Source organism: Pyrus communis, chromosome 10 (genome assembly GCF_963583255.1).
Source record: "Pyrus communis chromosome 10, drPyrComm1.1, whole genome shotgun sequence".
NCBI classification, from domain to species: domain Eukaryota; kingdom Viridiplantae; phylum Streptophyta; class Magnoliopsida; order Rosales; family Rosaceae; genus Pyrus; species Pyrus communis.
This window is the reverse complement of record NC_084812.1, coordinates 14,250,037-14,304,717: the sequence shown is the minus strand read 5'-3', so window position 1 is coordinate 14,304,717 and position 54,681 is coordinate 14,250,037. Positions and strand designations below refer to the sequence as shown.

Genomic DNA, 54,681 nt, shown 5'->3' with positions numbered 1-54,681 from the left:
ACACATCAAAAACAATTTCACATCAATACCAAATTAGCCTTGAGAAAGATGAGTAGAAGTAAAGAAAATTTGAAATCAATAATTCAAGTAGTTCAGACTGTTGGATCTTTGGATAGAGAATTTGAAATAAAACCAATTCGATCCTTTATATGCTCCCGCTCCTGTTTGCTTCAGCAGAATTATATGAGTTCAAGAAAAATATAGTTCAATGTTACCATTTGAAAAGGAAAAACTAAACTAAAGTAATATAAAAATTGCAACAGTGCCCATGTCGTTACGCATTTTATCGATTATATTCGGCTAAGAAAATGCACAACCACTTGCAACTGCAATTTCACTTTAATTTATATTATTATATATATTATAATATCTTTAAACTTTTTAAAGTTATCATGTGGCTTGATCACCTAAAAGAGAATCAATTAAGCGATCAATTAATTAACAACTCAAAGGTTTGTCTGTTTTTAAAACAAGGTATCTACTGTAGGGCAAAGAGTTACATACACCCCTCACAATGCCATGGTGGTGTAGTGAGTGCATTTAAATCTCTCTCTTATTGTAGGGTTTTGAATCAATTAGTCTAAAATTTATGCCCTAAACATTAAATTTTTTATTGTTTGACATTTATTTTGGTGTACGGTTTAGTTTTTTTTTCGGTTTTCGATTTTTTAAACCCACCCCTAAATTAAATGCAAACCAAGAAGTAGCAACTTTTTTCAACATATTATTCATGCCATATGATTTGATATATCTGATGAAGTTAGTTTGTCTAAAGCCACCTTTCCCCAAGTCCAACTTATGACAAAGACTCATATGAACTGTCACGTGCAAGTCACATGTGGCCATTTTGTGTAGGGCCTTAGAGAGAAGCCAAGGGAAAATGAGCAGTTTATCGGAAGGGATGCCTAAGCATGGAGGATGAGGGAGTAGTCAATGTTGTTAGGTCCTCCCCTTTTGTCTCTTTTCTTGGTGTAATTGAGTACCAAAGCCATACTCATTTATTTGGAAAATGAACCCCATTTTTGGCTTCATCTTCTTCTTCACCATCATGATCATTTTCTCTCTCTTTCTCTCTCTCTCTCTCACCCATTGGATTGGTAATATCATCATTATCAATGGTAGTGGTGGTATTTTGTCCAACTTCAGCTCAGCCACTTCACATGGCACCCTTAACTCTACGTGGTTGGAGACACTTAAACTTGACAGCCCATAATACAATTGGGGACCAAAACTCTCACATTCTTGTCACAACCCTTATGATTTGCTTGCTACAACGAGCTATATTCGATGGATGGATCAAACCGTATGCTTTTGTTTTGTTTTCACAAAAATATGAAGCTATACATACCATCATCATTCTTCATGATCTTCCTCTGCTAAAGAAAGAAAGTCCGTCATTGAAGCAGAAATTGTTCTCTCGTCAGACTATAAATTTGAACCTAAATTTTGTTGATTTTGATCAAAATGTTTAGTCTAAATTCATTGTCTAACAATACAAACACAAATTTATCTGCATGCAACATAAGTCTGAAAATAGACCATTACTGTATTGAAAATACCAAAAAAAAGGGCCAAAACAAAGGATGTGTACTACTTACTTTGGACCATAGGGTGTATTCTATGTTATCATATCCTTTTTGTAGGTGGTATATAGTGTGAACATTATAGGCATGTATTAGAGTGGGCATAGAACTGGGTACTAGTCCCTCATGATGCCCCTTTGGACATGGGATATGTTTAGCCATTTGATTATTAGGGCTGCGACCAGAGCAAGCTTCACTCATTTCTTGTGTTACTATCTCCTCAGTACTTATATGCCACACCATGAGAGGATGAGATGAAGATAGTCAACAAGCAAATGAAGCTCCCACCATTTTCAAAAATGATCTGATTGCTTTCACTTATTGGTTTTTTTCTTCTTACAACTTTCGAATCTTTTCTTGTTTTTCTTTGGAAGTTTTAATTTGGGTGATCGATGGGCATGATGCATTTCAAGTGTCATATATACCAATTCATCACCTTCAATATTTAGTTTGCTAGACATGGCTCCACTATTGAGAATAGTTTGGGACACTTGGTAATTAATTGATGCACAATAGGGACCCCAAGATTTGGTTTGGATCATAAATATCATGAGACAAATGTGTTGATAGATGATTCTGCCTTAGTAAGACGTACTTATAATCAATCTTGTGTATGATTTAGAATTTCTTAGTTTTGTACAAATTTAAAGTCCGACCTAAATCTTTTTTATAATATGTTTTCCAATTAAAAAAGAAATTAAACTCTCTCTTTTCAGTTGTTTATTTTCTTTTGTGAACTCTCCCTTGGCAATCCTTCATGTGATCAAAAAGGTTGAAAACATGTGAGATGTTGGTTCTAAATGACCACCTTTTAACTACTACAATTTTTTTTGGTAAATTCTATTGAAATTTGTGGTCACATAATGCAAGTTTTTGGTACAAGTTATAATTATTAACCTTATAGTTTTCACTTTATAGTGTAATGTAATTTCACATGCATGAACTATACAAGTATTATGATCTATGAGTGTTCAGACACGTCTCACCATCAAGCAATCTGGTCCACATCACCATCGACATTTTCTTGCAATTCAAATTCGATCCATCTCCCACTCAATTGCCTACTGCGCAATCGATTGCCCTTAAGATTGCCACACTGCATACTCATCATGATATATATATATATATATATATATATATATATATATATATATATAAACACACACACACACACACCATTCAAGGGAAGGAATCCCTATTTTGTTCAAAAATTGAGGATTAGTTGTGGGATCTACTCCATATCGAATTTCAACAATCCGAATCATCTATTTTTTAAGTCTCGATTCATAGATCATCCTTGCAAAAATTCAATTCAATCCGAAATCATTTGCTTATTTAATTGTTACGGTGAAATTTCAATGTTTCTTAGATAATAAAGTGTTCATCAATTTCTTTGAACTCAATTAGATATTTCAAATATAACCGATTTGGCTAATATTTTGTAACTATGATCTATGTCGTTAAAGTTCAATGTGGTGTGAGTCCCACAACTAATTCTCATTTTTATAATAAAAATAGAGATCCATTTTCTTAAAAGCTTCCTCTGTGTGTGTGTGTGTATTTGTATATAATATATATATATATATATATATATACATATATGTATATGTTGTGTATCTCTCTCTACCTCCTCATTACAATTTAGAAGAGACGTACAGAGTACTTATCCACTAGACTATCTCAGTTCAAAAGAAAGAGATGCCACTACGAAAAGAAAAAGTGGTATCTAAATTTTACTGTTGGTCCTTATAGTTTTAGTGTTTTTCACTTCGATCCTGTAACAGCAAGATGAGCAAACCTCGACGTGGTGTTGGCCAAGCCCTCTCACGTTCTACTCAATTATTTGTATCAATGTCAAAGCAGTAAGTTTAAGTATGAGACTGAAGCATATACCTTTGGTTTTTAATGAGGAACTTATTTATAACGTGACTTTTACCACCCTAATCAGTGGAGTTAAAGTAAAAAATACTAAAAAGATATGTGGTCATGAACAAGAATTAAGTTGAACATAAATGACTGGACGATAGAGTTGTGGAAAAGCATGTTTCTTCTATATTTTTGACCTTAAAACTCCATAGAACAACGTACTAACTACAATAACCGATGAGTGGGCATTTATCTGTTTTCATCATCTTTGTGGACATGTGGTGAGACCCCTATTTTTATGGCCTTATTTACTTCTGCAGTTTGTCTCAATTAAAATTATAGATTAAAATTTGTCAAGAGAGCACTCACATGTCTCATGTGTGACTATTTCGACATTCAAAATGTCGTGACTTTTTGAGAGTGTGCACGAAACCATAGTTCATCTAAACAGATGCCTACACATAAAACATGCATGTGATGTCACGTCAAATTTATGTTCTCAATTTTAATGGGTTTAGCGATTGTGAACTAATTGAAAATACGAGGAAATTACATGACAAAAATTGCCAAAATTGAAACTGCGGGAGTAAAGTGAAAAATTACCCAAACTACAAGGACCAATTTGGCTAAGACGAATAAGAGGTTTTATGGAGTACTATTTCACTAAGAAAGTATGACATTATATTACTTTTCGTCCCAATCTAAATGCAAACGTGGATTAAAAACTATACAAAAACAAAGAGTAACATTTAAATAGAACTTACGTACATCTAGAATGCTAGTGTGACGATATTCTGAACCGATGACATGATTCATGCACGTAAGTTAAGATACAAGGTGAAACGTAATAAACTTTGAATATTGTCACTTCAATGTTCCAGTTGCATATAAATTTCTTTGTGGGATCTAGACAAAAGTTTCAAGATTAGGTTTTGGGGTCTTGCTCAATGAGAGAGAGCAAGTTACATCCAATAATTGAAGGGTGTAGAAGGAAGAGCATTTAGGGCTGTGCCTAGTGGGAAGATGTATTTGATTGCTGGCCTTGACAAATTTACTTCAAAAAATATTATCTACTTGGTTGACAAACTCACTGCTTCTGACTTCTAAGCAAAAATGCTCATTACTTAGAGATCATAGCCAGCTTTTAGCAACTAACATTGGACTTTCTGAACAACATGCTTAGTATACACGAGTACATAACTCATCAATAATTACGTGAAGAGAGAGAGATAGAGAATGAGACACTAACACCAGAATAAAGAACCACTCAGTACTACGCTAACACCGAGATAGGGAAGTTCCTATCCATTAACTCCTCAGGGAAAAAGCGAACACGTGCTCGTCACATGAGGGGATGTGACTGGGAAAGTGGATTGAATCTCTCTAGTGTTCAATTTTCAGTCCATAGTTGGGGAAGGGGACTCTAAAGCCTCGATGAACATCAACTCCCAAGTTTAAGGAAAACAAATCAAGAAACAAAATTCTTTGTGAAATTGGTATAAAGGAAAGCCACATAGCTACATATATAAACAGTGAACGTAACTACAAGAGCAAGAATAAAGAAAACAAAAGGACAGACGCAAAATCCCAATATGTCTCGAGTAGTTACAGGTCATTCCAGTCCGAACCAGATAGGTGGAGTACTTGTGCTCCCATACACGCCTATTATCTAAGAGAATCTTCTGTATCTTGATCATCTTCATCCATTGCATCACCAGATTTTTTACCTTCGTCACCCCGTTCGCTGCCCTCGGTTTCTGAATCTGAAATTGATCCGCTTTTGGCATCAGTTCTGTTATCTTCTTCATTGTCTGAACAGCTCTCAGTATCTGAGTCGGATGCAGAACCTTGTTTTTCTTTCGCGTGATCACAACTATCATCTACAATACCACCGAACTGTTCTTTTAAGTCCGGAGCAACAATCCCAATCATTTCACTTAGGGCATGTTTACTAATTTGGAATCGGGGTGAAGAGGAATTGGGTGCTTGACATTCAAGATTTCGTCTTCTGGCAGCAGCATCAGAAGATGGAGTACTTTGGCTCTCGGCCACCTGATCGGTGGAGTTGTGTGGTGCAGCAGCACCTTCCTCATTGTTGTCTCTGCTTCTTTGAGAGCCATTATCTCCATGCACAGAAGGGGCTGTGCTGTAAGCCCAGCTACCAATAACTTCAGAAGCTAAAAGGTCTGCTGTCCTGATCGTACCACAGGCTTCGGTATCTTCCACACCTTTGAGAGTGTCATGGGGGCTATTTGATTGTGAGTGACGCTCCTGACAAATCATTGGAACCTGCTCATCATTTTCTTGTACGTTGGCTTCATCATCAAGTTGCATTGTATCCCCTTCTAAAGTGACAATTCTATTCAAATCAATATTCTGCTCGCCATTGATTCCAGGGCTTTCAGTTTCAGGAACATGCTCGGTGTCAATGCCGTATCCCTCCATAATGGGTGCTGTGCCAACACCATCAATCTCAGAACCAAAGGCACCCTTGACACCAAGGTCTGCACTTGTAAATTCTGCCTCTTCGGTATGTTGACCTTCTTGGCTTCTGATATCACAGTCATGTTTCTCGGTCACACTAACTTCATCACTAGAAGTTACAACTTGATTTCTGAAAGACCTCTGGGATGTTGTAGCTGACCCTGCCTTGGCAGTAATGTTACTATGGTATCTGATTGCTTCATTTCCTCTGCCTTCAGGTACAGTTACATCATCAATAACCACATTGAGGTCAATATCTGCTGATGTGTTGTCATAATTTTCCTCGTCTTCCAGCGTCTTCTGCATTGATTTCAACTGTTCCTGCTGTTTAGTAAACAGTACAGAAATCTCCTCGGTTGTAGAATAAAATGCTCTTAGTTGCGTCTCCCTGTATGAAAAGCATATCTTCACAGTTTATAATGTTTCAAGAAAATTCAGCGTTGAAAAAAAAAAGTAAACAACCCCACCCCTCCCCAACACAAACACAGAAAATGGACCTCCATTTGTGTCATTTGAAAAGAACTGACTGATTCTAGGGCAATAATTATTTTACAATTGGAAAACTTTGGGGGGCTAATCCACAAAGAGTTTTACGTGCTCAGCAATGACATAACAGGGAAGAAAGGGTTAAAAAACAAAAGCAAAAATTGATTACTCAAGAACTAAGCTACCATGCAACGAAATTACATTATAATCCTACAGGTAAAGACTTCTTTACCTAAGCATAATTCTTTCTCTGGCAGCCTTTAGCCTTCGTCTCTCAAAATCAAGATCTCGCATAGCAGCATTTATCTCTAGTTCAAGTGCAGAAACTTTAGCCCATGCTTCTTCTCGAGCTGCCTGCTACCAACAGCAAGAAATATGTCAGCTTAAAAAAGTAACAAGATAAATGCCTACAAAAAAACATTTATGCCTTGCCTCAAGATGATACATTTAGCGTGTTGTACCACTTACAACACTGTACAAGGCAAAAGAAAAATTTTCATGTCTACCTTTTCACTCTCAAGCTCCTTCCTCAGTCCTCTCATCTCATGTTCAAGTTCTTCAGCTCTCTAAGCAAACATCCCCCAATATGGTAAGGAACTTAACTTCAACAGCTATATGCAGGTGAAGATAACTACAAAAATATTAAGCAGGCATGAAAGAGCATAATTACAATTTTTCGACTTTCAGAGGTTGACTGCTCTTCGGAAAGTTGGGTTTCTAGCTGGCGAACTTTATAGTCAGAGACTACCAACTTTTGCCTAGTGTCTTCCTGCAGAACACAAGGGAATCAATACAAGGGCCTCCAATGATTCAATCAACGTATCTAATTATGCAGCATGTAAAAATATAAAGGTAGTGCCAATATTACCAATTTGGTTCTCAAGGTTTCCACCAGCAAACATGTTTCTTTCTCTGATTCCTGAGACCACAAATCTCTATATATCATTCCTCAACACAATCAAAACATTATATCATATACGAAAGTTATAAATGCATTCATACCTGAAGCTTATTAATTACTTCTTGTTGCTCTCTTTGTCGTCTTGTGGCATCATCAGAAAATCGTTTTAAATCCTCTTCAGCCTCTGATTGAGCTTTCTGCACTGCTGCTTTCAAATCTGCTGCAGCCTTTTCTCGTTCTTCTCGTCTCTGAGCACGCTCTTCATCCAACTGTGCCTTGAGTTCAGCTATAGATGCTTTCTGACTACAAACAAGGATAAGACTATCACTATATCTTTCTACATAAATTAAATTTTCTCTCAGCCTCTGCACCCTAAGGTGGGGAGAGAATCAGTCACCACTGTTCTTGACAAAACAAGTCAGGCTAGCATAGACATGCTCAATGAAGCATGATATCAATAATTTAATAAGTAGATATATCTTAGCATGAAAATATATTAGCCATCCCAGCTACAGCCATAGCAAGTATAGGAAACAAAGTTAGTGTATATTTTAGTATTTGAATGTATTGTGAATGCCAAGTTCCTGCAGTGCTTTTACCAATAACCACAACACCCTTATCAGAAAAAGCTGGCCACCCAAACAAAAGTATCCATTTTCTTCCCATGGCTCAGAAAGCTTGGAATTTTAGATTTGTGTACGACGCAGAATCAAGTAAAAGTTATAAGAGGAAGCTACTTGAACTGCTAGCCAGAAAAGCATGGGAGACAGCTACTCGAACAATATTGCTTATTACTTAATACTAATACAATACGAGACTCCATTGAAAAGAAAATATATACACTCAATAGGTAAACACATGACCAAATAATAAGTGCCTTACCTATTCACTATTTCATTTGCTTCAGAACATGACTGCACAGAAGCACTGAGCCTTTCATTAAGGTCTTCAATAGCATGCTTTGTTTCTGCATATATTCTATTAGCTTCCGCCAGCTCCTTCTGTTTAATCTCCAGACCACGTTGCAACTCACTGAGTTGATCAAGGTAAGGTCTTGCCACCGATTCTCTCAGTTCTTTCTTTTCCTGCAGGACAAAACATGTCACTTGTCAGTAGATTGACGTACCTTCCTTGTCAAGAAATAACACAGTGAATGTCAACCTGCACTAACATGCACTCACTTATACCAATTCAATGTATTCAAAGCAGTATTTTAAAAAACGCGCCTCAAGGCATGCCTAGGGGGCCTTCAAGGCAGGGCGGTAGCAATTTCGCCTCTGTGTTCTGGGAGTAGGCAGAAACTCGCCTAGGCTTCGACAGGTCGCACCTAGGTAGCCGAGGCACGCCTGAGGCATTTGACTGGGTGTTCCCAGTACCCTTCAGCAATCCAAAATCTTGCTTGAAATTTGAAATTTACTGGAAACCTGGCTCCAGTTCTGTGTTGCAGCAGCGTCTTCACAAAGAAGACGACCGTGCGAAGAAGGGTTTTTCCAAAATGACTTCATTTTGGCCAAGTCTACTTTTTATTTATTTTTTTTATAAACCCCAGCAGAGAGCAGGTCCCCCTTCTTCCTGATCCAATACCCGATTCTACCTTTCAAAATTCACCCAATTTCCCTATTCCTCAAACCCTAAATTCTCCCCAATCCCATATTTCAATTTTAGCCCAATCTCATACCTCAATTTGTTTCAAAATTATCCACACCACCAGAATTTGTTTCAGAATTTAAGTACGTTTTTTAGTATTCTAATTTCAATTTGGTCGCTGGTAGTTTGGTTGCTTGTTTGATTGTTGATTAATTTGAGTGTGTGTATATATATATTATTTTAGGTCCCATGAGGCGAAGCCTCACGCCTAGGCAGGGCTATCCATGGAACAACTCGCCTATGCCTTCACCTTTTAAAACATTGATTCAAAAACAGGCATGGTTGTTTCATGGAAAAGGATGGAGAGAGAGAGAGAGAGAGAGAGAGAGAGAGGAGATAAGGAAAAGAGGGAGAGAGATAGAGAGAGGTCACAGGTCACCAGGTGCATACGTTTTCATGACACTCAACAGCTAGACGAGTCTCATTGCGCAATGTATCAATTGTAACGACTTGGTTTTCCAATTGCTTCCTCAATTCCTGAAGTTTCAAAAGGAAGTTAATTATTTTGACTTTCCATCATCATTCACAACAGTTCTACAATCAATACTGTAATATCATCAATAAGGTACCGTGTTTGACCGTTGAAGACTTCGAAAATCATCAAGAGATATAGGACCATCAGAAGAACCAATGCCAATCCCTTTAACTCTCTTATTATCAGTGACAAAATCCTCTGTACTAAAAAGAGAAAATACGTCAATAAAATAATGAGAACAAGTAATATTAACTAGTCCAAATGAGCCACATTCACAACCATGAAGACCATCAGATCTATGAATCTATTATGACCTGAGTAAAAATAATTATTATAGTGGTATTTTGCTCATGAATATACCTGCTTTTCTTTTTGCAAATGCACCATCTGTACTGGGACTGGACAGTGAAACATCTCTGTATACGAATGCATATGCAAGATCTGTAATTATAGACAGATTAAAAGGTCAATAACATTCTGCCGTAGAGACTATGGGGCTTCTTACAAACTATAAAACATGAACAATATCTCTATACAAATACTAAGAATTAACAACTCCTCAAATTCTACTTTAGAAGCCTATAAATAATAAACAGGGTGTTAGTCGCATAAGTGCCGCTTAGACTACAAGATGGTTATTGGCCACTGTAGTATTACCATGCTGAGGAGGTGCTGAAGGTGATATAATATCTCCATGACGTACTTCAGCTTCAGCACCAACTTTCGTCAACTTCATCCAGTTGAGATAAGTCCCATTTGTGCTGCAAAAATCTCAATTCAATCATTCATTTTATAAGTTGACTGCGAAACTGAAAAATCTCAACGCATAACAATAATAAACCTCATGTCCTTCAAGCATACGGATGTATGTTTCGTATCTTCATTAGCAGCCCTCTTCCTGTATATCTTGCAATGCCTTCCACTAACCGCAGTCGAATCAATCTGGAAACGTACATCGTCCACGGTTCGGCCAATCCAATGCTCATCCGCAGTGAACAGGATGTTTATGCCCTGCAATAAAAAATTTGATTCATGTTTTTAACAAAAAAATAAAAAAATAAAGACTACATCAAAACAGCGTAAAATAAAGAACCAGAACAGCCTCAATAAGTTCAATTATTTGATCAGCAATCAATTAAACCTAATAAGTTGTACAAAGTTCATGTTTTGAGCCCACAACGAAACAGATTCAACAAAAATAACAATGCCCAGAGAGAGGGGAACGAAATGCAGGGTACCTGGTTGCGTTTGCGGGCCTGGGTGGAAATGGCGGTGAGGACACCCCAGACGCCAGGGTCGTAATTCTGGAGGGGCTGGGAGGCGATCTTGGAGGCGACTGAGGTGATGAACTGGCGGGTGCACTGGGAGGCTTGTGGAGGTGTGGTGACCGCAGCGACATTGGGTTTGACTGGAGTGGGTTTGGAGGAGACCTCGCTTTCGCCTACGGCAGACATTGAAGGACGCAGGAGGTTTTTGGAAACCCTAATTAAGTAATTATGAACAAATTTGGGGGAAGAAGGGGAGATTGGAGGGTGGAGTGGAGAGAGTGAGTTGGGAAGTTTGTAAAGTTTGGGACTTGGGGATTTGGGTCTTCTCAGTGCAAAATGCAAATGGTTTGCCAATTACGGTTGAGATTTAATAGAGTGTTGAGGAAGCCAATGGATAATACAAATTTACTGTCACACTCGCACACATAGTTTATACGATGAGAGTATCGACTTTTTATAGACTCTTTGTCATTTTATTTTTTATACGTAATATTTTATAATGTTGTCACAGAATTGTGTCAAAAAAATGAGGTGAAAGAGAGTCCCTAGAGATTTCAATTTTTGAGAAAGTCTGTTTAGTTTTTTTTTTTCTTATATTGAACTCACGTAGTATATTAAGGAGAAATGATAACCAGATTTTCTTAAAAGTAGTACTCTCTATAAATTCTCTCTCACCTTATGTTCTTTACATAATATTTTATAAGTTGACATAAAAATTGACGTTAAATTGTGAGGTGACAGAGTCTCTTATAGCATTTCTCGTACATTAAGTACATAAATTTTGTAATCATACGGCCCACAAATTATTAATTAATCGTTTACTAACCAATTTATTTGTTTTCATACAAAATAGTTAAAATATTGTAAATAATGAGTTTAATATCAATTATTTACTGCCTTTTAATGTAATATTGTATGAAAATTGAAAACTAATTTTGTAAAATATTTTGTGTCAACCAACTTATTATTCTAGAAGTGTTTCAAACTGTGAATTTTACAATTTTTGAGATTAAGTGCAACATTCATTAAAGAAGAAGGAATATGTACAAACAATGAGGATAGGATGCTAATGATGGTCTCAATAAAAATCTTGTTGGAGATTTTAACTTGGATGAAGGAAAAAAAAAAAAGGCGTTCCGCACCTAACAAGATAAAAACCTTGCATGTGAATTCTACGTTTTTAGGGCTAATAATGGTCTCGATAAAAATCTTGTTTGGAATTTCAACTTGGATGAAGAAAAAAAGAGCGTTCCACACCTAACAAGATGAAAACCTTGCCTGCAAATTCTACATTTTTAGGGCTAATAATGGTCTCAATAAAAATCTTGTTTGGAATTTCAACTTGGATGAACAAAAAAAGAGCGTTCCACACCTAACAAGATAAAAATCTTGCTTGCGAATTCTACATTTTTAGGGCTAATAATGGTCTCGATAAAAATCTTGTTTGGAATTTCAACTTGGATGAAGAAAAAAAGAGCGTTCCACACCTAACAAGATAAAAACCTTGCCTGCGAATTCTACATTTTTAGGGCTAATAATGGTCTCAATAAAAATCTTGTTGAGAATTTCAACTTGGATGAATAAAAGAAGAGCGTTCCAACCTAATAAGATAAAAACCTTGCCTGTGAATTCTACATTTTTAGATTAAACATTAGTTCCTTTTTAAGATTTGATTAAGAGGCTTTGACCAATTTCCACATCAATTTTTTTCTATTTTGTTAGATTAGTCACCGACGGGGTTGGGTCTCACGCCATCATGCAAGGGCTTAACTCATTTCCATCATTGTGGTAAAAGCCCACTTGCTAAATTACATGTTATATTAGTATAAAAGAATCTTCACCTTGCAACTAATTGCCTACAATCTAGAAAAGTTAATTTCCCCAATTTCCTAATGGCCTTTTTATAAAAATTAATTAATTCCTCATTATTAATAAAAAAAAAATAACTAAAACTTATGATTCGTTTGAAAACGAACGTACCAACTTTTGATACTTTTAAATTTCAAATGTATCAAACCTTCAAATGTACCAAAAATTTAAAATGTATCAAACCTTCAAATGTACTCATGTTATATATAACCAAACGTACCGATATAAGCAAACGAACATACAATCAAATGTACTTACATTATGCTTATATACTTGACAAGTGGTTTTTAAACAGTCTAATCTCTACTAATTAATAAAACACTCATTGTCAACCAAAACACTATGAAATTACCAGTTTAACCCTCTAATTAAAACAGAACATAAGTAAGAAATATGTGGCAGAAATGTAATTTCACACAACCAAATTTTGCTATTTTTTTTTCAAAGCCTCACATACATGTAATCCTAACATATATCTAATTAAAAAAAATAAAAAATAAACTTCCAATCCCACATTCTCTATCACTCTCTTCCTCTGTCTCCTTCTATTTCAAAAAATAAAAAAATTTCTCACACACTTGGTGTGCACCCATATGCTAGTTAATTTATTAAAACAATATTATAATAAACAATAAAAAAAAAATCTGAAATCACCATAAAGATAGAATAATAAATGTATTAATAACAGGAGTAAAAAGCGGAATGCCAAAAAACAGAACATGTAATTGACAAAAAGAAACAAGAAGAAATAAACTTCAAATAAGATAAAATTTTATTTCTAAAATCATAGAAAAAAAAATTTAATCAATTTTTTTTTTTTAAGAAACAATATTATTCACACCAAAGGGAAGGGAATAGGCTTAGCCTCACAATGAGCTAGCAATAATGTGTTTCAAATTTGCCTTTGCCGAAAACCAAACCTAAGATATCTCATTTACATGAGAAAGAGGAAACTGTGAAACCCCACCCTAAACTAATTGTAATTTCATTTAACGGGAATTATGAAATTACCTTTTTGTCCCCTATCCACTACCTGATCCGGTTTCTTTTTGGGATTTCCTCATAACTCTTTTCATCTCCTTGCCTGCCACGTGGCACACCCATCTCATATCTCCCTCTCTCACAGATCTCTCTCTCTCCATTCTTTCACCCCTCTCACGACACATGCACACCATCACCACCACCTGTTGGCAATGACGATGACCCCCAACCTCGACCAAGCACCCAACTCTTTCTCTCTCTTTACCGACATCATTGCAGTCACGGTACAAGTTTGTTCTGACGAAGGTAAGTTGAAACCATCATTTGATCTCTTTCCCTCGTAGTCTAGACTTCTTGGTTATTGAATGGAAAACGGTTTTGGTGAAGGTTTAGGCACGAAAACAACTTGGGGAAGCATTTCTCAACTTTCCGACGAAGACCGAAGGTTTGTAGGGTTTCTTTGGCCAACTCTAGCCACATTTGGGCCTAGATTAGGTATATTTCGAATCCTTGTCTCCCTAGCTTCATTTTGGAATATTGCATGCTAGGGATAGTTGTGAATTGGAGCTCGATCGGAACTCGACCGTTCCCCGGACAGAATCCGGCATTCTCCTTCGTTGGGTCCGACAACCCACGAATTGAAATTGGGCTAGCCCAAGCCCAAAACTTAAAACCTTTAACCCAAAAACCCAAAAGAATCGAGCCTTTGGGCCGTGTAGAATAAGGGTCTTCGGCCCTTTGAAGCCAAATCCAACCCATTTCAAATCCTCAAACCTAGAGACTTAGGCCGGGCTTTCAAGCCCAAAGCCCATTAGAACCTAAGCCCAAATCTTTTTGAACCTAGGCCTTTGGGCCTTGTAAAACTAGGGGCTTTGGCCCATTAAACCCTTAGCCCAAACCCAGGTTGTGCGTGGATGCGTGTGAAGGGCCACCGGTGCTAGCGTGTGGAGCACACATGCCGCTGTCCATGGCGATGCCAGAGACTTTTTCGGCCAACTTTTTGGCGACCCACGACGGCGCGTGGGGGTACCCGAGGTCCCCCTTTATGTTTTTCGACATCCTAAATCCATTTATGACTTCCATTTCCTGAAATTCAATCGTTATGATAGAGTTTTATTAATTAGACTCTTTATGTGTTTAAGTGCGACTATTAGCGATAATTTTATCATTCTTATTTCGCACGGCTCATTAACGACGGAGTATTTGTGAGTGGACCCCTTCTAAAATGCATATTTTAATAGTAGAAATGTAAACATGAAAAGCATGATTTAATGGTTATGTTTTATGAGTAAATTAGATTTACACTTTATGATTATCATGCTTTACTGAGAATATTTTGGAATACCATACTTTATCGAATTTCTGTTCTTTGTAAAATATATGATGGATGACTATATACTATTTATGAACATGTTTTTACACTCTTTGTAGTATATATGATGGATGACTATATACTATGAAGATGTTTTGAGATATATGTACTTATGTTGGAAAGATTATATTCAATGTTTTTGTGCGTATCTAGTGGTCACTGTTCTGCCTACGGGCGTATATCCTGCCTACAGGCACGTGATGGAGAGCATTCAGGCAATTATGATACCACTAGTTAGCACACTAGATATGATATATATTTTATGAAAGGTTTTATGGCATACTAGGGTTTTCGGAAACCTATTACATATTATGCTATTAGTTTTCATAAACTTTGGGGGTTAGTACGTTGTTAAATAACTATATTTGTACCACTTATATATCAACTTGGTCTACTCATGTTTGTTTTGTGACCCCGCAGGACATAGGAACGAGGCTTACGATCCAAGCTACAAGGCATTCCCTTACCAGTGACTTGATGTCATCCCTTCTGCTTTAACATCATTGTAATAGCCCATTTCGCTTGTATTCTGAATTAGATGTATGCTTTGAACATGTCATGCATTATCACTATGATTATCATTATTGGCAGTTGAATATTATTATATTATTTTATAAGGATTATGTTGGAATATTACATTGCGTAGTTCGCGTGAAATTTGTATGCATGTTTCACATGTTCTTAGCATATGCATTCATCAAATGGCTTGCGTCACCCTAGGGTGTCGGCCAACACGTGGGCATCCCGATGTTCCCCTGACATCAGGATCGGGGCATGTCAAATTGGTATCAGAGTATACTTAGGGCTCCATTCTTCCATTTACTAATCATAATCTTTCGTCCTTCTAAATCTTGTTTGCCTCTTATCAGAATCATTGATCCTACTGGTAGGAATGTACCTCGACGACCTCGTTTTGGTCTAATGGGAGGAATTCAACAGATGACCTCCGCTCTATGAAATGCTTTTGCTGGTGGTAGCAGGCCAAATCGTACATATATGGAGATTGCTTGTAGCCACGGTGTTACGAAAATTAATGTAGTTGAAGTCTGTGAGGAGGCTGAGAATTAGTTAGAAAATATGGAAGACACCCTAAAGAATATGAGATGCCCAGCATCTGAATAGGCGAATAACACTGGTTACTTCCTTCAGGGGAATGTGAGATATTGGTGGAAGTTAGTGACGGGCTTTCACCTCCGTAACTCTATGATGACTTGGGCTACGTTCTAGAGACTCTTTAATGCACACTTTTTTAGCCTTGGTTATCAATTGAAAAAGAGACTGGAGTTCCTAAAGTTTCGCCAGGGCAATCGAGTATTACCGAGTTTGATAGACTTTTCGGCTCCTGTCGAGACACTATAAGGGAACTTATAGGAACCAGCGAAAAATGATGATTCAGTTGCAGATTGCTATGACCCATGACTTTTGCGAGCTTCTGTCACCATAGAGGCATGCTTCATAAGAGGAGATGATTGAGGTCCTTTGAGAATCGAACAGATGAGGTGGAACATACTTAATCAGAATCAATCTCGGAGCCAGAATCAGCCTCGGAACTAGAACCAGACTTGGAACTAAAATCAGCAGGGTCGTGGATTTTGATCCCGAAGTATGAGGGAGCCTTTTACCTTCTAATTCCTTCTGTCCTAGACACTCTGGGTTATTCAAATGACAGGTCAAGGTTCAAGATCATCCATTGAGGGCTCAAGCAGTAAGTCGGCGAAGCGATCTTTCAGCCACTTTAATTCGATCAAGTATTACAAGTGTGGCAGCTTTGGACACATAGGTTACGGTGGGAGAAATAACCTGAGTACTTCGAGTTACGGTGAGGGTAATTATTTGACTACTCAAAGTTATGATGGCAGTAACAACCAGAGTACTCAGGTCCTTACTATGAGGTAGCAAAAATTTTCTGGAGCAGCTTCAGGTAGTCGTACTCAGGGGAACCGAGCAGGCTACAACAGCCAAGGTTCTAGGACTCGAGGCGGCCGTAACAGTGGTTCAAGACGTTAGGTCCATAGGCGTATCAACGCCATGAATCAGCAGGAGGCGGAATAATACCCCAAAGTCATTATTGGTACGTTAATTATTTATGGTAACTGGGCTCGTGTTCTAATTGATTTAGGTGCCACTTATTCTCTTATATCCTCACCATTTGCACGGGTTGTAAACCCGCAACCTACATCGCTCGAATTTGATATGTTTATTCAATGGCCACTGGAGATCTATTTTGTGCACAGTGGGAGTATAAGGATTGCCTAGTCATTGTCGAAAGGGAAATCTTAGAGGCCAATTTGATTCCCTTCAAACTTGTGGAGTTCGATGTCATCTTGGGAATGGATTAGTTGTCTAGGCAAAATGCTTATGTTGGATGTAGGGAGAAATTTATGACCTTTAATAGGCCTGGACGACCAACAATCACATTTCAGGGTGAGCGACGAATCCTCCCAAATAGTATCATTTCTACCATCTAGACGACTAAGTTATTACAGAAGGGTTGTGTGCTGGAAATGTGCCAGTGGTGAATGAATTCATCGATGTATTTCCCAAGGATTTTCAGGGTTACCACTTGCGAGGGAAATCGAATTCACCATTGATTTACTTCCAGGTACCAACCCCATTTCCTTGGCACCATACCGAATGGCACCAGCTCAGTTGAGGGAATTAAATATTCAACTTAAAGTGCTCATGGATAAAGGTTACATCCAGCCCAGCACATCTCCTTGGGGCGCTCTTGTACTGTTTGTCAAGAAAAATGATGGGTTGATAAGACTTTGCATCGACTACAGGCAACTGAATCGGATGACGCTGAAGAATTGTTATCCCCTGCCTTGGATTGATGATATGTTTGACCAACTGAGGGGTGCTCAAACGTTCTCTAAGATCGACCCTTGTTCGGGTTATCACCAGCTACTGATCCAGAACGAATATGTACCGAAGACTATCTTCGGCACTAAGTATGGACACTATGAGCTCCGTGTCATGCCTTTTGGGTTGACGAATGCACCCACAATTTTCATGGATTTGATGAACAGAGTCTTCAGACCGTATCTTGATCAATTTGTGATTGTGTTCATTGATGACATCCTGATCTACTCCAAAAGTAATGCCGAGCACATGAAGCATTTGAAGTTGGTGTTTGAGAGGTTGAGAAAACATTAGCTGTATGCAAAGTTTAGTAAGTGTCAGTTTTAGCTACACTAGATCAGTTTCCTCGGGCATGTGGTCTCCGTTGAGGGAATTAATGTGGACCCTCAGAAGATTTTTGCAATGTCTATGTGGGAACAGCCGAGGAACTTTACTGAAGTGAGGAGTTTTTTGAGACTGGCTGATTATTATCGACATTTTGTGCAGGATTTCTTAGCAATCGCCCTACCTCAAACTAAGTTAACCCATAAGGGGTTCAAATTTGAGTGGGATAAGAATTATGAATGGAGTTTTCAGGAGCTTAAGCATCGTCTTACTCACGCCCCCGTCCTTGCTCTTCAGGATGATGGCGATGAGTTTGAAATTTACAGTGATGCATCATTGTCAGGTTTAGGTTATGTTCTGAAGCAGCATGGGAAAGTCATTGCTTATGCTTTCAGGTAGCTCAGAACTCACGAGAAAAATTACCCCACTCATGATCTTGAACTTAGAGCAATGGTTTTTGCTCTAAAAATCTGGCGACATTACTTGTAGAGTGAGAAGTGTTGCATCTTCATAGATCACAAGAGTTTGAAGTATGTCTTCACCCATAAAGAGCTAAATTTGAGGCAGAGAAGATGGATGGAACTCATTAATGACTACGACTGCACTATTGAGTATCATCCTGGTCAAGTAAATGTCGTAGCGAACACACTTAGCCGAAAATCCTATGGACAGTTTGCCTCTCTTCGAACTATCCATGTTTAACTATTGTTTTCTCTTCGAGAGACTGGCATTGCAGTGACACCAGATTCACTGGGAGCATTGTTAGCACACTTCCATATTAAGCATGTGTTGGTAGATTTGGTTCGGGAAGCTCAGGAGCTTGACTAACAGTGTACAGACCTAAAGGAATAGGTGCATAATGGTTCTAGGTGAGATTTGAAAATCTGGAGAGATGGAGCCTTGGTGATGAGAAATAGGTTGTTCGTGCCTAAGGACAATAAAGTGGTGAAGAAGGAAATTTTTTATGAAGCCCACATTTCGGCATATGCCATGCATATGGGGAATATCAAATTGTATCACACTATCCGTCCGTTCTACTACTGGTATGGGATGAAACAGGATATGGCAGAGTATGTCAAGAGATGTATTATTTGCTAACAGGTGAAAGTGAACAGACAAAGACTTAAAGGGCTAATGTAGAATCTCCATATACTAGCATGTAAGTGGGTAGCCATCACCATGGATTTTGTGTATGGTTTGCCGAGCAAGCGGTCTAGGTTTGATGGTATATAGGTGATTGTAGACCAACTTACCAAGACTGCTCACTTCTTACTTGTTCAACAGACCTACACACTAGAAAGGTTAACATGATTATTCACTAACAATATCGTTAAACTTCACGGTGTGGCTGTCACTCTTGTTTCAGATAGAGATCCAAGATTCACCTCCAGGTTTTTTAGAGCTTTTAATGTCGCCATGGATACTCAGCTGTTGTACAACACTGCCTATCATCCACAGACCGATGGTCAATCTGAAAGAACGATTTAGACTTTGGAGGACATGCTGAGAGTGTCTATTCTCCAGTGGAAAAGTAGTTGGAATAGCTATTTGCCTCTGATCGAGTTTGCCTACAACAATAGCTACCACTCTAGTAACGACATGGCATCGTTTAAGGCAATGTATGGGAAAACATGCCAGACACCGTTATGTTGGACGAAGGTCGATGAATGGGTGTTAGTAGGACTAGAAATTGTTGACACCACTAATACTAACATCCAGTTGATTAAGAGGAATCTGAAAGCGGCACAAGATCGACAGAAAAGTATTGCGGACCGACATTCCAGGGATTATGAGTATGATATTGATGACTTTGTCTTTCTGAAGTTATCGCCCTGGAAATGTGTTGTTCGTTTTGGTAAGCGGGGAAAGTTGAGTCCTTGATACATCAACCCCTACCAGATTACGAAGAGAATTGGTGGGGTTGCTTATAGATTAGAGTTACCACCAGAGTTGTCACAGATTCACAACGTCTTTTATGATTCCATGCTTCAGAAGTATGTATCAGATCCCTGTCACGTCATTCAGCCGGAACCATTAGAAATGAATCAGGATGCGAGTTATGTCGAGGAACCAGTGGCGATCATTGACCGACAGGATAAAACTTTGAGGAACAAAGTCATCCCGTTGGTAAAAGTGTTGTGGAGAAACCATGCAGTCGAGGAAACAACATGGGAAACGGAGGAACTGATGAGGAGCTAGTACCTGTATTTATTTATTTGAGGTTGTAATTTCATTTTCGGGGACGAAATTATTTTAAGGGGGTAGATTGTGAAACCCCGCCATAAACTAATTGTAATTTCATTTAATGGAAATTATGAAATTATCCTTTTGTCCCCTATCCACTATCCAATCCAGTTTCTTTTTGGGATTTCCTCCTAACTCTCCTCCTCTGCTTGCTTGCCACGTGGCACACCCATATCTCCCTCTCTCTTCTTCTCTCTTCTCCCCTGAGTCAACTTTCTCTTTCTCTTTCTCAGCTTATTTTCCCTCTTTCACAGATTTCTCTCTGTTCTCTCACCCATCCGACGATACATGCACACCATCACCACCACCTGTTGGAGTGACGATGAACCCCAACCTCGACCAAGCACCTAACTTTTTCTCTCTCTTTCCCAACATCATTGCAGTCATGGTATAAGCTTGTTCCGACGAAGGTAAGTCAAAACCATCATTCGATCTTCTTCCCTCATAGTCTAAACTTCTTGTTTATTGAATGGAAAACGGTTTTGGTGAAGGTTTAGGCGCGAAAATAACTCAGGGAAGCATTTCTCAACTTTCTGGTGAATACTAAAGGTTTGCAAGGTTTCTCCGGCCAACTCCAACCACGTTTGGGCCTAGATTGGATATATTTCGAATCTTTGTCTCCCTAGCTTCATTTTGGTATATTGCATGCTAGGGATCGTTGTGAATTGGAGCTCGATAGTTCCCCAGCCAAAAACCGGCCTTCTTCTTCGTTGAGTCCAATGACCTATGAATTGAAATTGGGCCAGCCCAACCCAATTTCCCCAAGCCCAAAACTCAAAACCTTTAACCCAAAAACCCAAAGGAACTGGGACTTTGAGCTGTGTAGAACTAGGGCCTTCGGCCTGTTGAAACCAAACCCAACCTATATAAAATCCTCAAACCTAGTGACTTGGGCCGGGCTTTCAAGCCCAAAACCCGTTAGAACCTAAGCTCAAATCGTTTTGAGCCTAGGCCCTTGGGCTGTGTAGAACTCGGGCCTTTGGCCCATTAAACCCTAGACCCAAACCCTTTGGACCCAAGCCCAAAACCCAGGCCCAAACCTAGTTAAAACCCTAACCTAGGCTATACGTGGGCACGCATGAAGGGCCACCAATACCAGTGCGTGAAGTACACAGGCCGTCATCTATGTTGGCGCCTGCGACTTTTCTGGCTAACTTTCCGACGACCCATGGTGGCCCATGGGGATATTTAAGGTCCCCCTTTATGTTTTTCGATGTCCTGAATCCGTTTATGACATCTGTTTCCCAAAATTCAATCGTTATGATTAAGTTTTATTAATTGGACTCTTTATGTGCTTAGGTGTGACTATTAGCAGAGATTTCATCCTTCCTATTTCGCACGGCTCATCAACGACAAAGTATTTGTGAGTGGACCCCTTCTAAAATGCATATTTTAATAGTAAAAATACATACATGAAAAGCATGATTTATTAGTTACATTTTATAAGTAAATTAGATTTACACTTTATGATCATCATGTTTTACTAAGAATATTTTGGAATACCATATTTTATCAAATTTATGTTCTTTGTAGTATATATGATAGATGACTATATATTATTTATGAACATGTTTTTACACTCTTTGTAGTATATATGATGGATGACTATATACTATGAAGATGTTTTGAGATATATGTACTTATGATAGAAAGATTATATTCAATGTTTTTGCGCGTATCTACTGGTCAATGTTCTGTCGAGCATATGTCCTGCCTACGGGCGTATGTTCTACCTACGAGTGTATGTTCTGCCTATGGGCATATGTCCTGCCTACGGGCGTATGTTCTACCTACGGGTGTATGTGTATGTTTTACCTACGGGTGTATGTCCTGCTTACAGACGATAGTTCTGCCTATGGGCGCGTGACGGTCCTGCTTACGGGCGTATGTTCTGCCTACGGGACGTATGTTCTGCCTACGGGCTTATGTCCTGCCTATGGGCACATGATGGAGAGCATTCAGGCAATTATGATACCACTAGTTAGCACACTAGATATGATATATATTTTATGAAAGGTTTTATGGCATACTAGGGTTTTCGGAAACCTATTACATATTATGCTATTAGTTTTCATAAACTTTGGGGGTTAGTACGTTGTTGAATAACTATGTTTGTACTACTTATATATCAACTTGGTCCACTCATGTTTGTTTTGTGCCCCCTCAGGACGTAGGAAAGAGGCTTACGATCCGAGCTACGAGACATTCCCCCACCAGTGACATCGTGCCATCCCTTCTGCTTTGACATCATTGTAATAACACATTCTGCTTGTATTCTGAATTAGTTGTATGCTCTGAACATGTCATGCATTATCACTATCATTATCATTGTTGGCAATTGAATATTATTATATTATTTTATAAGGATTATGTTGGAATATTACATTGCGTAGTTCACACGAAAGTTACATGCATGTTTCACATGTTCTCAGTATATGCATTCATCAAATGGCTTGCTTCACCCTTGAGTGTCAGCCAGCATGTGGCCATCCTGATGTCCCCCGGACATCGGGATTGGGGTGTGTCAAATACCATTGGAATCAAAGTTTAAAAAGGAAGAGATGTCTAGTCTATAACATTCCAAAACGAGGTGTCTATGTCAAAATGTCCATTTTCCAAAATGAGTTACAAAGTTCTAATTTTGTCACATTGCACCATAAGGTTTTTTTTTTTTTTTTTTTTTTAATTATATATTTTGTTTTAACAAACAATATTATCTATTCTAAAGTGGGGGGTGAGGGTAGGCCTTAACCTCATAAAGGGCTAGCAATAATTTGGTTCAAATTCGCTTTTGCGGAAGAATTGAACCTATGACCTCTCACTTACAAATGAAGAGAAATATCGTTAAACCGTAGTACTAAGTAACCACATTGCACCATAAGTTTTAAATTCTCATAAGTTTGTGTTTGCCGTTAGTTCAACTGTCCAAGTCCTTTTAAATTAAAGACATACTAAGTGTGAGACCCGTATATAAGTTGTGTGGAAGACTAGAAGCCTCACCCGAACCACATGGACAAAAAATAAATCGTCAAGAAGCTTCAATATCTCCTTAATCAATGTCTTGTTTTCGAAAACAGTCCATCATAAATTTTTGGTCCCAGTAGCCTGTGTAGCTTACACAACTTGAAAACAACTCACATTTGCAACATCATCAATTTCACGAAAGATCGTTAAACTTGAAGGCATAAAACAATCGTGAATTAATACAATTTCAAAACCTCAAATTGAAACCAACTGCTTGAATTGAACGAAGCTGTTAGCCCAAAAGAATATTTACATTAGGAATTTGAATTGCTGCAATCAAGTTACATTTCCAACTGCTTCAGTTGCCATTGTGCACGTTTTCCTTTAGAATAAAATGCATATGCTTCACAAATTACCAATACATGAACGGAAAAATAGTCAAACACTCTTGCAACCCAAGACAACAATGATTGTTCATTAGGAGCCGGAAAAGCTCGGGTCAAACAGAAACACACACGTACAAGCTCTGTTAATTTCAAGTTAAACCCTACATCGACAGCGTAATTATCATAAAATGAAATAGCATCTCTCAGAAGTTCAGAACAGTATAACTAAAATGCTCGATCTAGAAATCAAGTTACGAAGCGACCAAACTTACATATTCTACTGGTGATGACAGTGCTCGTGATTGCTAGTGTACGTCCTAAGTACAAGACCTCCAGAGAGTGTGATGTCCACCGGTCAGCAGTGGATGCTAGCCAGCAAGCGGGTTAGCATGTATGGTCACTCGATTGAGCCTGATCTCAGCAAGAGGACGATCCCCAGGTCCAGTTTGAGTCTGCACAAATCCAAACACCAGTATTGAAAAAAAACGCCAAAGACAATGAACAACTCAAATCAAACATTGGCAATTCAACTCGATATCTTTTGCATATATCACAGAGGAACGGTTGTGTTAAAGAAAAAAAAGGTTAACATCAGATGAATTGAAAGAACCAATATCCCAATTCATAAGCTGCACGATGCCCAATTTAACTTTCTTTCCACAAACGGAATCTTGGCTTAGCTAGCACATACCTTTTCCATGATGTCAAGAACTTCAAACCCATGTATAACCTTGCCAAACACAGTGTACAACCCATTTAGATGTGCCGCCTTTGCATAACTGATGAAGAACTGGCTTCCATTGGTATTGGGACCACTATTTGCCATCGATAGTATCCCCCTTGCATTGTGCTAGAATAAAACATGGAGAACATTATGGCAATTAGGCATAAACTGTTGCACAATAGAGCAAACTATTGACCGATGGTATAAGATATCCGCTCGAGACAATGTAATAAAACCGAGCTTAACCCAGCAAGCTCAAGCTTCAAAACATGATTACCTTGAGAGACTCTCTTATCTCATCATTGAACTTCTTGCCCCATATACTCGTCCCCCCTTTGCCTGTACCCGTTGGGTCTCCGCCTTGTATCATAAAACCTTTGATGTTTCTGTGAAATATCGTTCCATCATAATACCCGCTAGCACATAATGCCAAAAAATTCTGTATCGAAATTAAACACGAGAGTGAGCACAAAGGCATCACCACCATGAACAAAACAGCATTTCTGTATCTCTAATTTACTACCAAAAAATAAGACTTAGTTGTGTGTTAACAATGCAATGCATCAATCCAGCACACTCTTAGCTGAAAATCAACGATACAGCACTCAGAACAAAGTAGTCGGGCAAGTCTTCCATGAACGTTTCAAATAACAAATCGATTCATAAACAACTTACAGAACCGAAATTTTGGGCAATCCAACATAATTGTTTTGAATACATAAAATATTGAAGATTTGATTTTTGACAAAACAATATTCAAATCAAACAAGCATTCCCCCAACAAATTCAACAATAAATTTCGGGCGTAATAAAATTTTCCAGTAGTAGTCCCAATCAAACAAAGCCCAGATAAAATTTTCCCGGGAAACAAACAGAAAGTGAATCAGAATCCTCAGTTACAAAGTTTTGTTTACCGACCTCGGCGGTTTTGGGGACCTCATCGCAAAAAATTTCGCACTTGATGTCGCCCAGATTCGTGTGCAGCGTGACCGACTGAAACAGAGAACATAAATTATCAAATAGCAGAAAAAAGAGAGGGGAAGAAATCGAGGAAGGCGAGCCGTTTCGAAGTAGAAATTTTACGGAAGCGAAGGTGTTGGACGGAATCAGGCGGAGAAATACTTACCATTGCGGAAGAGGAGTTTATGCTGTGCTGCTCTGCACGGGCTGTATTTATATCTGCTCAAGGCGTTGCGGTGTTGGTTTGTACACTAGATATTCTTAACTTAAGCATGATGGGGTTGTACTTTGTCGTTAAAATTTCACTATGTCCGTGGCGTGATGACAAGCCACAATTATCTATCATTTTTCGGGTCTGAAGAGGTTATGGGGAATTTCACCATGTCCGTGATCACAGTCAAACAGACTCACTAGCTCGGAGCATCGAACCCGAGACCTCGCACATCTTTTTGTTTATTGGGGAACTGCAGTCTGAGCTCTTACCACTGGGCCACTTGGTCTTTCCGGCCACCAAAAATGGTGTATAATCATGGTTTGCCAACTGTTATCCTCTTTTATGAAAAAGAAATAAATAAAAATCCAATTTTTGATAACGGCTGCATCGGTGCTTTACACATTAAAATTGATGATCATTATAATTTTGATTAAAGGTTGTTTTGAGGCAAACATTTGGTTCGTGTTGTAAAGTTGTTGATAATGTGTATCAAGAAAAAAAAAATCTAGAAAGGCTTTTATGGACATACTTGATCAGAATGTCAACCCACGGTTTAAGTTGCTCTTATTTACTAGGTATAGAGTCTCGGTAGTAAAATGAAATCGCTAGTGCAAGTGCGGTGAGTGATGTTGGCAAAAATCAGACGGACGTAGAGGTCGCATAAAATCCGACGTCAATTTGCAAAACTTGAGTTGGAATGGTCGCGAGCAATCAAAGTCATGGAAACATTCAGATCAAGTGCGAGATACTGGAAAATGATGAGACATTCATGCTGCGTAGCTATTAGAACCTTACAACATTAAGATCGATACTGGAATACGATGATCATCGCTTTGCAATGTGTGCATGATGTTGAGGGACAACATAATATTGGTGTTCTCACCACAAACCAAAGAATTTGATAAATTGATAAGAAATGCAACTCATTCATAAGTTGTGTTACTTATTGTGAAGGAACATACTTGTTACAACTTCATGGAGGAACACCGAGATTCAACAAGGAATTCGCGGCATTAAACTCATCGTTGATGGCTGCAAATCATGTAATCAGAGGGGGAGGGAGGTGTGATTAGACTACTCATTAGAGATGAGAAATGGTGCTTAATTTGGCACTCAACTTAAGGGTTTCCGTCATCTAATTCGGGCTATGACAAAGGATTTTGGCTCTGTTCAGGGGAGTTGGTCTCCCATCGAGCTAATCAAAATAAGGACACCAGCTGAAATCTTTCACAGATAAACCCTTTGTTGTTGCAAAAGCAATTATAACGCTTTAAAATTGGTAAAAGGCCTCAATTACTTCAATAATGTAGAATGATGGAACAAGATGATACAGAACGACGGAAATGAATGCTTTGTAATTGAGGTAGCAACATGAAAGTAAAGTGACACCAGTAGTTTCTATGTCATTCATCCTCAAGAATCTCACGGTGCACATGCATGCATGATGTGCTGCAGTATTTGTAATTGTACCTATGGAAAGGAACTTTACCAGCCAGTGATACATTACAACAGGAGCAGTTAATGTCACCAGCTTCCCCGCTCTTGGGCTGAACAGTGCTCGGTGCAACAGTACTGCTATTGCCTTGGGCGCTAAGAGCTTCAGCTGCTGCTCTTCTCCTCTCCGCAGCAGCTGCTCTTTTCTCCCTCTCAGCTGCCTGCGCCCTTTTCAGTTCCTCCTGATAAGGGATCAACAAGGGGTAAACAAACTTAAAGTACGGTTCGCACATTAAACAGGATGAATAAAGAGCAGAAAGTAAAGAAAGAAGATATTGAGAACACGAGCCAACATAGTTTAAAATGGTATGCATAAGCAGTCGTAAAAAATCCAACCGACCTCTTTAGAGATATGTGATCCAGAACTAGGTTGAGGCTTTCCCTTAAGACTAGAAGATGTCGAAGCTTTTTGGGAAGCAGCAGCCTCAGCCTGCATATTCATATGACGAAGATTGTAGTATACCAAATGCCATAGAAAGATTGAAGAAAGAAAATATAGACTAAGAAAAAAAGAAGAATATTATGCATATTACATAGCTAGTTGACAGAATGATGTCAGTCGTTGCTTCTGCATTACAATCGATAAAACCTTCCTTACAACTACCCAAAATAAACCCTAACACAAATGATTCCAAAATTTACTCAAACTTTTCACTTTTTAAATGTAACCAAAAAAAGAGAGATGCACAAAATAGAAACAGAAATTAGAAACTCTCTGTTTCCAGTGCCACCAATCGATGAATGCTGAGGAAGGTGTGAATCAACTGATGCAACCTACAAATTAATTTCAAAAGATCACTGCATGAAGGCTATAACAACCATTGCAAAAGTGCATCATTCACATGATTGAAATTGTCATCCTGAAAGATTCTTCAGAAAATTTAGAACCAAAGCCAAGTCCCCAGGAAAAAGAAGATAATCTCTAACATGTTTTGAGGGTAAAAAACAAAAAGAAGAAGGAGCAAGTATAATACGTACCTGAGCTTTCTTTTCTTTTTCTTTTCGTAATTTCTTCAATTCTTTTGCTCTTGCTTTCCTTTTGGCATCTTTTTCAGCCTGAACAACAAAAAATGAAGGCAGATCATATTCAATTTTTCAGGTATCAACATTTAACCAAACACTGCTGGAAAGAGGCTTCACAAAATTAACATAGGCAAGATGCCACATCATTGAGAGGACAATCAATAACCAAACCAAAGGTAAGCAGGCACATAAAATAGAAGGGTTTAAATGTTGTACTGCATATACACTTCCCTATGAAAATACTGTTTGTGCTCCAATCACAATAAACGACAGAACCACAAACTCTTTAATCTTTATCTAAGTTCATATTTTCAGTATAACTCCATGATTATAGTAAAAAAAATAAAAATAAAAATAAAAAAGCCTGCATTTAACTTACTAGCAACACAATCTTTCTCAAAAAACATGCAAGACTTAATTGGCTAAATCACTGGAAAAATCAGGGAGCTGAAGAATTATTTTAAAGGAAAACTAATGAAAAGAGCTTGAAAATTTTGAGTTTTAGTGATAAGGACAAAATAAAGGGTAAAGTGAATAGTACCAAGATTGACTTTTTAGTGTAAAAATGTGGTTTTTCGTTAAAGTGAACAGTACCGCGGACTTTTCGTTAAAACTCCCTTATTTTAATTCTCTCTTTTATAATTAAGGAGTAAAATCAGAAAACAAAAAATATTTAGTGATGAGAGGGCAGGATAAGGGAACAAGCTTCGGGGTTTAAATAGAATCACCTAGGTAATTACACTGCTGAAAACAAAGAATGGCAAAGTTTTGTTTTCTTTCCCTATTTGATCTGAGTTGGCAAATGCATCAAACCATTAACAGAAACTAGGTAAAGTGTTGCAATGGATTACCTGCTTAGCAGATTGAGATTCCTCCAACTCTTTTGTCAATGGACTAGGTACCTTAGCAGAATTCCAATCCCACTTATCCGGGTTTGAGGCCATGAACCGTCTAAATGTGTTTCTGACCTCTTTATCACTTGCTAGCATGTATGGAGTCAGTCCCCTTTCATTTTTGATGCAAGGATCCAGGCCCTGTTCCAATAGTTCCAAAACCTTAAGAGTATTTCCAGACTGCGCTGCTTCGTGCAAGGGTGTTGACGAACATATTTCCTCACCATCACTGTCACTTGATATAGGGAATTCATTGGACTTTCTACTGTCTAGGCAAGCTTCAGGTTTTTCTCGATAATCTGAACTGTCAGCAATATCGACTTTGTTCATTCTTGGGATGAGGTCGCTGTTAATACCTGAAGTAAGTGGCGGGTACTCTTTGAAACTTGGTGGAGCTACATTTTCATCTAGTTCATAAACAACTTGGGTCAATTGCTCATATATACGCCGAGCTTCCTTATAAGTAGGTCTCCGAACAGTCATTGGAACATTTTGAACAACACAATTCTGATGACTAAAATATGGTTTGTTGTCCCCATTAAAAAGCAGCTGATGATTGCTAGAAGGAGCATAAACAAAAACGCAAGAGGAAGAATCAAAGTATTGCTTCCAAGCAGCAAGTAGCTCTTGAATTTCCTAGAATGTAGAATTTTTGGATCAATCAACCTTTACAATATTCAGTAGGCAATTTAAAACATCATGCATGGCCTCAATATAATTCCGTCCAACTAAGGCAACAGTTCTTATTGCTTTCAAGATCTTTTATATAATAGTATGACACAACAAAAAATTTGAAGGAAAAGATCCCATTAATATATATTACAAATGTAGAAAATAAATTCCGACTCAGAGGTGGTAAAATTTGTATTTGGATTGGAAAGTATTAGCAAGCAAAATTTCGAGCAACGTGCAATTAATTGGAAGGGAATCTTTATATTCGGCCAAATGAAATGAAGTGTCTTGAAAATACTACACTAAATTGTACCCATATCTCATCAAACTAGGTACTGGCAATCAAATCAAAACTTGTGACAGGTTTTATCAGTGACCTCATTTTTGACAATAAACAACCATGTTATCATAAGAATATCCATCGTAAAAGAGTCGAAAACTATTTTGGCATAGCATTGTCACAAAATCAAATAGAGATGTCACCAAGTCGAATACCTTTTTCAAAGCAAGTTCATTATAGCGACGCATAGAAGCTCCGGCAGAATGAGCAAACCTGCCACCTGCATCTTTGGATGACTGTTTTTTTCCAGCCTTGCCCCTTACAACATATCTAAATAAAAAAAATAAAGAATTATAAAAATCACAAATAAAAAAAATAAAAAATTTAACAGAAATATAACCAGAATTAATGATCCAACCTGTGGAAGGTCTTGTGATCCACAACCAAGTTACCATCAAAGACACAACCGGCAAAGTGCCCACCACTTGCAAGCAACACGATTCTTAAACGGGTCTTATCCCTAGGTTCATGAACCAACGTTTTCAATCTCTCTCTCACTTCCTCGTCTGACAAAGTACCTTCAGGTCCAGAATCATTTGTAACTAAACACTTCCAAACCGAAACCCTCTCACCAGTCGGAAGGTGGAAGAATAACTTCTGCCTGATATTTTCCCTTGAAAACTTCAAAGAGCGAACTCCCCTTTCAGGTTCATCTTCATCTGACCCCGATATACTTGAGACATCAAAGTCTTTAAAAGAATCGGATGTTAACTCATCAAAGTCATCCTCCTTCACAATACTCTTTCCAGCAACACTTAACTTCACCTATGATCATACATAATGAAGTAATTACTATGCGCCCCAAAACACACACATTCACATTACAGCTGAGAATTGAACTACCAAGTAACGAAAGAGTGTAAAGAAAAAGGAAAATGACCATATTTTTAAACCATATTTGTAAACTACATGATGTGACACTTGATGGTTGAATTTTTTTAATGATTTAAAAGAAGACAACCATCAACCGCCACTGGTTTACAAAATATGGTTTAACAAGATAGTCTCTTTAGCATCACCCAAAGGAAAATAATAAGTATAATCCTCCCACATATCAAACAGGCGAATCAGATACGCAATTTGATTGGATAAAAAGCAAAATGTTGATTGCAAAAGGGCAAAAACATATCCATTCAAAGCACAGTAAAGCTTGAAAATTCAAGCATTCGCATTTACCAAACGGAAATTTGATTAAAAATCAAAAATTTGAACGAAATCAATACAAAAATATTTAACAATTCTAAACAAACAGTGTATCAAAGCCCCAAAATTTCGAGGTTTTCCTCAATTACGAGTATTCATTGAATATACCAAACGGCGGGAATTGAAAAATATAAGCTTGTATTGAACAATTAACTTACGTTGAATCGGTGAATGTCGGATTTGAAGTGCGAGCGCTGGTCTTGGAGGGAATCGAACTCGGCCTTGCAAGTGTTGCAGGTCCACCGGGGTCCTGCTACGACGGCGTTTTGGAAGGGGTTTTGTTCATTGCGCTCTGGCTCGAAGTCGTCTAGGGTTTCGACGGCGGAATTGTAGTTGGAGGCCTCGGTGGTTGAGGCAGCAGAGAGGCCAGAAGAATGAAGGAGCTCGCAGGAGTCGAAGAAGTCGGCCCCGACGTCGAAGATGGAACGGGGTCGTTTCTCTTTTGTCAGCGCCGCCGCGTGAGTTGCTGGGGTTGCGGTGGTGCGAAGAGGCTCGGTCGCCATGGATTGGTCGTAGCAGATTGGGTTGCCTCGTTCCTGTTACTGTTCTTTTTGCATTTTATATGCAACAATATTTTGCACCAAGAGTGCTAAGGGCACTCTTTTTTTTTTATTAAGAAATGAACAATATTCATTGATATAATTTAGCGAATACGTGTAAATTGGAGGATAGGATGCAATTCAGTAGACTTTGATAAAAAAATTTGCTTGACATTTCAACTAGACCTGGCAATTTATTACACGACACGTTAACACAACACGTAAACGACACGAAAATAACGGATTTCGGGTCAACACGATAACTAATCGGGTCATTATCGGGTCACACGATAATAACCCGTTAATAACGGGTCCTTAACAGATTTACACGAGAGTGACACGCGGGTAACCTATTTCGACACGATAAGAAAAATGCTATTTTGATGATTTTAATTTTTTAAACTACTAAAAAAAACTTACTATAAAATGAAATAGATATAATGAATATGTATATATTGTTTATTAATTATTATTCTATTATTATTCTATATAAATTTTAAAATTTAAGTTTTATTTATTTATTTATTTTTATAGTATATTATAGGCAAAGATTGAGATTAAAAATCATAAAACACATTAAAAATAAAAATATCAAGTAATTTAAAAATACCAAAAACATAAAAAAATTATAATAATTAATTTCCCGCCTAATATATCAAGAGTTTCATCCATTTCCCACCTAATGTTTGGGAAATTTTGCAACCTATATCCATCCATTTCCCGCCTAATGTTTAACCCAAAGAAAAAAAATAACCAGCTTTTTTTTTTTTTTTTATCTCTTATAACATTTTAACTTGAATAAAAATAAAATACGTAATAAAAAACATAAATGTAATTTTATTATTAAATATCATCACATACTAATTGAAACATAGTCTAATTAACACTTAAAATATATAAATAATTAATATATTTATTCCAAGCCATCAAAACGATAAGATTCACTAACGCTTAAAGTTTATTTATACTTTAATTAAGTATAACATTAATGCGTATCCCATCAAAATGATGAAAGTATGAATAAACTCTTACGTATTAGTGAATTTATCGTTTTCACAGGATACGTATCCTACAAAACTAATTTCAACAATCCAACCGTCAAATTTGTTTATACATGCTTCGAGATCGCATACTCCAAAAATTGCAAAAAACAAACATTCAGAGATGAAGTAATGAGACAAAACTTTTCAACGGTTATAAACGAAAAATCATTATTTAACGGTTATTTTAGCTCCGATTTTGATGACTTTTTACAGCTACACTCCTTGACCTTATATGAATACAATGAATGAATTTGATCTTTAATTTAAAATATTTACACTGGTGGATACCACAAAATCTTATGTTATACTTGATGAAAGTATAAATAAACTCTTAAGTGTTAGTGCATCTATTGTTTTGATGGGATACGCATCTTAGAAACTAATTTCAACGATCCAACCGTCAAACTTGTTTATATATGCTTCAAGATCGCATACGCCAAAAATTGCAAAAAACAAACATTCAGAGATCAAGTAATAAGACAAAACTTTTCGACGGTTATAAACAAAAAATCACGATTTAACGGTTATTTTAACTCCGATTTTGATGATTTTTTACAGCTACACTCCTTGACCCTATATAAATACAATGAATGAATTCGATCTTCAATTTAAAATATTTACACTAGTGGATACCACACAAATCTTATGTTATACTTGATGAAAGTATAATTAAACTCTTAAGTGTTAGTGAATCTATTGTTTTGATGTGATACGCATCCTACGAAACTAATTTCAACGATCCAACCGTCAAACTTGTTTATATATGTTTCGAGATCGCATACGCCAAAAATTGTAAAAAACAAACATTCAGAGATAAAGTAATGAGACAAAACTTTTCGACGGTTATAAACGAAAAATCACGATTTAACGGTTATTGTAACTCCGATTTTGATGATTTTTTACAGCTACACTCCTTGACCCTAAATGAATACAATGAATGAATTCGATCTTCAATTTAAAATATTTACACTAGTGGATACCACAAAATCTTATGTTATACTTGATGAAAGTATAAATAACCTCTTAAGTGTTAGTGAATCTATCGTTTTGATGTGATACGCATCCTATGAAACTAATTTCAACGATCCAACCGTCAAACTTGTTTATATATGCTTCGAGATCGCATACGCCAAAAATTGCAAAAAACAAACATTCAGAGATAAAGTAATGAGACAAAACTTTTCGATGGTTATAAACGAAAAATCACGATTTAACGGTTATTGTAACTCCGATTTTGATGATTTTTTACAGCTACACTCCTTGACCCTAAATGAATACAATGAATGAATTCGATCTTCAATTTAAAATATTTACACAAGTGGATACCACAAAATCTTATGTTATACTTGATGAAAATATAAATAAACTCTTAAGTGTTAGTGAATCTATCGTTTTGATGTGATACACATCCTACGAAACTAATTTCAACGATCCAACCGTCAAACTTGTTTATATATGCTTCGAGATCGCATACGCCAAAAATTGCAAAAAAAAAACATTCAGAGATCAAATAATGAGACAAAAATTTTCGACGGTTATAAACGAAAAATTACGATTTAACGGTTATTTTAACTCCGATTTTGATGATTTTTTACAGCTACACTCCTTGACCCTAAACAAATACAATGAATGAATTCGATCTTCAATTTAAAATATTTACACTAGTGGATACCACAAAATCTTATGTTATACTTGATGAATGTATAAATAAACTCTTTAATTGTTAGTGAATCTATCGTTTTGATGTGATACGCATCCTACGAAACTAATTTCAACGATCCAACCGTCAAACTTGTTTATATATGTTTCGAGATCGCATACGCCAAAAATTGCAAAAAACAAACATTCAGAGATAAAGTAATGAGACAAAACTTTTCGATGGTTATAAACGAAAAATCATGATTTAACGGTTATTGTAACTCTGATTTTGATGATTTTTTACAGTTACACTCCTTGACCCTAAATGAATACAATGAATGAATTCGATCTTCAATTTAAAATATTTACACTAGTGGATACCACAAAATCTTATGTTATACTTGATGAAAGTATAAATAAACTCTTAAGTGTTAGTGAATCTATCGTTTTGATGTGATACGCATCCTACAAAACTAATTTCAACGATCCAACCGTCAAACTTGTTTATATATGCTTTGAGATCGCATATGCCAAAAATTGCAAAAAAAAAAAACATTCAGAGATCAAGTAATGAGACAAAACTTTTCGACAGTTATAAACGAAAATTTACGATTTAACGGTTATTTTAACTCTGATTTTGATGATTTTTTACAGCTACACTCATTGACCCTATATGAATACAATGAATGAATTCGATCTTCAATTTAAAATATTTACACTAGTGGATACCATAAAATCTTTTGTTATACTTGATGAAAGTATAAATAAGGGTAGATTTTTTAAAAATCTCATGAACAATGTTATTTGTTTGAGTGAAAATTAATAATAATAAGTGTGAAAAATGTAATCACACGTAATGAAAAGCTTTACAACTTTCATTAAGGGGTCAACTCCGAAATTTAGTATGTATATACTAATTTAATATTATGTTTTACATTTTTTTGGGTCAAATTATGTTTTTCTTTTCAGTTTTATTGTTTTAAAATATAATTTTCTTAACGGGTAACGGGTCGGGTCATATTACCTGATAATATTAACGGGTTGATTTCGGGTCGGGTCATATTACCCGTTTACTTTAACAGGTATTACACGACACGACCCGTTAAGCTATCGGGTATGACACGAAAACGACACGAACACGAGAAACACGACACGAATGCCAGGTCTAATTTCAACCCAATCGGAAAAAATAAAAAGCGTCTCGCATCAAAAACTATAAAACAGTACTATCCACTGTTAAAAGATGAATGATTATATCGGGGATTCTTCAAACAACACCACATGTTGTTCCCGATATAGCCCAACTCTTGCCAATCTGTGAGCCAACCTATTAGCTTCTCGTCGTGTGCTGAGGATTTTGGTATGAGAGAAAGAATGGAGAAAAGTTCGAGCATCATTATAATCATTTAATGAGCGTTTATCATCCAGTACTACAGTCTGGTAGTATTTATCTTCACTTGAAAGTGAGAGATTTTAAATTCGAATTTTATGGATGACAAATTCGATAACAAATTAGGTTATTCGATAATTTTATTTTCTTAATGTAAAAATATATCGATGTACTAAAAAATTACTATAATCATCTGGAGATTCTAGAACATCGTATGACTACTTATTTTCAGTAGGATTGTATTTTCCCTTGCCAAACCCAATCTTCCCACAATCCAAATTGGGTTTACTGGAATGAAACATACATGTGACAGGTTCGCATCCTGCTATAAGTGGGCTAGGTTTTACTATTTGTTTTGGGTTAACCCAAATAACACCTTTTTTGCATCCATTATAAATAGAGAAAACACTTTCTATTTTTCAAACACGCAGCACACATTGAAAAAACCCTAATGTTTGCAAAACCTCATCAGCGCAAGATTGAAAGACAATGTTCTCTTCATCTTCTCCTTCTTATGCTCCGTAGTATCTCGGGAGTAGGATTATCTCCTCTCTCTTTTTTCCGCCTCTTTCCTTCTTTCCTATTTGAACGGTCACGGTTAAGTCATGTCAACATCTTATATTAATTTTTTTATAAAAAGAGAAAGACAAAATAAATAATATGAGAGGAGGGATGGAGGGGATGGAAAGAGAAGGGGAGATAATCCTAGTCCTATCTCATATTCTCATTTTTCGCTTTCACACGCCCAAATTCTTTCTTCTTTGGCCCTTTTTTCTTCTCCCCTTCCAACTTCGTCTTTACTCGAAGCAAGAGAAGAAACTTTATTCAAATCAGACAAGCTTCATCTTTACTGACAACTCTTCTTACACCTTATACAACTGGCTTTAGGTTTGGTGTTACTACTACTTTAGCACCAACTTGGAGCACGAGAAGATACTGTATTCGGTCCTAGAATTTATTTCTCTCTTCTCTTTCTTGCCGTTCCACACCTTCTCTTTCTATGTCCTTTTAGGCCATCTCCAACCAAAAGGACTAAACATAGCCCCGTCCAAAATTATAGCCTTGCAAAAAATTATTTTTTAATAAACAGTGTTAGGCCATACGGAAGGGGCTAAACATAGCCCCTCTCAATAATTTATTAGTTTTAAGTTTATACTTTAAATTTATTGGTTATTTAGTTAAACTGTCGTTGGATTTTTTTCAAATATAATCGTTGAATTTGAATCAATTATTGCAACTAATGAGCTGATCTCAAAAAAGGGCTAAGAGCAAGTTCGCTGGCACCCAAAAAACCCATTCCACCCCACAAAATAGTCCAGCCTAGTCTGTAGGCCAGCCTAAAATGGACTGAGTAAGGAACTGGCCTATCTGACGTCAACCTGACATCAACAAAGACTTGATTTTTTTTTTTGCGTCAGGCGCATAGGAAACACTCCTACGTGGGCGGGCGTTCCTGATAACCAACAGATGGTGAGCCCCGTGCTGCAAGTGCACTAAAGGGGCGCAGGACATGTGCCATATCACATCTTGGCCCGGGCCCCCACCATATCCCGGGCTCGACTCCACCGACCCGAAGCCAGTGAGCTCCCAAAAGGCCTCGTGCTAGGTAAAAATGGGAATATACATATAAGGCTTACAAGATCCTCACCCCTAGGCGATGTGGGATCTTACATGCCATGTGGCGCGTCTTCGACCGTTGGATTTCCAACGGCTGGTTTTATGAACCATTGGATTTTCAACAATCAAAAAATTTTGAATTTCAAACCCAACGGCTAGTGACGTGACAAAATCTAGGTCGTTCGATTCTTAGATCAACGGTCCAGATTTTTTTGCCAAAAAACTTTTTAAAAAAATGTCATAATTATTACTGTTGGCCACATGTCCCATTTTGGGCTATTGGATTTCAATCTTTTTAAAATCCAACAATCCAGATTAATTAACTTAATAAAAATTATTAAAAATTGTTTAAAAATACAGAAAAAATAAAACGTGTTGCAGTCATATTTAGAATAGGAATGTGATTGTGTAAATCCTAGAAAATCTGGAAAAGTATTATATATTCCTATTAGGATTAGATTACCTATTAAATGTTGTAATCCTAAAGGGAAAGGTTTTACCCTTTCTACTACTATAAATAAGGGCACAATGGGGTGAATCAAACACACCTCACAATTAAATCAATCTCTCCTCTCTCTCAATATTGTCGAACCCCTCTCTCTCTCTAAACCCTAAATCGTTCAATCAAATAGGCCTATAACACGTTATCAGCAAGCTCTTGCCAGAAGCTGAGGAATTGACGCATCGTAGGATGAGGCTATCATCCACCACATTCAAAGGCTTATTCGTTTTCTGCTAATCAGGTACGCTTAAAATAAAGGAAGATATTTGAAACGTCCACGAAGCATGAAAACATTCCTCATGATGCATGAACCCCCTATGTTTACATTTTCCTTCCGATATATATATTGTATATGTTCATATATTTTTCAATATATATATTTGTTTCATGCATCGCAAAATTAAATTGTTATGTGGAATTTGTGAGTCAATTATATAAAGTAAATTAGAAGCATATTTAGGGTTTCCTAAACCCTAAGGGTTTTTTTTTGAAAAAAAAGAAGAAGGGGAAATTGGACATTAGATGGCACCACCCATGCGGCACAACATCAGTAGCAGCCCTCTGGGCTTTGCTGCACCTACTTAGACCCCTAGGCCTTCAGCCTGATTGATTAGAATAAGCCTGCAGCTCTAGTTCTATCACTGAGGAGGCATGCAGCTTTCATGGATCCATACCAAACCTACGGCAAGCTTTACTTGCTGGGTCATTGTCCCGCACGCATAGTGCCAGCCCACTCGATTGGGCATTGTTTCCTTACGGCTCGCAGCACAGGAAGCCAGCATATGCGGCTGGGCTTCCATTCAAACCTACACGCCAACCCATGGGGCTGGGTTTTGTTCCCCTGTGCATCACCCACAAGGCCAACACCTTCTGGGCCTTGTCCCGTGCACCTCCCTTCAGCCCAAACTGAAACCCAGCTGCGGCTGGGGCTTCTCCCTCAGCTATGTGGCATGTAGCCCACCCTCGAGGTCTTTTGGGCCTTGCCTTATACTTAAGGCACCCAAACCCGTGCCACTTAATCCACAGCACCAAGTCCAATATTATTTTGGGGCTATATTTTCGATCCAATAATATTATTTTATTGTTATTTTGATTCTCCAATCGACCCCGTATGGCCTGATTTATTGAATTAATTAAAAGTGATATGGAGTCCATTAATCTGATAATGAATCCAAAATTATTGACCTGAAGATCACTTTTGGACATTAATGATTCAATAATTTATTTTTATACTTTGAACCGTCACATACTTTCGTAGTAATGAAGCTCTTACACTTGAGTTCCCGAAGAAAAGCAAATCCACTATACTTAAATCAGCATATTGCATTTTATGTTTCTTGTAGGAACCTCTCATTATGAACCAATTGTTCATAAAAACTAAATTGAACTTGTAATTTCAAATTTAGTGCCTTTGAAACCTGAAGTTTTCATTCAAAACATACCACATGAAACCCGTAGTTTTCATGCATAAATTAAACCACTACATGTCTGTAGAACCTGTATGTTCTACGATATATGTCTATGGCTTACCATATGACTAATCACGTTTTCTCCCTCTGTTTTAGGGACATGTTGAACTTGAACAAGCTCAATTTCTCCGCTCTAGAAGTATCTGGAAGAAACTATCTAAAGTGGGTTCAAGACGTGAAGCTCCATCTCACTGCAAAGGGCATTAGAGCTACCATCGAGACACATATCGCTGACAAACCTGTTGACGAAGCTCAGAAGGCTACTGCAATGATCTTTATTCGAAGACACATCCATGATGCACTGCAGACTGAGTATCTTGCTGACGAGGACCCACGCACCCTCTAGCTTGCTTTGGCCGATCATTTCGATCACCAGAAAGATATATACTTGCCTAAAGCAAGACACAATTGGCAGCATCTTCGCTTCCAAGACTTTAAGTTCGTCAGTGAATACAACTCTAAAGTTTGTAGAATCCGTTCTTTGTTGAAATTCAGCAAAGTGGAACTAACCGAATCAGATCTCCTGGAGAAGACCTATTCGACCTTTCATGCCACCAATATTGTCCTGCAGCAACAATATCGGGCACAGAAATTCACCAAATTCTCGGATTTGATCTCCGTTTTACTTCTCGCTAAAAAGCAAAACCAGCTTTTGATGAAGAATCATCAAGCTCAACCCATTGGCTTGAACGCAGCGCTTGAAGCGCATGCGACCAATTCTAGCAGCCATAAACGACAAAAGAACCGTCGTGGCCATGGCAATGGGCGGCAAGCCCAACCATGGGTCCAAGGTCAACAAAGTACCGCACCTAAGGGAAGAAATGTGACCCAGCAGCGTCCACCATTCGCCCCTAAGGCCCCAAACTTTAAGAACAAGGGCACAGCTTCCGTTCAGGCTGCTTTTACTGAACTGGACATGTGCTATCATTGTGGATCCAAAGATCATTGGTCATGCGTATGCCGAGCTTCCCCTGAGGCTATTGCCAAGTATCATTCTCGTCATGAGTCTAACTTTGCACATGTTGATCATCCGGAAGATGCAACTACATCCATGGAGATATCGGACTTTCAGGAGGCATCAGTGCCTATGGATGAATAAATTAGACTTTTTTTAGGGTGTTTACCCCTAGTGGCCGAACCCACTAGGAGTGGCCGGCCCTACCCCCTATTTTGCTAGGTTTATGGTTTAATTTTGAACAACTTTTCTATGTATTTGGAATAATTTGTTTGGTTTTGGTTTGTTTTGAATTATGGATTGTTATTTGGATATTATTCTCTCGAATTGCTTAATTGAATGAATGGACTTATATTTTTGCATGTGACCAATTTAATCAATTTATTTCTAGGTATGTTTAGTGGGGAAGTTAGTTGTCTGGCAGATAGTGCAACCATGCACACCATCTTGCGTGAACAACATTATTTTACTAACTTAATACCCAAAAAAGCTCATTTGACAACTCTCTCAGGCCTATCCAACCTGATTGAAGGATACGGAAATGCACGTATCATGTTGTCTAATGGTACAATCTTGACCATTAAGGAGGCAATCTATTCTCCATGTTCCGGTAGAACGTTGCTGAGTTTTAGAGATATTCGAGATAATAAATATCATCTTGAAACCACGAAAGATCATGGTTCTAAATTTCTTTGTATCACTTCATACGAATATGGCCAGAAGCATATTCACGAGAAGTTGGAACATCTGCCGAATGAGTTGTACATCACAACCATTCATGGCATAGAAGCCCACAGTGTGGTCGGCCCTATGCCTGAGTTCCAGGACACTTTGTTGCTTTGACATGATCGTTTTGGATATCCTGGACGTGACATGATGCGCCGTATCCTCAAATCTTCTCACGGGCATAAGTTACATCCCTATGTTGGATTTTTCGTCATGCAAAGCGTGTTCTTTAGGGAAGTTGAATATTCAACCCTCCCATACAAAGATTATTCACGACCCCCCCTAAATTTCTTCAGAGGATTCAATGGGATATTTGTGGACCTATCCAACCAACATGTGGACCATTTAAATATTTTATGGTGTTGGTTGATGCATCGACAAGATGGTCACATGTTTGCTTGTTGTCCACACGCAACGCCGCGTTTGCTAAACTCCTAGCTTAATCACCACCCTGATTATCTGATTAAGTCGATTCGACTGGATAACGTTGGAGAGTTTACGTCACAGACTTTTGACGATTATTGCATGTCAGTAGGGATTGATGTGGAACATCTTGTGCCCCATGTTCACACCCAAAACGACTTGGCAGAAGCTTTCATAAAGCGTCTTCAATTGATAACTAGGACTTTGGTTATGAGAACCAAATTGTCGGTATCTGTCTGGGGCTATGCAATATTGCATGCATCTATGTTGATCTGCCTGAGGCTCACTGCTACTCAACCACATTCACCGTTACAGTTGGTCACTGGATACGAGCATGACGTCTCGCATTTACAGGTGTTTGGGTGCGCCATTTATGTGCTAATAACGCTGCCACTACGTACCAAAATGGGTCCTTAAAGAAAAATGGGAATCTATGTCGGTTATGATTCGCCATCAATTGTTCGATACTTAGAACCCTTGACAGGAGATCTCTTTACTGCACGTTTTGCGGATTGTCACTTTGATGAAACAGTCTTTCTGTCATTAGGGAGAGATAAGCATGCTAACGTTCCCGTAGAACGCCGCGAATTGTCATGGTATGCTCCCACTATGTCTCATTTAGATCCCCACACTGCCCAGTCTGAAACTGAGGTGTGACAAATTATAGATCTTCAGAGCATTGCTCAAAGCATGCCAGATGCTTTTAATGATCTAGCAAAGGTGACAAGATCACATACACCCGCTGCAAACACACCTGCAATGATAGATGTACCCCGCGTACGTCAACTGCCTGTCTGGGAAGGCCAGACCGTCCCCGAAGGTGGGGAGGTCGCACCCTCTACACGGCAAGGTACATTGGCGGCTAGCCAATCATCTGCTCCGACCCTGAAGCGTGGTAGACCCCCTGGTTCAAAGGATTCACAACCCCGGAAGAGGAAAATGGCACCAACTAGTGACTCTAGTTTGAATCCGACCATCGCTCACTTATCCGTTCCAACACTTGAAGTTATTCTAGATTACGGTGATGCTTCAGACGAAACATGCCGGCCTCCCGAGAATCGTGAGATTCGGTCCACTACACAGTATTGGATGAGGTTTGGAATAGGAATGAGATGATCATTGATGATGCATTCGCGTACTCAATAGCCACTGACATCATGCTTAGCGATGACATTGAACCACATTTCATCGATGAATGACGACGTAAAATTGATTGGTCAAACTGGAAATCCAGGTCAAACTCGATTCGTTCGCGAAATGTAAAGTGTTTGGACCTATCGTTCCTACACCACCACGTGTAAAGCATGTTGACTATAAGTGGGTTTTCGTGAGGAATCGTAGTGAGAAGAATGAAACAGTGCGATACAAAGCACGCCTCGTAGCGTAAGGCTTCTCTCAGCGCCCTGGGATTGATTACGATGAGACATATTCCCCCGTAATGGACGTTATAACGTTTTGCTACCTAATCAATTTGGTAGTTTCCAAAAAATTGAATATGCAGCTTATGGACGTGGTAACCGTATATCTCTATAGGGATCTAGATACGGAAATATATACGAAAGTTTCAGAATGACTTCCATTGACTGGTTCAAATAGTTCTAGACCACGGAACACTCTCTCAATTAGGTTGAGGAGGTCACTCTACTGATTAAAACAATCCGGGCGGATGTGGTATAACTGTCTGAGTGAATATTTAACAAGTCAGGGTTATGTGAACAACGAACTATGCCCATGCGTGTTCATAAAGAAGTCATATTCCGGATTTGCAATTGTTGCAGTTTATGTCGATGACATGAACCTCATTAAGACTCCCGCAGAGCTTGAGGAAATTGATGCACACCTGAAATCGAAATTTGAGATGAAGGATCTTGGGAAAACTCGATATTGTCTCGGCCTGGAGATCGAGTATTGTTCGGATAGAATCTTAGTACATCAATCGAACTACACCCAAAAGGTGTTGCGTCATTTTAATGAGGATAAAGTGAAGCCTTCAAGTACACCCATGGTCGTTTGGACTCTAGATGCTAAACGAGATCCCTTCCGTCCAAAGGAGGATGAGGAAGAGATTTTGGAACCCAAAGTTCTTTACCTAAGTGCAATTGGGGCTTTATTGTACTTAGCTCAGTGCACTAAACCCGACATCTCCTTTGCTGTGAATCTTTTGGCTAGATACAGCAATGCGCCCACACGCAGACACTGGAATGGTGTTAAAGACATTTTCTGTACCTCAAAGGTATTACGGATTTGGGCTTGTTTTATACCCCACGAATCTCCAAGTGTTGCCACCCCTTATGGCCCTCGGATTGATTCTCGCCTTATTGGTTATGCAGATGCTGGATATCTGTCTACCCACATAAAGCACGTTCTCAAACGAGCTATGTCTTTACCATTGGAGACACCGCTATATCTTGGAGGTCTACCAAGCAAACGCTAATTGCGACTTCGTCTAACCATGCTGAGATTCTCGCCCTGCATGAAGCATCGCGTGAGTGTTTTTCGTTGAGAGAAGTTATGGGATATATTCGAAGCACTAGTGGTCTTACATCAGTCGTTGACTTTCCAACGACGATCTTTGAAGACAATGCAGCATGTATCGAGTAGCTGAAGAAGGGATACATCAAGGGAGACAACACCAAGCACATAGCACCGAAGTTTTTTTACTCACACCAACAGCAGCAATATCAGAACATTGAAGTCAAGCAAATTCGTTCCCAAGACAACTTGGCCAATCTCTTTACCAAGTCATTGCCCAAGTTTACATTTTAGAAGCTCATCCAAGGAATTGGTATGCATAAATTATCTGAGTTGAATCGCTTGTAGTTCTCTTATTTAGAAGTTATGTCTAACTTAGGGGGAGTATCTTGAAGCATACTCACATGATCTTAATGTACTCTTTTTCCCTATGATTAGGAGTATTTTTCCCACTGGGTTTTTGGTACCTAACTAGGTTTTAATGAGGCATCCATCCCGGGATGATCATATTCCGTTGAGTTCATTACCTTCGTTCAGTTTGCCGAGCGTTTTAGACATTATGCATATTTTCTTACTTTTCTCCTTAGTCTATGGGTTTTCCTCATTCATTGGGTTTTACCCCATAGCAAGGTTTTTGTGAGTTTTTACAAATGCATACTTTGAAGTAAATTTAAGACTCACGACCACCCGTTGTGCCAATGACTTCATCAACTATTCTACCTTATCTGCTTAAGATCTGATGCGATGGTTTGTTGAGTATTTACACACTCAAGGGGGAGTGTTGCAGTCATATTTAGAATAGGAATGTGATTGTGTAAATCATAGGGAATCTAGGAAAGTATTATATTCCTATTAGGATTAGATTACCTATTAAATGTTGTAATCCTAAAGGGAAAGGTTTTACCTTTTCTACTACTATAAATAAAGGCACAATGAGATGAATCAAACACACCTCACAATTAAATCAATCTCTCATCTCTCTCAATATTGTCGAACCCCTCTCTCTCTAAACCTTATATCGTTCAATCAAATAGGCCTACAACAAAACGATATTTTTTTATTTTTTTCTATAAATACCTAACCATCATCTTCCACCATACACCATATTTCAATATTTTCAACACTTTGAACCAAAGCTTTCACAAAGATAGTACTGTTGGATACTGACATGTATCATGACAATTTGTTAAAAATCCTACACAAAATTAAAAATAAAATTATTTATATTATTTTATTAAAAAATTAATATTATTTTAATACGAATTGTCTAGACTTTGGGTCAACTCATTTTTTAGTGGTGAAGATGCACTTGGCAATTACTATTCATTAGAGTCAATTACTATTCATTTCGGTGGATTAAATGAACTTTGGATTAGCTCATTTTTAGGGGTGGACTTGCTTAACTTAATGCCCCTTTGGCCAAATAATGGTCTAGTAGGCTCCATAGAATTATAGCCTACCCATCAATTGGAGATGAGTTTTTGACAAATCAAGTCATTAGTTGTTCAGTCAAATAGACCTACACCATTTAAGTCATTATCAGTCATAATCTATTTTAATTGCCGTATTTTTTTAATTTAGCTAATTTGATCATTGTGTTGTTCAAAGACAGTTTTAATTACTATTTAAGTCATTATCGATCAGAATCTATTTTAATCACTGTATTTTTTAATTTAGCTAATTTGATCATTGTGTTGTTCAAAGACAGTTTTAATTACTTCCTTTAGTTACAGTTAAAAAATATTAAAACGTTCATTTTTTTTGTACATCAACATATTTTTTACACTTAGAAGATGGAGAGTTTGGCTAAGTCACACAATAGGCAACCTAATTTGGTATCGAATTCGCCATTCACAAAATTCGAACATAATACCTCTCACTTTCAAATGAACAGAAATATCATCAGACCGTGGTACTATAAACGTTCATTAAATGATTAAAATGAATAAAATAATAATTTGAAAAACTTAAAATTCATTTACAAAGAATGAAGATTGAAATAAAAAAAATAAAAAAAAAGAAGAAACGAGAGAATGGGGGCATGGGGGAAGACCGCCCCCAACGCCACCTCTCTCTCTCTCTCTCTCCCCGTGGCAAGCCCATCCCTCCTCTCTCTACCCTGCCCCGGCCGCACCTACTCTACTTAGCGGATTCGAACCCGTTGAAAAAATTCATCGCTCAAATTAGCAGAGGAGCTGTGAGTCAAGGTTGGTTGTTAATTTGTGTTTCAAATCTCAAATAATCGTCATTAGCTTTTCTGGCCGTTGATGGTAGCGTGGTGGCTGACCATCTTTTCCGATGTCCCTAATCTCTCCATTCTTCCCTCTTTTTGTTTATCTTTTTTCAAATTTTCTTTTTATTAAAACGAATTTTATTCATTTAATGAATATTTTTATATTTTTTAAAACCATCGAAATAGTCAAAATTGCTTACTTTGAACAACACAGTGACCAAAGTAAATTTTAACCTACAATATAGTGGTTTGTTTTATTTTTAAAAAATAAAAAAATAAAAAAAAACCCTATAGTATAGTGGCAAAAATAGGTTTTATCCCTTAGTATTAATATACAGGGTACCCTATACACCATCACCATTGGCATTCCTAGCATGGTCATTCTATTCAATAAATTTACATTTGGGATTTACTATGGCTTGGAATGCTTTTCGTTTTGACTCGACTGGAACGGGTTGTGCTCGTGGTTTCTTGTCATAAAGTTTTTATTTCCCAAGTAAAAAAAAGAATGACAATCCTCTTCAAATTCACTTTGTGAGAATCCCAAAAATTTTCAAATCGTGCAGTCAGTTTTCATCAAATACTCTTCATGTTTAATTTCAAATAAAAATATTTAAAATAATTTATGATCGCACGACATACGATGAACGGACACAATTTGAGGATTGATGAGTTCATATTATACCATATACTTTACCCTAATCTTAGTTATAATTTATTAGTTATTTTGGTAGAATTTTGATACTTTGTTATGTATTTTTAATGTAAGACATTCGACTTTTTCTTAAGCAAAAGGTATTCAAATGAATGTATTTTGGAGTGATTCCAATTGAAGGATGTTCGTGACTCTTTCAAGATGATTGTTTCAAAATTTCAGATTTTTCTACTTAGCCGTTTGATCGTGGCAAAGAAATAAAGGCCCAGCACGCAGCTTTCCCATATTAACGTTTCTGGAAGTTTTGGGCAGTTTGGAGGTCAAGATGGCATATTTTGAGGAAGATTCTTTATGAGGATTTGTTGGAGACGTCTCAAGCTTTAAAAAGAAACCTTTTAGGACAAAATCAAAGTTGATTTCGTCAGTCAAAAGTCTGATTTTTTGAGAAGTCCGAATTTCAATTTAAATAGGAAACCTTTTATTTTCAGTTTTATTATTTTATTATGTTTCCTAATTTTATTCTAAGACCTTTTAGGGTTTTATTTTGCAATAGTATAAATAAAATATTTAGCCATTAGAAATGGGGGGAAAAAGAAAAGAGAACGCATAAAATTTAGGGACGCTGTGACAGCCCGTTCCGGATTTTCAAACCGTGGGGGTGAAATGACGATTTTGCCCCTAGCATGTTGGTTTCGTTGTGTGGTTGTTTTGGGTTTTGTTTGGCTGGTTCTGGACCACACACACCTTCCCACATCCTCTCACCCTTTTCCCTGTCCCGTACTCTGTCCCTTTCTCTCTCTCTCTCTCCCATTTCTATCCCCACATGTACGGACACAACCAAAACCATCCAAACCTTCACAGATCAAGGAAACAAATTACATATTCGTGCTCGTGAAGCCCGTAGGAGTTCAACCATACCCATTTCAGGTAAGGATACCTTCGTTTTCACGTCGAAGTCGGGATACCTCGATTTGGTCACTATTCATGCACACGTTAATTCTTGTGCTTTTGGGAATTTCAAGCTTGTAGGAAGCTTGGTGAGGTCCTTAGGAGGCTCGGGGTGGTTCGTTTAAAGGTTTTGGACGTCGGGATCGTGAGTTACAAGGTTGGCCGGAGTTGGTGGTGTTTTCCCGGCGAGATTCCGTGTGTTTTAGTGCTTGAAAGTGGTATGGATTTGTTCCTCTTGTTGTAAGCTTCATTTTGGTACCAATTTTGTGAAATTTGGTTGAAAAACGAGTGAGATACAAGGTTTTAAAGTTTTCCCGATTTTCCGGTGCCGGCGATGGCGCCGGAGCTTCGCCGGAAAAGATGACGGAATATTCCGTCAGTTGGGACGGAATATTCCTAACGGCATTAACAGAATCCATCAGTTTTAATGGAATATTCCTGACGGCGTTAACTGACGCCGTTAGTGTGCCAGGCATGTGCCTGCGCATGTGGCTGTGCCTTGGCCGGCGCGTGTGGGCGCGTGCGGCGGTGGAAAATTTTTCTAAAAATATGGGGATGTTCCTGAGGTTGAGTAAATCACATTGGTGTATTCATACACCCCATTTGAGCATTGTATGAGAAGTTATTTCGTGATGTTGGTTATGTGTTTTAAAATTAACGTTTTTATAGTTGTTTCGCATATAGGTGAGACCTATCCTGAGGACGAGCGCGGTCACTCGAGGCAAGGGGGTTACGACCCTCCTACATACTAGTGAGTGGGCTTTTGGTTTTCCGTATATACCTATATACTTACGTTTTTCCCAGAAAGTAAATGGAAACGTTTATACATTTAAATGTCATGCATTATGTTTGCCGTTTGTTTATGCATTGTTAGTAGTCTATATATATATGTATGTTGATGTTGCGGGTGCACAGGTAAGTGTCAGGTGAGTATGGTTTATGCTTATATTCAGTAGTGGTTTGAGATGCATAGATAGCTCATAACCTACACCCCCAGTGTTAGTGCTCCCGCCCAGAGTTGGGCACAGTCCTTCACGTGATGTTCACCTCCCGCACCACATGCTCATCTTGGATCCAAGTTAGGTGCACAGTCCTGTCGTACAGACCACTTTAGGTGGTTCCGACTTGTAGGTGACCCACGATTAGTCGCCCAGCCTTCACGTGATCGTAGCACTTGAGCGTACTATTTATACACCCAGTCCTGTCGTACAGACCACTCTAGGTGGTTCCGACTCGTGTGCAGGTACAGTTAGTGAGATGGAGATCTAAGCTCTAGATTCAGCCGTACAGGTCACGTTAGGTAATTCCGGCTGACAGATTCATGGCATTGATTTTGACATTTTCCTGAGCACTTGCATTTATTTGAGGCATTTGGCATGGCATATTTCTGAGCATGACTTATATATATATATATATATATATATATATGTATATTCTACTTTTCTGGGAAGTATACAGGTTTTACGGCGAGGGGTTAGAACTTGTTTATGAAATGGTTTTTGAAAAGCTTTGTTTTTGCCCACTCACACTTTTTGTTTTGCGCCCCTCCAGGTTCTAGCTAGCTAGCACTTTTGGTGGTTCCCCAGAGGATTTCCCTGGCATATTTGACAGATTATCACCAGTGTAGGACCACATTTGGGTGTGTTTTTGTAGTGTTATTTCTCCCGGACTGCATTAGGTCTTCGAGCTCTGAACTTTGTTTTTCACACTTATGCTTGCACATGTATGTTCTTACTTTGTGTAAAGCTGGTTTTTTATTTATTCGTACTTTTATTATTATTTTATTAGCTTCCGCACTGTTCACATGGTTACGTCACTTCCACGTGACGGCCAGCATGCCCTGATCTCGATTGGGGTGTGTCAGACGTACTACTTTGGAGTTTTTGACAATTCAAGTTTATTTTCAAGGTATTTTTTATCCATGTTTTTAATAATATTTTGTTTTATGATTATTCATAACTAGTTTCGTTTGCTAGGGCGAGGTCACGAGCCTTGACAATAATATGTAGTTTATTTTCAATTTGCTTATAATATTATGCATGCAAATTCTGAATTATTAATTATCGATTTAAACTATCTAATTGTCTTAATGATTGACTACTATTAGGATATTTAGAAATGTAATTTGATGCAATTTTGGCGGAGGCTGTCTCTGAAATTAGCGACGGCTTCTTGTGGTTAATATGTATAACTTCTTAGGATGGACGACACGTCTTAAGGGTTATATGATTTTTCAAAAGGATTTCACAAAACTTAATGAGTCTTGCATGTTCACATTCGATATGGACACCACAGACGGGTTGCATGTTAGATATACGTTCTATGTTTCCAAGTAGGATATATATTAAAAAAACATAACTTTCAAATATGCATGTGTAAATCATAAGTAATTGGAAAAACTGCGTAGGATTGTTAAGGTGACAGCAGAACCCTAGTGTTCAAATTTATTTTCTTTTATTTTCTTTACTTTCCCAATTTATTTAATTGTTTTTAATTAAATTCGTTTTTAATATTTTAGGTAATAAAATCAACTTCTTCCGAACTTTGTTTTCCAATAATTAATTAAAATTTGATATTTACATAAATTATTCATTTAATTCATGTGGAGAACGACTTTGCTTGAATTGTTATACTACAATAACATTGTATTCTTATAAGTATTTTTAAGTATTTTACCCCTTACTTTTACAGGTGGTAAAATCTCTATCAAGGATCCTCAAAATTCTCACAAATAGAATCCGGAGAGGATCCTCAATCTTAAAAAAACACCATCACCGTGGCCCATGTCTGCTTACTGTCACATCCACGAATCCATGCGCTTGATCTTAAACGTTTTACATACGCGAAAACATCTCATCAAATCCTCATATTTATAATAATAGCACGCCCACACGACACACACGATTGTTTACTCTCCCACACACAAACTAACAGCCGCAGCTGCTAAAATGTGCAGCTACCCATAAATAAAATAAATTAAAATAAAATAAATTAAAAAAGTAAAGTAATAAATAAAAATTAACAGATAAAAACCACTCTAGTCTCTTTAACAGCGGAGTAAACAAAATAAAATAAAATAGTAACAATAATACCTGAAAGTACTACAAAGTACAAAAATAGTATTAATATACAGGGTACCCCATACACCATCACCATTGGCATTCCTTTTTACATTTGGGATTTACTATGGCTTGGAATGCTTTTCGTTTTGACTCGACTTGAACGGGTTGTGTTCGTGGTTTCTTGTCATAAAGTTTTTATTTCCCAAGTAAAAAAAAGAATCACAATCTTCTTCAGATTTACCTTGTGAGAATCCCAAAAATTCTCAAATCGTATTCGTTCATTGTACATTGTGCGGTCAATTTTCGTCAAATACTCTACATGTATAATTTCAAATAAAAATATTTAAAATGATTTCTGATCGCACAACGTCTGATGAACGGATACGATTTGAGGATTGATGAGTCCATATTATACCATATACTTTACTCTAATCTTAGTTATAATTTATTAGTTATTTTGGTAGAATTTTGATACTTTGTTATGTATTTTCAATGTAGGATATTCGACTTTCTCTTAAACAAAAAATATTCAAACGGATAATTTTTGGAGTGATTCCAATTGGAGGATGTTTGTGAGTCTTTCAAAATGATTGTTTCAAAATTCTAGATTTTTCTACTTAGCCATTTGACCGTGACAAATAAATAAAGGTCTAGCACGCAACTTTCTCATATTGACGTTTCTAGACGTTTCTAGAGGTTTTGGGCAGTTTAGAGGTTAAGATGGCATATTTTGATAAAGATTCCTTCTGAGGATTTGTTGGAGACGTCTCAAGCTTTAAAAATAGACCTTTTGAAAATCAAAGTTGATTTGGTCAGTCAAAAGTCTGATTTTTTTCTAAGTCCGAATTTCAGTTTAAATAAGAAACCTTTTATTTTCTGTTTTATTATTTTATTATGTTTCCTAGTTTTATTCTAAGAACTTTTAGAGTTTTATTTTGTAGTAGTATAAATAAAATATTTAGCCATTAGAAATGGAGAAAAAAAGAAAGGAGAATGCATAAAATTTAGAGACACACTACTTTGGAGCTTTTGACAATTCAAGTTTATTTTCAAGGTGTTTTCAATTCATGTTTTTAATAATATTTTGTTTTATGATTATTCGTAACTAGTTTTGTTTGCTAGGACGAGACCACGAGCCTTAGCAAGAATATGTAATTTCTTTGCAATTTGCTTATGATATTATGCATGCAAATTTTAAATTATTAATCATCGGTTTAAACTATCTAATTGTCTTGATGATTGGCCACCATTAGGATATTTAGAAAAGTAATTGGATGCAATTTTGATAGAGGGTTATCCCTAAAATTGGTGCTGACTTCTTTTGGTTAATATGTGTAACTTCTTAAGATGGACGACATGTCTTAAGGGGTTATATGGTTTTTCAAAAAGATTTCACAAAACTTAATGAGTCTTGCTTGTTAACATTCGATCTAGACACCACGAACGGATTGCATGTTAGATAACGTTCAATGTTAGAGGTTTCAAGTAGGATATATATTAAAAAAACCTAACCCTTAAATATGTATGTGTAAATCATAAGTAATTGTGAGAACTGTGTAAGATTGTTAAAATGACGACAGAACTCTAGTGTTCAAATTTATTTTCAAAACTATTTTCTTTACTTTCTCAATTTATTTTACTGTTTTTTATCAAATTCGTTTTTAATTGTATAGGTCATAAAATCAACTTCTTCCAAACCTTGTTTTCAAATAATTAATTAAGATTTGATATTTACATAAATTATTCATTTAATTATGTGGAGAACAATCTTACTTGAGCTGCTATACTACGATAACCTTGTATTCTTGCAAGTATTTTTAAGTATTTTATCCCTAATTTTACGGTGGTAAAATCCCTATCAAGAATCCTAAAATCCTCACATACAGGATCTGAAGAGGATCCTCATTCTTAAAAAACACCATCACCGTGGGCCCATGTCTGCTTACTGTCACATCCACGAATCCATGCGCTTGATCTTAAACATTTACATACGCGAAAACATCTCATCAAATCCTCATATTTATAATAATAGCACGCCCACGCGCGACACACACGATTGTTTACTCTCCCACACAAACTAACAGCCACAGCTGCTAAAATGCGCAGCTACCCATAAATTAAAAAAATAAAATAAATTAAAAAAATAAAATAAATTAAAAAAGAAAAGTAATAAATTAAAATTAACAGATAAAAACCACTCTAGTCTCTTTAACAGCGGAGTAAACAAAATAAAATAGTAACAATAATGCCTGAAAGTACTACAAAGTAAAAACAACCAAAAAATTAAAGATAAAATAAATTAAAACTGACATGAAATTACCGTTCAGGACAAGACAATGGAGGAAATAGCAGCAGCCGAGAGAGTGACAAGTACGCTCATCAGCAATGCAGGTGAGGCCACGTGACCAGCTCCGTTCCCCGAGGTGCTGTTCGCCGACTCAGCCGAAGGCGCGTCCGCGGGAGCTCCCCCCGGCGTCTCGGAAGGCGGCGCAGGCGGAGATGCGGCCAGAGGCGACGGCGCTTCTACTGAGGCCGGCCCCGGAGCGAGTACAGGCGCCGGGGAAGGGGCGGATATGGGGGCAGGGCCCGGCGCCGGCGAAGGAGACTTGCCGAAGAGCTCTGATGGAAGCAGCACATTGTCGACGGTGAAGATGGCGAGGGGAGTCGCGTCGAGAACCGTGTCGGCGACTCGGGACGAGCCGACTCCGGTGTGGAGAGTGACCTGGTCGCCGGCGCTGGTTACTGTGAGATCGTACTTTCCGGCTCCGTTCGTCGCGAGAGTGCTGATTGGAGCCTTGGACGTCTTGAGAGACCCGATCGGAGAGTAACCGGTAATGGCGTGGTACTGTAAGATCGAGACGAGCTCGGCATTGGTGAGCTTGCTCAGATCGGGGACGCCCTTCGCCTTAAACGCCTCGTCGTTTGGCGCGAAAATCGTCAGTCCCTTGTCGGCCGCCGATTGGTACGTCTTGATGACGCCAGTGGAAACGATCAGCGACGCGAACTTCTTTGCGCCGGCTTTGTCGAGCAGGGCGGTGATGTTGGTGTCGGAGGCAGACGGCGCCGGCGCGGTCAGAATCCCGGGGGCGATGACCGGAGCGGAGATCTCCAAAACAGAGATGTTGTAGGGGATTTGCTTGACTGATTTGGTGTAGCTGGAGTCGAGCTTGGAGCCGGGAGCGGCGGAGCCGAAGCCGACCTTGCCGCCTTGGAGATCGGTGATGTTGACGAAGCCGAGATTACCGGGGGCGTGGCCGGTGGTCTGGTAGAGAGTGGTTGTGAGGACGGAGCCGTCGGAGATTTTGTGGAGTTTCGGGGCGTCGTAGTAGTCGAGGAGGACGTGGAGGCTGAGGGCGTTTTTGATGACGGCGAGGGGGTGTTTGGCGGCGAGGGCGGAGATGGCGGCGTTGTTGAGAACGAGGACGGTGATTGTTTGGTGGGTGTTGATTTCGTCGGCGAGGCGTGTTTGGGTGAGGTAGCTGTTGTAGAGGGAGTAGTCCGGGAAGGCGGAGAGAATATCGGTGATGTTGTGGGATTGGATTGTGGCGGCCAGGGATAGGAGAGTGAGGAGGATTAGAGTCCTGCTGCTCAGTGAAGCCATGTTTAGACTGAGTGAGAGTGAGAGTGAGTGTGAGTGTGAGAGACAGAGATTAGATAGATAGAGAGAGAGAGAGAGAGAGAGAGAGAGTGAGGGGGGTTAACTACGGTTAAGGATTTAACTATGGTTGGGTTGACAGCTGGAAGGAGGAGGCCAGGCCATGTGCTTCTTATATT

The 54,681-nt window shown here is 38.0% G+C and overlaps 6 protein-coding genes across 8 annotated transcripts; 2 read left to right on the top strand and 4 right to left on the bottom strand.

Annotated features, from left to right (window-relative positions):
* Positions 1 to 4,913: 4,913 nt before the first annotated feature.
* Positions 4,914 to 11,048, bottom strand: LOC137747451 (uncharacterized). Of its 2 annotated transcripts, none has more exons than XM_068487559.1 (13): positions 10,681 to 11,048; positions 10,284 to 10,453; positions 10,100 to 10,203; positions 9,803 to 9,883; positions 9,537 to 9,640; positions 9,358 to 9,444; positions 8,203 to 8,405; positions 7,422 to 7,623; positions 7,288 to 7,338; positions 7,090 to 7,188; positions 6,926 to 6,985; positions 6,652 to 6,776; positions 4,914 to 6,321 (listed from the first exon to the last, which is right to left on the bottom strand). In XM_068487559.1, the coding sequence occupies exons 1-13, from the start codon at positions 10,894 to 10,896 to the stop codon at positions 5,115 to 5,117; spliced, it is 2,709 nt and encodes a 902-aa protein (XP_068343660.1). In that variant the 5' UTR covers positions 10,897 to 11,048; the 3' UTR covers positions 4,914 to 5,114. The 2 variants fall into 2 exon arrangements, with proteins under 2 accessions (XP_068343660.1, XP_068343661.1); XM_068487560.1 differs by having other exon boundaries at positions 6,652 to 6,773.
* An 8,570-nt stretch (positions 11,049 to 19,618) lies between these two features.
* Positions 19,619 to 20,317, top strand: LOC137747904 (uncharacterized). Its single transcript, XM_068488032.1, has 2 exons — positions 19,619 to 19,973; positions 20,124 to 20,317. The coding sequence occupies exons 1-2, from the start codon at positions 19,619 to 19,621 to the stop codon at positions 20,315 to 20,317; spliced, it is 549 nt and encodes a 182-aa protein (XP_068344133.1).
* A 3,457-nt stretch (positions 20,318 to 23,774) lies between these two features.
* LOC137748149 (peptidyl-prolyl cis-trans isomerase CYP18-1) lies at positions 23,775 to 25,626 on the bottom strand. The gene is made up of 5 exons (XM_068488243.1): positions 25,563 to 25,626; positions 25,355 to 25,429; positions 24,714 to 24,875; positions 24,404 to 24,562; positions 23,775 to 24,164 (listed from the first exon to the last, which is right to left on the bottom strand). Exons 1-5 carry the CDS (start codon positions 25,563 to 25,565, stop codon positions 24,081 to 24,083), a joined length of 483 nt encoding a protein of 160 aa, XP_068344344.1. The 5' UTR covers positions 25,566 to 25,626; the 3' UTR covers positions 23,775 to 24,080.
* Positions 25,627 to 26,889: 1,263 nt separating this feature from the next.
* Positions 26,890 to 31,882, bottom strand: LOC137747220 (uncharacterized). 2 transcript variants are annotated; one of them, XM_068487289.1, is made up of 7 exons: positions 31,394 to 31,873; positions 30,391 to 30,797; positions 30,188 to 30,302; positions 28,979 to 29,656; positions 28,083 to 28,160; positions 27,445 to 27,534; positions 26,890 to 27,286 (listed from the first exon to the last, which is right to left on the bottom strand). In XM_068487289.1, exons 1-7 carry the CDS (start codon positions 31,736 to 31,738, stop codon positions 27,014 to 27,016), a joined length of 1,986 nt encoding a protein of 661 aa, XP_068343390.1. In that variant the 5' UTR covers positions 31,739 to 31,873; the 3' UTR covers positions 26,890 to 27,013. The 2 variants fall into 2 exon arrangements, with proteins under 2 accessions (XP_068343390.1, XP_068343391.1); XM_068487290.1 differs by lacking the exons at positions 26,890 to 27,286; positions 27,445 to 27,534 and adding an exon at positions 27,646 to 27,878 and having other exon boundaries at positions 31,394 to 31,882.
* An 8,206-nt stretch (positions 31,883 to 40,088) lies between these two features.
* Positions 40,089 to 40,532, top strand: LOC137747903 (uncharacterized). The gene has a single exon (XM_068488031.1). The coding sequence runs from the start codon at positions 40,089 to 40,091 to the stop codon at positions 40,530 to 40,532; it is 444 nt and encodes a 147-aa protein (XP_068344132.1).
* A 12,376-nt stretch (positions 40,533 to 52,908) lies between these two features.
* On the bottom strand, positions 52,909 to 54,553 carry LOC137746756 (fasciclin-like arabinogalactan protein 8). The gene has a single exon (XM_068486766.1). It carries the CDS (start codon positions 54,506 to 54,508, stop codon positions 53,231 to 53,233), a length of 1,278 nt encoding a protein of 425 aa, XP_068342867.1. The 5' UTR covers positions 54,509 to 54,553; the 3' UTR covers positions 52,909 to 53,230.
* Between the last annotated feature and the right edge of the window lie 128 nt (positions 54,554 to 54,681).

Bases quoted from the DNA above. Each gene is read 5' to 3' on its own strand.
- LOC137747451 (XM_068487559.1), bottom strand. From the start codon at position 10,896: ATGTCTGCCGTAGGCGAAAGCGAGGTCTCCTCCAAACCCACTCCAGTC. The intron at 6,986-7,089 runs GTAATTATGCTC...ATGTTTGCTTAG, and splicing joins CCTCTGAAAGTCGAAAAATT to AGAGCTGAAGAACTTGAACA. The intron at 6,777-6,925 runs GTAGACATGAAA...TGCTGTTGGTAG, and splicing joins AGGAGCTTGAGAGTGAAAAG to CAGGCAGCTCGAGAAGAAGC.
- LOC137747904 (XM_068488032.1), top strand. From the start codon at position 19,619: ATGCTGAGAGTGTCTATTCTCCAGTGGAAAAGTAGTTGGAATAGCTAT. The intron at 19,974-20,123 runs GTAAGCGGGGAA...AGTATGTATCAG, and splicing joins GAAATGTGTTGTTCGTTTTG to ATCCCTGTCACGTCATTCAG.
- LOC137748149 (XM_068488243.1), bottom strand. The intron at 24,563-24,713 runs GTAATCATGTTT...GTTTTATTCTAG, and splicing joins AGATAAGAGAGTCTCTCAAG to CACAATGCAAGGGGGATACT. The intron at 24,165-24,403 runs GTATGTGCTAGC...GGATTTGTGCAG, and splicing joins TTCTTGACATCATGGAAAAG to ACTCAAACTGGACCTGGGGA.
- LOC137747220 (XM_068487289.1), bottom strand. From the start codon at position 31,738: ATGGCGACCGAGCCTCTTCGCACCACCGCAACCCCAGCAACTCACGCG. The intron at 30,303-30,390 runs GTTGGATCATTA...TTTTTTATTTAG, and splicing joins GATCACAAGACCTTCCACAG to ATATGTTGTAAGGGGCAAGG. The intron at 27,287-27,444 runs GTCGGTTGGATT...ATCCCTTATCAG, and splicing joins GATCACATATCTCTAAAGAG to GAGGAACTGAAAAGGGCGCA.
- LOC137747903 (XM_068488031.1), top strand. From the start codon at position 40,089: ATGAAGAATCATCAAGCTCAACCCATTGGCTTGAACGCAGCGCTTGAA.
- LOC137746756 (XM_068486766.1), bottom strand. From the start codon at position 54,508: ATGGCTTCACTGAGCAGCAGGACTCTAATCCTCCTCACTCTCCTATCC.